This window comes from Camellia sinensis, chromosome 13 (assembly GCF_055761805.1).
Source record: "Camellia sinensis isolate YWXY chromosome 13, ASM5576180v1, whole genome shotgun sequence".
Taxonomy (NCBI): domain Eukaryota; kingdom Viridiplantae; phylum Streptophyta; class Magnoliopsida; order Ericales; family Theaceae; genus Camellia; species Camellia sinensis.
In genome coordinates, this window is record NC_138973.1 from 102346413 (window position 1) to 102418501 (window position 72089).

The following is a 72089-nucleotide window of genomic DNA, read 5'->3' on the forward strand; positions in this document are numbered from 1 at the left end:
ATTTTTCTATCATAATTAATAAAAATAACATAATAATAATTTTTTTAGCTAATGTTAACACAAAAATTAATATTAGCACAAATTAATATTTTTAATTTTAACACAAACAACGACAACCCAAAATCTTTAATTTTAATATAAATCACGACCAATCAAGATTCATAATTTTAGCATATCAAAATATCTTATTTTAACATAAATAATAGCAAATAATTTTTTTTTTACAAATCAAAATTTAACAAATAATTATAAATTAATACAAATAATTTTATTTAAAAGTAAAAAATAATAAATAAAATTATCTGGAAACAATGAAGAGAAGACATCATGGTTGTAGTGTAGGTAAATTGCAAAGCAACAAAGATAAAGACGACAAAGAAAATATAGAGACTTAACAAGTACCGTGAATAAATAAAAAAATAAAAAACTTTATACACTTTTAAAGTTTTAGAGATCTTGTGCCTGTTTGGCAGAACTTAAAAGCAGCTTATTTCAGCTTTCAGTTTAATTTAAGCTATTTTGATGTGTTTAGTTTAGCATATAGTTTATAGCTTATAGCTTTTTGGAAGTCAGAAATCAGTTTATTCTTTGAGTGGGGCTGGAGATGCTTAATTTATAAGTCAGAAATCAACTTATGTTCATAGTTATAAGTTATAAGCTGTTTAGGTATAAGGTATAAGCACTTTCCTACAGCTCTACCAAACAGGACCCTTGTTGACTTTCGTTGAAAGCCTTGCCCAACAAGTTTTTATTTATTTATTATTTATTATTTTTTTAGATTGACCCTGGCCTAGAAAGTTAAGAATTAAAAAAAAAAAAAAGAAAAAAGAAAAGAAAATAAAATAAAAGAAAAAAAAGTCGAGACTTTGGAAAGGAGGGCTTATATCAATGTTTATCAGTGTTTGGAGAGTGTTTGGAGAGGAGATTGGTAAGGAGGAGGTAAAGATGGTATTAGAAAAATAGTGAGGGGATTAAAATTTTTTTTATTTTTTATATATGGGAAATTTTTTTTAAAATATAATTTTTAATTTTTTATATTTTTTTATTTATTTTATTATTTTATATAAAAATAATTTAACAATTCCTCACTATCAATCCCCTCACTACTAATTCCCTCACTATCAATCCCTTCACTAATAATCCCCTCACTATCAATCTCCTCCATTCTATCTCCCAAAATAAACAGAGCGTTAGTGCCTCCGCCCCGGCCTAGCTTCCTACCACTGCGACCTAACCCCTTTCCAAATAGCCTACCACTACAACCCCCCTCCCCCAAGACTCTTCAAATTTAGGAACAATAAGAATAATAAAAGGGAAAAGGTTCAAATCAAGGAATGGAAAGGATGAGGGTGATAAACAATTAATAAAAGAGTGACAACGGGAGAAGAGATGTGGGAGTTGGGAAGGTGGTGGTAGAGGATGGGAGGGGGTTGGTGGTGGTTGTTGGACTAACGTTAAGATTGGGGTTTAAAGGTTGAAGATAAAGGTATTTTGAAAATGAAAAATGCTTGGGAGCACTAATTAGTGCTCCCACTAATTAGGTGGCAGTGGGTCCTGTCATTAATGATGTGATATTTTGGTCTTGGAGTTGTATTTTATTTTTGAATAATGCTTGAGACCCCCTTTTGGGGGTCACCCCCTCACCCCCCCTTTGCCACGTGGCGGGTGGTGATTGGAGGAGCAGGAAAAAAAAGAAAAAGAAAAAAAAAATGTAACCAATGAGAGAGAAAGGGGGTCAAAGAGGGTGGGAGGAAAAGGGGGGATGAATCATTGTTGTTTATTTTTATTTTTTTAACTTTTTTAATGCATTAGTGTTATTAGTAGTGATATTTTTAGTAGGATGAATCATTGTTGTTTGAAAATTAAGTGCTATGAGGTCCTTTATTACCTCTGCCCCTGCCTACCCTTCCACTACTGCAACCCAACCCCCTTCCAAATAGCCTACCACTACAATCATCTCTCTCTCTGACTCCTTAAATTTAGGAACAAAAAAAATAATAAAAAGAAAAGGTTCAGATCAAGGAACTAAGAGGATGAGGATGAGGATGACAAACAATTAATAGAGTGATGATGGGAGAAGAGAGGTAGGAGTTGGGAAGGTGGTGGTAGATGATGAGAGGGGTTGGTGGTGCTGGTTGGACTAGGGTTAAGGATGTTGTTTAATGGTTGAAGATGAAGGTATTTTGAAAATTAAGTGCTATAAACTTAGGCCTTGTTTGGGGACTGACTATTTTAACCAAAAAGTCAAAAAGTTAACTAAAACTAATCACATCACCTCTCTATTTTTTTTGCATATATTTTCGTAAAAAGTCAAAAAATTACTAAAATAACCCGTTCTCAAACGAGATCTTAGTAAAAATAAAATTTGTGTTTATAAATTGAGTAATGATATTAATTGAGAAACAATGGACATGGACCACAGACTCTTGTAGCATGTGTTAACGTTATATTTAATATTTAATTAAAAAACACTATGTAAAATTATGTAGGAAAATGATTGGTGGCCCTAAAACATTTGCCCCTAATGCCCCTAATTTCCATTTTTGGAAACTATTTTCTTTTTTTCTTTCTTTTTTCCTTTTTTTTTTTTTTTTTTTTACCAAAAGTGGAATTTCGGGGCATTCGAGCCCCGAAATTTAGGGCCCTCAAGCAGCGCTGAATTGGAAAATGATTGGTGGCCCTAAAACATTTGCCCCTAATGCCCCTAATTTCCATTTTTGGAAATTATTTTCTTTTTTTCTTTCTTTTTTCCTTTTTTTTTTTTTTTTTTTTTCTTTTTTCCTTTATGTAACAGTAGTACCAGTAGTACCCATTATTCTATAATTGACTAGTCATCGAGAAGTGCAAAAGTAGTGCAAGTTGGAGGGGGTCTCTGTGTGAAGAAGTTATTTGGTGGATAGAGTAAAAATTTAAAATGATCTGTAACGGTGGAAGGTTTAACGGCTGAAAATAAAATTAATTAAAATAACGTTGTTTTAGTTAATAATTTTAAAAAAAATAAAAATAAAAATATCAACTTTAATTGGAAATGACGTACACGTTTCTGCAAACATGAACCAATAGAGAGCGAGAGAGAGAGAGAGAAGGGTTGAGAGGAGGAGCAGACATCGCCACCCCGCCCCTTCCCGCTCCCGACAATGACTGATGAGCCCACAAGACATCAACGCCATCACTACCCATCTCTCTCCAGATCATCCAAACACAGAAAGTCCTTGATTTTCTTCTGGGTTACCCAAGAATCCAAAGCTTGAAAAACTTTTTGTGGAGTTCAACAGTGTATTGAGATGGATAGAAAAAGTTAAAAGTTGGTGCAGTAAATATGGAAACACAACAAACAATCTGATTCTAATTTTCAATAATGGAGGGAAAAAGATATCTTTTTAACTCTTTCACTCTCTCTCTTTCTCTACTCTAGAAGAGATTAATAAAAATATTTACTAAATTATATTGGATAAATCCATAAATAAAGGGAAAGTCTATAGTACATTTTGTTTAAAAAATGTATGGTACATAGAAAATCAATAGTTCAGATTGAGCCACATCATTAAAAGTGACTTGGTAAGCACATCACTTTTTATAGTTATGAACCAAAATCATATTTGTTCATAACTAGAATCAAATTAATCATAACTTAGTTATGAGCTCTCATTACATATCTCATAACCACATCTCATAACCAGCACCATTTTGTTGATAACCAATATCATATATTTCATAACTACAATCACATATCTCATAACTACATCTCATAACCAATATCCTTTAGCTCATAATCACACAACTTTGATCATAACCAATATCACATATCTCATAATATTAATCAAATATCTCATAACTACTACCCATATAACTCATAACCACATCTTATAAGCAATCCCCCTTTGACTCATAACCAACATTACATATCTCATAATCAACACCCTTTTGCTCATAACCACATCACTTTGATCATAACCAATATCACATATCTTATAACTAATAATCACATATCTCATAACCAAACACTCTTTTGACTCGTAACTACACCACGTTGCTCATAACCAAAATCACATATCTCATAAACAACAATAATATATCTCATAACCATTACCCACATATCTCATAACCAACACTCTTTGGCTCATAACTAACATTACATATATCATAACCACTAATCACATATCTCATGACACCCTTTGGCTCATAGTCACACCACTTTGATCATAATTAACATCACATATCTCATAACCATTAGTCATATATCTCATAATCAATGCTCTTTGGCTCATAACCATGCCACTTTACTTATAATCACTAATCACATATCTCATAACCAACATTCTTTGGCTCATAACTACACCACTTTACTCATAACCACTAATCACATATCTCATAACCACACCACACTACAAGAAAAGTGGGCTTATGAGGCGGAACTTTTTGTGACGTCACATTTGCCGTCGCAAAAAATGACTTTTTGCGACGGCACAACTTGCTGTCGCAAAAAATATGACTTTTAGAGACGGCACAACTTGCCATCTCAAAAAATGTGACTTTTTGAGACAGCACAACTTGCCGTCGCTAAAAAATGTGACTTTTTGAGACGGCACAACTTGTCGTCGCAAAAAATGTGACTTTTGGAGACGTCAGAACTTACCGTCTCAAAAAAATGTGACTTTTTGAGACGACACAACTTGGCGTCGCAAAAAAATAGAGTATTTGCGATGATAGAAATTGCTGTCGCAAAAAAAAAGAGTATTTGCGATGGTACCAGCTGCAGTCGAAAAAATAAAAATAAAAAATTTTGCGATCGTAATACATACCGTTGCAAAAAAAAAGTTTAAAAAATATATATATATTGTGGCTTTGAGACGGCTTCATATATATATAGTCATAAAATGGTTTAAATAAATGCAACGGTATTTTTCTGTTACCAAAAAAATAAAAAAATAAAAATAAAAACGACGTCGTCTTACTCTTTTGAACATTTCTCCTTTCACCCATTTTTTCATCTATCTCTCTGTCTCTGTCTCTCTCTCACTCATAACTCTTCTCTGTCTGTCTGTCTATCTGTCTCTTTCTTTCTCTATGTGTCTCTGTCTCTCTTATCTCTCTTTCTCTCACTCATCACTCTTCTTTGTTTGTCTGTCTCTTTCTTTCTCTTTATGTCTCTGTCTCTCTTCTCTTTCTCTCTCTCACTCATCATTCACCACTCTTCTCTGTCTGTCTGTCTGTCTCTCTTCTCTTTCTATTTCTCTCTCTCACTCATCATTCATCACTCTTCTCTATCTGTCTGTCTGTCTCTCTTTCTCTCTGTGTCTCTCGTCCATCTTTCTTCTCTTTATCTCTCTCATCTCTCATCTCTCTTCTCTTTATCTCTCTCGCTCTCTCGCTCATCTCTCTCTGTCTCTTGTTTATCTCTTTTCGCTCTTTTTTTTTTCTCTCTCTCTCTCTCTCTCTTTGTCTATATCTTTTCATCTATTTTTTTATCTTCCTTCATTTCTTTCTTCTCTTTCTCTCTCTCACTCATCACTCTTCTCTATCTGTCTGTCTGTCTATCTGTCTCTCTATGTGTCTCTTACTCATCTATCTCTTCTCTCATCTCTTTTCTCTCTCTGTCTCTTTCGCTCATCTCTCTTCTCTTTATCTCTCTCGCTCATCTCTCTTCTCTCTATATTTCTCTTTGTCTCTCTCGTTCATCTCTCTTCTGTTTATGTCTCTTTCGCTCATCTCTCTTCTCTCTATCTCTCTCTATCTCTCTCGTTCATCTCTCTTCTCTCTATGTCTCTTTTTTGTCTCTCACTCTCTATCTCTTTTTCTTTCTCTCTCTCTCTCTCTCTCTCTCTCTCTCTCTCTCTCTTTCTCTCCTACTGTGTTTGCGTTGTTCAGTCTCTCACTTCCGTTTTCTCTGTTTGCGTTGTTCTCTCTCTCTCCCACTGTGTTTGCGTTCTTTCTCTCTCTCTCTCTCTCTCTCTCGCTCATCACTTTATCTCTCTCTCTCCTCTATCTGTCTTTCACACATTTATCTCTCTCACCACCCATCTCCTCTACCACCTTCACCACTACTACAAACGCTATTCCACCACCACCACTACTTCCACTGTCGCCACTTCACCTCTACGACTACCATTACTATTGCCATCGCCACCACTTCATTACCACCACTACCACTACTGCCACTACTACTACCATTACCTCTTCTTCACCCCTGTCACTCCATTTACACTACCACTACCACAACTTCACTACTAATCTCTTTCACCATCACCATCACCATCACCATCATTTCTTATCCACCATCTTCACCACTATTGCCGCTCCCTTTCCTCTATCACAAAAAATTAGTTCATGATTTTTAGTAACAAAAAAAAAAAAAAAAAAAAATAGGCCGCAGAAAAATATTTTTCATTGACTATAAAAAATTAACTTTTATTTTAGTGAAAAATATTTTTCATTAAAATATTACCCCTACTTCTACCAAATAAATAATAATAATATTTTTAAAAAAAAATTCATTAACTACAAAAAAATATATTTTTTAACAAAAAATAAATTTTTTTGATGAGGACAACCCCCGCCGCAAAAAAAAAAAAAAAAAATTAAACGACGTTATTTTATTATTTAAATTTCATTTGTGACTAAAAAAAATATATATATTTTTATTTTTTATTCCCGCCCCTTTTTTTTTTCCATTCCCGCTCCTCCCTTTTTTTTTTCCATCCCCCTCACCCCCCCAAAAAAAACAAAAAAATCCCCAATCTCAAACCCAAAAATCCCTAATCTCTTCTTACCCCTCTCTCTCTCTCTCTCGATCGATCGACGTCGAGCGGCGGAGGAGCAGCGTCGGAGCAGCAGCAGCGTCGAGCTCCTCAACTTTACACCTACATTTTTAATTCCTAATAGGCAGTCACAACATGCCCATGCAACTTCTATGAGGGGATTCTTGAATCCAGTGAGTATTCTAACAGTTGTAGTATTCAAAAATTCATTACTCATATGCTTAGTTACACTGTTTTCACTACAAGAAAAGTAACCTATGGTGATGAAAAGTAGTGAAGAAAATAAATTTCGTCACTAAATAAGAACAATTTGTGACGAATTATAAAATTTTTGTCACATATAATAAAAAAATAAAAATAATAGGTGACGAAATTTATTTGCGTCAATAAATACTTCTTTTTAGGTGAGAAAAAATTAAGTTTTGTCGTTGAAGGCTTTTTCGCCAAATTTTTTTGGTGGTGCCAAAATTTTGAAACTTTTGGTGAGAAAAAAATTTGTCACTAATCATAAAATTATTAGTGAGGAATATATTTTCGTTACCAATAATTTTACATTTTGTTTTTTAAAAAAACTTGATTTTAAATATTTTAAGATTATTTGGTGAGAAATATATTTTCATTACTAATCATTTTTAATATTTTGAGACCTTTTACTGAGGAAATTATTTTGTCACTAATTTTGGATGGAAAATTTTGAAAAATTGGGCAGTAATGAAAAAAAAAAATACTCTACTAATTTTTTTTTTTTTTGTGTGTGTTTATCAGTTTCCTCTCATATCTCTCTCTCACTACAACAAATTATAATTTTAACGATTAAAAAAATTCATAAAACACACATTTATTTTTTAGCAGGAATACTTTCACATTACCCTTCCAATTTATGAATTATGATTTATTTTTATTTTTTTTCATATTTTTCCATGTCTTTACATAAACCTAAAATTAAAGCACTAAAAAAATTCTGATTTACCCGTTCAATTTATGAATTATGAATTATTTTTATTTTTTTTGATATTTTTCCATGTCTTTACATAAACCCAAAATTAAAGCACTAAAAAAATTCTGATTTGGGTTAGCGCCTAATTTGTTTTCAACTCCTTGGTTAGAACTTTTGTGCCCTAATAATCTATCCATACAGAGAACAACGTGAGCTCATCCTCCACCGTGAGGACGGTTCATCCTCCACACCGTGAGTTCATCCTGCACCGACATCAAGCTACAGCACCACCGTGAGTTCTAGGTCAGTTTGTTGTCTCTGTTTCTCTTTCTCAACCCCTCCCTCTCTCTCTTCTGGTCTCTGGGTTTCTCATTCTCTACCCTCACTCTGTTTCGGACGTGTTTCTGTAAATGGAATTCATTGTTAAGATGAGATTAAAGTCATTCCATTCGTTAGTTCTAACATCTCCAAAACTTCTCTACTTTAAAGGGTTCCATGAACAACTTGAATGATTTTAATTTGGGAAAAAAAATATAGAAAACAGAATGATTAACATGTTATGTATTTTGATTATGATATTCATATTCTACCCAATATAATCATTGAAGTGAATGAATTGTTGGTGATTCTACACACACACAGAGTAAAGTCTCATGCTTCTGATTTTGGATCTACTAGGTGTTTGATAAAATGCCACAATGGCTAGTTTTTTCTTTATTGTTTTGTTCACGTTTTTTTTTTTTTTTTAAAGGAGCAGTAGGATTGGATAATTATAAAATCATATTAATCTTCCCCCCCCTTTCTCCAATCACAAAGTTATTGTAAGGATAATGACTAATAAATGACAATGATGCCCTTGTTTTTCATTTCACATCCTTGGTTCTTGTAATGAATGATAAATGATAATGATGTCCCTGCTAGACATGGTCTAAATTCATGCCAGAATTGCTCATTTGCTAAGTAATAGAAATTCCCTTTCTTTTGTTAGATGTCCTGTATTTTAATGCATTATCTTGTGTTGATTCCACATATATATATATATATATATATACACTTGAAATTTGGCTTGTGTGAAATCTGATGTGTTGGTAATTGAATTTTGTAACCATGTAACTGATATGAGACTAATTTTTTATTTGCTTATTGAAATCTGTTTATTTTTCTAACAATTACTCTTGTGGTGGCTTGATTTTCCTATGAGAAACAAAATTAAAGTGGTTTGGATGTATTACCTTTAGCAATTTTCTGGGAATTGTATAAACTGAGAAATGAATGGATATTTTGATGTTACTATATAAACCCATTCAACTTACCCTATTTGCTTATTGGACTTTTGTTCTGCAACCCAACTTTGAAGAATCATGATTTGAGGCACCATACTAGGAACATAGATTACTATTAATTCAAATAATTTGTTAAACAAAAGAAGTGTTTGTGCTATAATCAGTTGAGAGATTACTAAAATAGGTCCATGAGATATATACCTTTTAGTTTAGGGCTACTTTTCCTTTCTTTTCTTTCTTCCCCCCTCACCTTGCATTTTGAGTTGTCTATGACTCTTTTCTGTTGGATTGATTGTTTAAATTCTGCCTTCTCAACCCTGATTTGACTAAGAACCAAACCCATTTAAGATAGTTCATCTAAATGGTTAGGCCTCCATAATCCAGGCCATAAATTTGTTGGACCTTCGGTGTAGTGTTCATAATCTCGACCTTCTTTAAATTTTTAGCATGTTCTCTTTTGGGATTGGTTAGAATTATCTATTTGTTTTGGTTTTTGAGGGAATTGTAGAGAACTATACAAGAATTGAAGTAATAAATATGTTGGGCAATTTGTGAGCTCACCTATGTCATTAATCTGGCACTGTCATGTGTGATTATCTTCATTTTGAGATGTAAAAAATGTTCAATACATATTTTCTTTCCATTGAATGGCAAGTAATGTAGGGTACCTTTTTCAATAGTAATATCAGTTTAGGTTAATTTCTAACAAAATTTCAGATAAACAAAAGTCTTTTCTTGGATGGTGAATTCTATAGGACAGTTTTTGTCAGGCATTTGATAGGAACAGGCAAAGATAGAAAAGGGGGATTGATGACTCTGATTTGGTCTTTAAAATGGAATCCAATGCTTTTCATGAAAAGGCAACCTCATTTTAGGGTTTAGATCCCTTATGTCTCTTACAAGAATGAGAGACTATCAGATAAATAAGAAATAGATAAAGTAATTGCAAATTTCAAAATTTAATTTTCATTTGCACCGAATACATATCTATACTCTATTAGTATGTAATTATTTTTTCGATTTTCATTTATCTGATATTTGTCCTACAAGAACTGTTATATGCCATTGATGTGTGCAGGCAAAATATAATGCCATGTTAGGTTGATTGGTATAGGGTATGTTGAATGATTGTGCACAACATCATGACTATTGTGCCTATACTCATTAATGTTGGAAAGTATGCATTTTCAACTATGTTAAGATATCAATGCTAACAATCAATATGGGTGGTTGGCCATTTTGGTGTAGCACCATGAAGCTTCTTAGGAGGTCTTGGAAAATGGTTTTGAGATCATTGTCATATCTCAATATATGACTGGACTCTTTTTTCTCTTTTCTTTTCTGTTTTTTTCCTTCTTTTTTTTTTGGTTGATGTATTGCCTTTAGTAATCTCATTCTTTTTGGTTTTCTCCTTAATTTTCTCTTCAATGCAATGTTCCAATCACAAGCATCCTTTTAGGATGTGACACAAAAAAAGGTGAAACTCACCATTTAAAAATAACATTTTGATTTAGTTTTCTTTTCCTTCTAAATCTTCAAATTTCAGAACTTATCACCAACTTGGTTTGGGAAATGAAATCAAAGCCAGAAAATCAGAGAAGTTGGGGGACTTGGTGGCTTACATCCACCATTTGGGGACATTGATTGTCAGCATCTATACAAAAGTCCTAGTCTAGTTTTCATATCTCTTTTCTGCTCCAACCAGAGCATTTTTTATGCAAAGTTGATCTTACAACCCATGCATTTTTTTAGATTATTGAACATGCAAGTTGAATTGGTCTAATAGGCACTCCAATTTACTTAATTGTTGATTTGTGATGGGGTTTAATGTGTTATCTGTGTGATGGTGTGTAGGTTGATTATGTAATCATCATTGGCTCCTATTTCTTATTATCTACCAGTAATATAGTTGGAATTTGCATTTTTTTTCTTTTTTCATTTCAGTTTTTTAATTTTCATGGCTCCGAGTGCTGAGAAGTGCAAATAGGATTACTAGATTATGTGGAACATCTGTATCTGGGTATCTATCGTAAGAGTCTCACGTCAGTTTTGTCTTAAGGGTGCAATTCTGGGTTCTGTGGTTTTGTTTTGTTTTTATTTGATTTTCTCTGCCTAGGTTGGTTTTGTATTTCAGAGCTCATGCTTTTGCAAATGGATTTCGCTTGTGAAGTTTTGTCATTCTTTTAACAATTTTTTCTTCATGAATTGTTTGTGTTAGTGAAATAGATTTTCTTCTAAACTGAGAAATGAAAAATAGAGAAAAGACCTAAAAATTAGGATACGGGTACAACCAACATACATTCGTAAAATATATATATAATTTTTAGTATTGTATTATATATAAACTCAAACCATTTTTGAGCCAATGGCCAACCACTTTATGCTTTTTTAGTAGGTCCTACACAAATTTCATTTCAATATCAAATCTACATTGTTTTTATTGTCCTTGTACATTTTGTTTTTATTCTTTATATGTCATATGCAATAGTGTTGTACACAAGTTTACTTGCTTCTTTAACTCCAATTTTAGTGTGAAACAAATAATAAATAAATAAAACTATAAAATTTCTGAAACCTCAATAGCATCAGAAATTTCGAGAATTGTTGATAATTCCCCACCTATAACTTTGAGTGTAAAGTCCATGTTTTTCTGTGGCAGAATCATAGGGGGAATTGTAGTATCAAAAATCAAGTGCATAGTAATTTTTCAAAATTTTATATAATTATTTTTATGATGACATGATAAATATATGAATATTTGCACAAATTTGCGTGATTTATCATGAAGACGACTTCCAAAATGTTGGAAACTAGACTAACATTCCAATAAACCTAGATGAAAATATATACGAAAAAATATTAAAGTGGCATCTTATGGTAAAATTCCAATAACCGAACATTCTTTACTTTATATCATTTTATCCAATTTTTTAGTCGCCTATTATTCTTCAAAGAGAGTGAAAGAGAACACATTGATTATCTATAAAATAAGTATTAGAGGTACTATACACACAAAAAATAAATAAATAATATAAATAAATAAATAAAATGTGAAAATAAAATAAATTTGAGAGTAGTTTTTAATAGTTTTGCTACTAGGAAAAGTTTTATTGATATGAGAAATAAGTTGAAGATCACCTGTATAGGTAATCCAATGCCGACTCTAGTTTTAACATCAAGTATGATACTTTTCCTATATGGTGAACTGCCAGTCTCCTTGCTGTACTGGTTTACTGTATGGTGAACTGTTCTGGGTTCTGATTTCACGTAGGCTCTGTTGTTTTGAACTGCCATTCTGGTGTTGCTGCTATTTGAGGTGTTTTGTTTGCCTCAGCTTTGGTGTGGCCTCAACTGTTGGCCTTGTCTGGTTCTGCTAATCCAGCTTCTGCTTATTTTGGTTTCCTTACCTATACCTCCTCCATCCCTTCGTCTCTAGCGGTTGCATTAGCAGGTGTGTTTTTTAATTTATTTGCTTTTAATTAATAGCAGGGCACTGGCGGGTGTGCTATTTTATTTATTTGTGCTGTCTTTTTTTATTTATTTGTTTATTTTAATTGATAGCAGGGCACTGGCGGGTGTGCTATTTTATTTATTTGTGCTGTCTTTTTTTATTTATTTGTTTCTTTTAATTGATAGCAGGGCACTGGTGGGTGTGCTATTTTATTTATTTGTGCTGTCTTTTTTTATTTATTTGTTTATTTTAATTGATAGCAGGGCACTGGCGGGTGTGCTATTGAATTTATTTGTGCTATCTTTTTTATTTATTTGTTTATTTTAATTGATAGCAGGGCACTGGCAGGTGTGCTTTTATTTTGTTTGTTTATTTTAATTGATAGTAGGATATTTGTGGGTGTACTGTCTTTTTTTTAGAGGGAGATGATGTCACAAGAGAAAGATTGAATTCATTTTTGGTTGAACTCAAATTTGTTGAATGACATGCAAATGTCTGGAAATTCTGAACTGATACTTTTGCTTCCCACCCATGACAAAAATAAACATAATTTTGAGGGACTAGAGAAATGTACATGTTTGAAAAGAAAGAACTCTAGGGCAAATACATCACAAGAGAGTCTGGTTCAAGTAAATTCATTAATTTTGATAGACATTTGAAAATTCTATACTGAGATTTTTGCCTACAGCCACCCATCACAGACGAAGCATGAATCCTCTAGAGTGTTTATTTTATTTTTTTTCAAGTGATTCTACATATATAATAATTGCTTCCAAAATCGTGTTGTAAGTAGTAGAGAGAATAAGGTATGGAGGGGATGTAAAATGAGAAGAGAAATAGTTGTAGTCCTATTTAAACCCTCTTTAGGGATAACAAACGAGCTGAACAGTTGATTGTTATAACTTGCTTTGATAACTTTAGCGAATTTTAAAATTTGTTCAACTTTGGTTCGTTAAATTTTCGAGTCGATATCAAATGAGTTTTTGCTCAAGCCGACCTGAAGTAGTTTGGTAGTTTTAGATTCATCAAATAGAGCCGAACAAGCAATTGACTATTCAAGTTTGGCTTATTTACTTAACGAACTGAGCTCGAATGAGTTTTTAATGAGCTGAACATAAGTCGAGCTCAAGTTGTTTGGTTCGTTTATCACTCCTAAAGTTGTTGAAAAAGTTGCTAATGGTTGGCGGATGGCGGTAGCTGGCAACAATGGTTGGTAGCGGTAAGGTGGGACAAATAGGTGACATGTGTATAATTAGGTGATATTTAGACAAGTAATTAGAAAAGTACGTGACATGTGTACAAATAAATAACATTTGAACATATAGATAAATTTTTGGACAGATAACCTCCTTTTCATTTGAACATGTGTATAATTTTTTTTTTCATTCGAGGGTATAACCTCCTTTTGCTTTCTATTGATGTTTTTATTTTCACTACCATTTTCATTTATATTAAAAAAAAGTAATTTGCTTGGTAGGGATATACATAATATCACTTTTTCCTGAATAATTTTTGATAGGGATATCCCCTAGTATATCAAAAAATTTGCCCCTATGTTTATGTGTGTTGTAATTATAAGAACTCTCTCGATTCTTATTTACTTGGAATGGTGATCCATAAATATATGGGTCCCTCTTATTTTCATAATTAATAGATCTATAAGATGAAAGATTATATCTATAGTATTTTTGAAAATTCTCATTTTGATTTGGTAATGAATATACTTCGTAGTCGTTTTGTTTTTTGTAATGAATTAATAGGTCTTTTTCATATGAATTCTCTTTGTTTAAATATTGATTTTGAATTGTACGACATTGATTGATTCTATTTTTCCATTTTGCTGCTATTAATCTAGACCATCTAATTTGGGATAAATGGTATTGATAATGACCTTTTAACCAGTTTTTCCATTGATTTAGTCCAGAATTCCGAAGTTTCTTAGGTCTTAATTCATAATGAATTATTCCTTGTTTTCCAAAATAATCTTTTATTGAAGTCTTAAGAAAAAAAGGCGTTCCGTGATATTGAAGAATAGATCTTAACTTGTACAAGGAGGATAAGTCAAAAAAATTCTGTGAATTCTAATTACTAACATTATATATAGTCGAAATAAGATTCATTTTATTTTTATTTGTTTTATTAATTCTTTGCTATAAAGTTATAAGTTTGATTAGTTATTTGCTATAAGTTGGACAGTGTATAACGTTATACTTGCAGGTGTGTTTTAGAGCAATCCAAATACCTAAAAATAACCCAAGTCAATTAAGAAAAATACCAAAGAACCCAAATGAATTGCCTTAACGAGTTTCCATATATTTATTCATATTTTTTTTATTTGTTACGATTTCATTCTTCTTTTAGAATCTCTGCTATAAATGGGTTGCAAAACTGACTCCATCAGAGGTGGCTGATAAAGTGAAGCACTATGACAAGATAAGTGGAAGAAGTCGAGGGTTTGGCTTCGTGACGAGGAGGTTGTTTTTTTGTCCTTTTATTTTTTTTTAAATAATCTTTAGCATGATGTTCACATTTTGATTTGGGTTTAATTTGATTTGATTGTAGAAGTAAGCAAAGTAGGGCCTCTGGTTGAGTATGAGCGTAGATATGTTTACTAATGTAGCAAATGTTTTGGCCCTTGAACCCTAATCTCATTCTCAGCCCAGATATTCATCTAAAAGCTCATCTCTAAGTTATTAATTCATAGTAGCTATGTTTACTAATGTATGTATATATATATATTTATCTTCTATTTTGTATGCAGATTACAAAATGGCTTCTTCCTCTAGTAACAATAGCTACTTAAGATTGATACCAAGATTTTGTGATTATGGGAGAACAGCTGCCATACACATTGTGCGAACCAATCAGAATGGAAATAAAGGGCGTGTGTACTTTGTGTGTCCATCAAAATATGTAAGTACTATGGAAATTTGTTTGCAAATTTATTAGCCTGATTTGATTAACTGATTGTCATGCATTGTAAATTAGTGAGGAACACTGCAATTACTTCAAGTTCGTAGATGATGATGACTACGACGTGATCTCCAATGCTGCACCTCATACATTTATAAGAAGCGAAGAATTTAACGATCCAAGTACAAGGGTTTATGAGATGGATAATGAATTTCAGGAGCATGGTAGAAGGCTTCGAAAGATGGAGAAGAAATTGAATGTCGTGCTTTATGTCATTGTATTTTGTATTGTTTTATATTTTATAATGTAAACTACTGAGTTCATAGCTTTTGGGGAATTTGATGGATGTACTTATGGATTGAATGGACTTGATGTATGTACTTATGGATTGAATGAACTTTATAACTTCAATGGACTTCTATTTTCAATTACTGTTGATAGGTTGAAATTATTGTTGAATTTGTTGTTGAATTATGATGTCAGACATGTATGGATTGAATTATGAATTTCTTGTATAGATTGAATGGACTTGTTGAATTATGATGTTAGACATGTTGAATTTCTTGAATTTCTATAATGGACATGTTGAATTATGAAATAATTATTCACTATTGTAATTGAATGGTCATCCTATAAGGAGACTAAAGAAACTTTTACTTTAGTAAATCAAACATGGCATTAAAGAAATCTACTTATATGTGCATAGATAACATAGCACAACTGATAGTTCCTTCACTTGGCTTCTTTTAAGGTTTTGTTTCAGGTGTTATTATTAGAGCTTGTTGGCTGTTTTCTAACATTACCTTTTTAAGGAAAAGTGGTATGGTGACAAAGTTTGGCAGTAAAGTGGAAAGGTGGGGAGGTTCATGAGTGTTATGTTTGTCATATCCTGTAAAAGAATTTATTAGAAAAAAGGCACGAGAATCACCATGTTAGTACCCAAACTGTCATTTTTCTCCCAAGAATGTCCATATTATTAATTGATCTAATAAATAACTGCTAACAATTGTTAAATTCAACTCACCATCATCTTCATTCATGAAATCATTAAAACATTTAAGCAGAAAACAGAAGGATATAGGTACTTGAAACCCAAAAAAAAATTTATTTCTTAAGCTTCAGCTTCGATGGACAACACTGCAAAACTCAATTCCATTAAATTTATTTCTATAACCTCTGTTCAACAATCATCATATTGACCTCAATTTGACTCTTACCATGCTACTTAGACATTCATAATCTATGCTACTTACAGCCAAATGTTACTAATAATATGTAATCTCGTACCATGCTACTTAGACATTCATAATCTATAACAACTCCAAAAAATTACATATTATCCAGCAAAAGATTACATATAATCCAGCAACAGATTACATATTATTGCCAAATGCTTCATTTTGGACTGCTCAATGCTGCTTCAATAGTGCATAGCCATGCTGCTTCATTCTGGACTGCATCATTCTGAACTTCATGTAATTCTGGACTGCATCATTCTTAAATTCTGGACTGCATCATTATGAGCTTTAATTCTGGAGTGCTTCATTCTGGACTGCATCATTCTGAACTTCATTCTGCTGAACCTGTCATTCTGCTTCAAACAATCAACCTGTGATTTTGCTTCTGAACCTGTCATTCTACACAAATTGACTGAATCTGAAATTCAGATTAACCTCTTCAGAATCTGAATTTGAAAATCAGATTAACCTGTTCACAATCTGAAATTCAAAATCTGAAATTAACCTGTTCAGAATCTGTTCAAAATCTGAAATTAACCTCTTCAGAACCTGTTCAAAACCTGTTCAAAACCACATCAACCTGTTCAGAACCTGTTCAAAACCTGTTCAAAACCAGATTAACATGTTCAGAATCTGAAATACAAAATCTGAAATTAACCTATTCAGAATCTGTTCAAAATCTGAAATTAACCTCTTTAGAACCTGTTCAAAACCTGTTCAAAACCACATTAACTGACTCCACTAAAGGGTTAGTGCACTCTAATGGGATGTCATATAGACATAGGTTTGGGACACATGGCACAAAGGTACAGTCTAGCCTGTGGTAAGCTCACAATGCCCTATCACATACAATTAAAGGTGCAACTCAAACTCATACTCACACAAATATCATCAAAGGGTTAGAATTCACTCTTACTCGATTACATGGCATTTTCTTGAGAAAACAATTAAAAGCCTCGTGATGAACAATCAATATGCTTGGAAAAATCGTAATGCGTGAAATGTGTACGCTAATACATAAGAATGGACTAAGTCCTTACACAATGCTTCTTTCAGGGATTAATGATATGTAGCCTATCCTATGATGGTGGTGTACATGAGCCAATGCAGGCAGATTTCAACCTTATCATAACATTGCTTTCTAGAATTTATTTTGTATTTTTCTAAAGGGTGTTGGCATTATTACGTAGCTATTATTTTGTATTTACTTGGTGGCTTATGCATTAGTTTTGGTGACATGCAGTTTTGTTACGGAATCTACCACAATTGGGTTGAATGTTGGCTTCGAGACCATTTGCCAGAAAGTGAATCCTCATCAACCCACAGCAGTTGAAGGCTTGCAAGAAAGTAGAAGCGCTTTTGGTATTTCAAACACCATTTTTTTCTCTTCACTTGCGTTCTGCCTTTCTAAAAGGTTTGAAGTACAGTAATGGTTCTTATACAGCTTCTGTTTCATCCGTTTGACGTTCTGTTTTATGTCGTCTTTACCATAAATGAAACAGTGAACTCTTGTTTTCACTGCATAATGGTGATTATTTTTGCCCTTTCGGTTTTTGGTAGAAAATGCTAACCAAATGAAGTAGTACAAACCAATTAGGGGATACTAGAGCCAAAGTTCTAGTAGTTGTGACAGATTTACGCAGATAAGGTTTTCCTATGCAAGGCTTAGGCTCATATAGTATAGTAGTAAGAAAGGCTTGGCATTATAAAGGTGAACATAAACTTTTGACATGCACATATACTTTTTAAATTAGCATTGAAGATAACATCTCATAATCTTTTAAAAATTAAACACCTGTTTTAACAAGATTTTAGCTTCCAAAAAGTAAATTTTATTTCTTCTCTCCCACACACCTGTAGAGGGATTTTGGGAAAGGAAGAAGGAGAAGAAAAGAAAAGGACAGTACCCATGAAACCAAAACATAGGTATACACATAGAACTCATTGTGGTAGCATATACAAATAAACTTACTATGAAGCATACATTTTGGCAGCTCGGTGAACCCATTTCAATCACTTATTACAATGATTTGGAGGATTAGTAGAAACCAAGATTTTGTACCTGAAGTTTGCCAAGGTGCCATGCTCCAGAAATGCACACCACCTCAAGCGTTTTGTCATGCATGGACTGAAGATTGAAATAATCATCATGCTTATAATCATTTTGCCAAAGATCAACTCCACCCATATAGCTGCCTATGTTGAGCACAATTAAACCCTTAGCATCTTGGAGGAAAAGTTAAAAGGAAAAAATTTAAAAATAGTCCAATTGAAAAGGAAACCAGAACAGTAAAGAAAGAATACCTCTGTTGCAAGGGTGCTAATGGTTGTATCCTTCACATCCCTCAGCAAGTGCTCAACCCTGTTGAATAAAGAAGACAGTAGAAATTAAAGTTGAAGCTGATACAAAAACAAGATAATATGCACATATATCATATATATGAATTTTTTAGAGGCACTAAGTAAGTTGGCAACTTGGCATCTTCTTTAAAATCAACAAAGAACGAGAGAAGACGCTGAGAAAAAAGAAAAAGAAGATGCAGGAGAGAGAGAGAGAGAGAGAGATGTAGCATCTACTTCAGGTTTCTATCCTAAGTGGCATACCAATTTCCTTAATTTCATGACCGTCAATTTCTGAAAGCACATGCACAAATACCTTCTGGCTTTTCTGAGTAGCATTCTGCAAACATATCCAATTGTCTTCATAAATGTACATTTCTATAGAAATCATGACTTATAATGAACTATTAGCTTTGAAACTTCAAAACAATTCATAAAATACACAGCCCAGTGCAATCATTACTACATATTATGAGGAAGAACACTATCAATTGATTAGAGAACATAGTTGCCAGAAAATGGATATAAGAGCATGCTTGGAGATTCAGTATGACTTGGCGAAAATTGTAACTTCCTCTGCTGGATTGCCCGTCATCAAGCATGTCTTACTTTTGCCTTCAGGCTGTTCAAAAGGAAAACACCGAATTGTTGCCCCTGTTTCTTCTTTCACCCTCAACTCATCTTTGTCACTGTGCCACCAAATGTGTAGTGATCTTAGAAGTACACAATTGCATTATGATAAACATAAACATTAACCCTAAAAACCAAACCAAACTAAGCTTTGTGCTCATGTGGGGTCCCCTACATTGAATTCATTTTTGTCATTCTGCTCTATCACCATATTGGTATTTCATGTTCATAAGGATCTGACAGATTTTTACATGTTGTCTGTGTAAAAGACACTAAGCACACCAACCCTATAAACCCCTTATATACATGGTCAAAAAAATAAGAGGCAAATAAACAAACAATTACCTTGCAGACCACGGACCCCTTGCCCATTTCCCCTGACTAATTGCATCTTTCAACTCATTATATGAGTTCACATCCACAATGTTACTGCAGAAGAATTATAAATGTGTTAAGGGTATTATCCGGACAATATACCAAAATTCAACAGACACAAAGCAAGGAAAACAAACTATCAAACACAGCAGAAAGGCAAGGATTTGGTGAACAAATTCAAATGACTGAAAAATGGGAAGCAAGAACACAAACTGTCCAATACAAAGAAGAGAGGCAAGCAGTCAGTGTACCACGCTTAAGGAAACACAATTTTGACTTCAAAACTCGTATGTGCTGACTACATATATCCATTATGTAATCAAGCAAGTATATGATCCAATCTAACTAGATCTAAAGCTAGCAATAACTTCAAGTTTACAAGTAAGCATAAAGATTCTAACATAACACTTGAGGTATTTAAAATCTGTTAAAGCAGGAAAAGGAAAAAAGAAAAAAGTTAAATGGACATTATGTGAAAACAACAAACAGAGAAATATACAAATTATGACTTAAAAGGAGAAGAAAGAGGAAGCCACCTTATTGGTAGACAGAAAGTATTAGAATACCTTGCTGAAGTACCGGTGAAGCAGGATCTCCTTTAGCAAACCAGACATACCATAAAAATATAATAAACTTGACATCACCTAGAGATTAGATGTAAAATGGATTTAGTACTAGAAACCTTCACCTGGATTTTTTTTACAGCAATAGTGTTAAAATCCACCTACTTCACCCACTTAAACCTACTCCACTAAACCTAACCCACTACACCACTACCACCTCACCTACTCCACTAAACCTAACCCACTACACCACTACCACCTCCACTTCACCTACTCCTTACCTACTACACACTCACCCTCTTCTATATATAGGAATCATGAATCATTGTAATAGATATCAATATAAATCAATCAATAATACAATTCTCTATTTCTCTTTATACATTAAATTTCTACATGGTATCAGAGCAAGGTTAAGCACTTAGTATTTTTCGTTTCACCAGCGGGCGACAACCTCGCCTTGGCCGCCCGCCGGACCTCAACCTATTCCGCTTATTTTCTACACATACCTTCCCATCACTGCCTAAATCCTCTCTCTTGAGGCCAATGTGAATTCCTCTTCTTCATAATCTGCACTAACTGTGGCATCTTTTCCTGGGGCAAACTCTACAACCCAACACTCAATCTATGCTTCTCCTCCATGCTCATTTGCCTCTTGTTAGGATCCTTCGCCTTCGGCTTTGGTTTGGGCTTCACCACAGCCTTGAGCTTCACTGCAGCTTTCAGCTTCACGGCAGCCTTCGGTTTCACAGCAGTTTTTGGCTTCGCAGCTGGCTTGGCCTTTGCCGCTGGCTTGGGCTTCACAGCGGCTTTAGCTTTTGGCGCAGCAGCTTTTGTCTTAGCCGGAGCCTTCTTTTCCTTTTTCGCTTTTACAGCCTTCGGCTTTGCAGCAGCCTTCGGCTTTGCTTCCCTCTGGTGGCTCCCCAGGTTCCACCTGAGCTGCATGATTCATTTATAGCTGAAATTGATAAGGGAAGTATTCGAACAATGCCCAATAGAAGTATGCCAGCTGCTCCTTACCCTACTCCTGGAGCACTATTAATAGGTGATGCTTTCAACATGCGTCATCCTTTAACTGGTGGAGGAATGACTGGAGCCCTGTATACGGTGTTTTGTGCATCTCCTGATCAAGAAAGGAAGGAAATGCGTGAAGCATGTTTTGATTATTTGAGCCTTGGAGGTGTGTGTTCAACAGGACCAGTGGCTTTACTCTCTGGTCTAAATCCTAGCCCATTGAGCTTGATACTCCATTTCTTTGCTATAGCCATATATGGTGTTGGCCGTCTCTTGCTACCATTTCCTTCCCCTAAGCGCCTGTGGATAGCAGCTAGATTATTTTTGGGTGCATCGGCTATCATTTTTCCCCTCTTTCTCTCACATGGGCTTGTCCCCTCTCTCTCCTCCGTTTGATTTCAAAATCCATTATTTTTATTTATTTTCTCCAAACCACTTTCCTTATTTCCCTCATCTTTCATTTTGATTTCAAATATATTTTTATTATTTCTTTCTTTATTTTTCTTTCACATTATTTTTTAATCTTTTTCAAATTCCATTCATACCATATAGCTTTGCACACCAAACCATCTTTTATTCATCTCAGGGATCAACCCCGATCACAATTTTAACAAAAAAAAAAAAAAAACAACCACAACAACACAAACCACAACACCACAAGATTTGTTTTCTTTTCTGTAGACGGCCACCCACCGACCTCACTTTTTCGCCTATTCCGCCGGTCTTTTCTTCTTGCCTCCGTCCTGGGCGGTCCTTGACGGTGTTGCCTCCGTGTTTCCCACTCCACTGGGCACGATCACTCCTCCCTGCTCCTCCACTACAGCATATGGTGGCCCTCCAAATCGGAAGATCACGGTGGCCTTCCGCTTCAGCTCCTTGTTTTCTGTCTTTAGCACACTTATCTTTGCTCGCGCATCCTTATACATGCGTTGGAGCAGAGCCAGCTGGGAGTTTAACTGTTGCACTTCATTTGTCCTGCTCTGCAGCCGGTGCGACAAGTTTGTGACCGCAGTCATGGTTTCCACACATGACTTCAGAGTATACTGATTGGCCTCAATATCAGTTTGCACCGCCATTTTTTGCTCCACCGACCGCATCGGAAAGTTCAACGGAGCAAACACAGAGGTGTTTGGTTGAGGTTCACTGGCCACCGCACCAGTTCTCTCTCTTGTTGACTCATTGAGGTCGGGAAAGAGAGTGAGCAGCCCACGGGAAGACGAAGCCATTTTCTGGGCAACAGAGTGTTACAGCGTATTACAGAGTTTCTCTCTCAGCAAAGGAAGAATTTTTCAGAGGTTTCTCTCAGTTTTTCTGTCTCAGCTTCTGCCTCAGCCTCAGCCTCCGTCTTGGTTAAATAGCCGAGGCAGCCACGCGTATCGCGCGCCACTTGACGCCAGACGACAAACGGGCGCGCCAGCCAAGGCACTCACGTGCCTCGCCATCATATCTGGCATGCCTTTTTATGGATTGGGCACGCCTTTTGATGGCACGCCTTTTGAAAGATTGGGCACACCTTTTGAGGGTGCGACTTTTTAAGGGTCCGACAAGACTCTGTAAACTGTCCCGACATTGATTCCGGTTAGCTCCTTCATGGGTCCGACAAGACTCTGTAAACTGTCCCGACATTGATTCCGGTTAGCTCTTTCATGGGTCCGACAAGACTCTGTAAAACTGTCCCGACATTGATTTCGGTTAGCTCCTTCATGGGTCCGACAAGACTCTGTAAACTGTCCCGACATTGATTCCGGTTAGTTTCTACAGGGGTCCGACAAGACTCTGTAAACTGTCCCGACATTGATTCCGATTAGCTCCTTCATGGGTTCGACAAGACTCTGTAAACTGTCCCGACATTGATTCCGGTTAGTTTCTACAAGGGTCCAGCAAGACTCCGTAAACTGTCACAACAACTGTCACAATATTGTCTCCTACAACGGTCCGACATGACCCCATAAACTGTCTTCTACATCGGTCTGACACCGCCATCCAGTGTCCTCTACACCGTTATGACACCACCATACAGTGTCCTCTACATGGTTATGACACCCCCATACAGTGTCCTCTACAACGTTATGACACCACTATCCAGTGTCTTCACCAATGGTCTGACACGACCATACAGTGTCTCTTATCCTCTTTTATTTTTATGTATTTTCTTGTTTTGTTACTCTCTCCAAACTCAAGTTGGTTAGTTTCTATCCCCCTTGAGTTTGCGGGGGGCTGTTAAAATCCACCTACTCTCCACCTACTTCACCCACTTAAACCTACTCCACTAAACCTAACCCACTACACCACTACCACCTCACCTACTCCACTAAACCTAACCCACTACACCACTACCACCTCCACTTCACCTACTCCTTACCTACTACACACTCACCCTCTTCTATATATAGGAATCATGAATCATTGTAATAGATATCAATATAAATCAATCAATAATACAATTCTCTATTTCTCTTTATACATTAAATTTCTACAAATAGACTTCCCTAATAGTGGAAAAATGTTTGGGTAAAGCATGCTTCCACTCCACACATTTTTACATGAAGATTGGGTTTTTATGTATTGTATTTGGTGCGACGTATGATTTGCTTGTTATTGAAAGTTATAGTCAATAAAAATCCTGGAAATGAGCCCATGATGAGCAAGACTCTAAACCATTTGCAGCTAAGAAGGGAACACTGCTAAGATCAACCCCACCCTAGTTGAAACCCAAAGGCCCTCAACACAGCCATAACAATGATGCAAATTGCAATAGGCCATTTTTAAAAATATTATTTATATGTAGGAAAAAGAAAAATTGGTAAGAGGGTAACAGGGGAAAGGGAAGTAGTTCTAACAAAACGACTCGAACCGGACATCACACTTGATATAATTAAAAAAAAAAAAAACACCTTATCCATTAGACGAACAATTATAGATCATTTATAATTACCATTTGCTTACAGGTTCTTTCATGCCAATTTGTATCTATGCTCTAGAAATATTTTCTCCAAATTCTTCCCTAGGGTGCAGCCTAACTTCCTCTCATAGATGTTTAAAATAAAAATTAAAATAAAAAACTAATTTATGAAAATTCAAATTTAATCTTGTCCAAAACAATCATCTTTTCCCCAAATTAAGATAAAAATCCAGTCCAACTGGTGGTGAGAGAACCTAGTAGGCAATAGGATTGCCACCACTGTAAATGGACAAATATGAACAGGGATATTAGAACAGGGAGGGGAGGGGGCTAAAATCACATTCCATTATGATGTGAGGGCCTACATGTATGGCGGCTATACTGTCATTGGAATTATAGATTGAGCATTTAAACTTCTTCCTCCAAATTTTTTTTTTAATTTTTAATTTTTATTTTTAAATTGTTGGTGGGGCAAATGGGATGTTGAGGGAGTTACCTTAGCTCGGTGGCCTAATGTTTCACAAAAAAAAAAAAAAAAAAATTAAAAATTCTTATTGTCCAAAGTCCCAATTGTTCAAAAACTAGAAAGATAAGCTCAAATTTTGATTTTTTAGATAAAGTCTCAAAAAATCATGGGCTGCTAGCCTGCTACCATCTGTAACTTCCTATTGTAATTTCAAAATTAACCAAATTTGTTATGCAAATGCAGAAGGTGAAATCACTTTAGCAGTTACATAAGCAAATAATCAACATGAAACAATCTCTAGGGGAAGTGATATGGAAGGGGCTAGTTTGGAGCTTTGGTATATAATCTATATTTTCATTTTCTTTCTTTCTTCCGAATTGGAATTTCCTACAGAAGACAAAACCCAAAAGTTGTGACTTATTAGTGAGACATAGGTTGAAAAGAAAAGAATAAAAGTCTACTATTTTAGATGATCCACATTCCCCAAAACACAATTATAGTACATTGAAAATGCTGTCAAGTAAAGAGCAAACATATATTTGATTCTAACACTAGCAATAACAAAATCAAGAAACCGGACTTGATCTGTTTTGCTTATTATTCATCCTTGTCAGAGGCATAATAAAGTAAACATAATATTTATTCTAAAAGGAGATTAAACAACAAACCATTTCTTGATTTCAATCTTTTAATCCATAAAAAGTAATGACACTTAACAGGAAGAGCATGGGATCTAATATAAAAAATTATATTGACAAATAAACAAATTAAATAATGATTGCAACTGCTAATCAATGAAAAGTTTAATTGATTAATAAAGTAACAGTCATGCTGTGTTAAAAGAAAAATGAATATATATATATAAGAAAATGAAAGATATCCCTAAAGTCTCTAGATGATTGAGAGCATTTACCAATGACGATAAGTGCTCAGAAGAAACGACAAAAGTTGATGAAAATAGATAAAACTCTGCTGCCACATTCAGATTACAAATAACAAAAAAATAATTCAAAAACATTAACATTAACATTAACATACACTACTAATCAAAAACATAAATAATAAAAAAAAAATCCTAAATAATTACAGATCTGAACAAAAACTTACAGAGAGAGATCTGAACGAAAACTAACAGATCTGAACGAAAGCAATCAATCGATCAAATTCAGAGAGAGAGAGTGTGTGTTCAATATCGATCAATAGACTAAAAATCAATCGATCGATCGATCGGTCTGTGTTCTCTTTAACATAAATTAGTGTGTATATATATATATATATATATCACATAGATCAAAGATCGTAGATACAGATCTGTGTTCGTATATAAACAAAATCAAAAAAATCAGAGAATGAGACTCACAAAATTAATCTTCAAATCGGACTGATCGAGAGCTTTGAGCCAAGATGGAGAGAGGTGGATAGAGAGATCGTAAATCAGAGCCTACGATGCTTGATCTAGTTTCACCATAAGAAAGAGGAGTGATGAAGAGACAGAACCCTAGATCTATCTTGGGACTCTGAGAAATGAACAAAATGAAAAAAGCGTGGGCCTTAAAAAAGGGGATATATGTTAGTAAGTAGGACGCGTGTTTTTTAAAATGAGTTGTCTGCAAAGTATTTTAAAAATCTTTGAAACGGCGTTTTTCAAAAAACGCCGTAACAAAAACGTGGTTATAGGCCAATTTTCTTGTAGTGAGATGGCACTTGTGCATATTTACATGTGTGCAAATCTAAGAAATGGCATGCAGTTCTGCGTATTTAATGCCCAATTTGATGTTGGCGAGCCTCTTCTAGTGCTCCTTCAACAAGCTCTTTGATTCATACTCTTTATCTTCTTGCATACCATTTCTCTTCAACCTGCTTTCACAAAACATATAATGACCAAATATTGTTTTGATCACTCGTCTTTTGAAAATCTAGTTCGAAGACATGCATTTAATAAGAAAAAAAAAATAACAAAAGAAAGGTCTAGTCACTCATCACTATTACTCCTTTTTTTTACTAAATAAAAGTGCCAGGAAAAAAATTCAAATAAGAAAAAGCAAACCAAAGAAGAAATGAAATAAGATTCAATGAATAAAATTCAACAAATGCTTCTCCAAATTAAACTCAGGAGTCAAAACTCCATTTTACATCACTTGTGAGTCAAGATTTCACACTTGAACTTAAAAAAAGCTATTTTTTTATTTGTTTCTTGGGTGATGGAGCCAAGGTTGATATACTAATTTGTATGCAAACAATTAAACAAAAGCTAAATTTGTTCAATAAGAATTGAGAATATGTAAATTTTATACGCAAGGAAATTACAACAATAGTTAAAATTTCAAGTTGACCGGGTTCCTTACCCCCAACTCTCCCATACTTCCAATCCATTTTGTCCATGTATACAAGAGACTAATCAATATTAAGTAACACAATTGGTGGATGGAATATTTTAGTGTATATAGTAGACTAACCAATAAGCTAGCTTCCGATACACATGTTTGACAAATTAATAATAAAAAATATTGCTAAATGTTAAAGTTGGGATGCAAAATACAATTTTCTATGTGGAATCAATTTAGAATTAAAGTAATAAACTTTAAGCATTTGGGAAGAAATAAAACCAATAAATGTTATTTTTCTTAGCAATACCTATTAAATTAAATTGATGAGGTCCAGTAATGCTCTATAGCAACAAAAATCAATGTGGTTGTTGTGTACCTAATGGGTGATGATACATAGTTGTGTTTCTTATGAAACATACAATTGCAGGGAGAAGCTAATCGAAAAAAAGCATTCAAACCTCATATCCATAAAGATAACCCAAAGCATCATGATTCATGAACTTTCAAAGGGTATTACCTAGATTTTCACATGTTACTTAATCAGTAGCAACAGTTTAATAACATCAAAGACAATTCTACATTATTCGTTCACATTGCAACTACTATAAAATTCACCAAAGCCCCATAAAAAAAAAAAAGAAAAAAGAAAAAAAAGAAAGAATTTAAATAAATTCTCTCACTAAGAACCCCAGGATGGCCTTGAGCACAACCAGAAGAATTTAGCCTATACACTAAAGATTTAGAGGAACTGAGAATAACCACCAACATAGAGGAACTAACACGATGGAGCCATATAATCTTTAAGCAATTCTAGAATATATGTACATCTACCTGCCATTATTGAGCCAATAGAGGAACTAACTTGTGAATGACCCTTATTCAATTGTAGGGAAAAGGTTTGTGAATGACAATTTGATATAATTAATTTATATATAAAAAAATCAGATATAATTAAACTAGCAAATGGAATAAAAAAATCTACCTCAATATCTTACCATATTGTGACCAGAAGTAACTGGATGAATTTCCTGCAAGAGACTGTCTTTAATTTTAAAAGCATTTGGTTTAGTGTTCAGTTTTAGAGTAAAACCACAACTAAATTTTAGAATCCAAAACTTGTATACAAAAAAATAAAAAATAACAAAATAAAAAAATAGAAGCCAAGTATGAAGGAGAAGATTAAGATTAGGTATAGGAAAACACACCACCAACCTTGGCCAACTATTATGTTTGCTCTATAATCCCTCTTTAAATTCAGTAACTCTCCTTGGTAGCTTCCTTTGATATTCTAAATCAAGAGTTCAAAACTCAAATCTAAAGGTATGTGATAAAACAAAGTAGACAAACACATTTGAGCAAAAGAAAGTACTATTTAAGTACTATATATATTTTCTGTTAGGCTTATTGTTTCTAGGGTAATTCTTTTAGTGAATAAACATAATGCCCGAGTCAAGTTTCCTCATTGAATCTTAAGAGGACATTTTTTTTTCCCATTCATAGTCGTATGAGTTGGCAAAAGCCAGGAGTACTTTGGCAAGAGAGGTCTTGAATCACAAACCCACCTAACCTTGTACTTAACCACCTTGCTAGTATGTGTCCACACATGCAAGCTAGAATAACTATAGAACTCTTGAACAAAAATACTGGGGCTGGTGTGCGTTTATGTCAAGGGGTACTACGACATTCTTATCTCTATCATCAACATGGAGACATGGGACAATGGAAAACTTAAAGCACCCATACAAATTTTAAAGCAAATATAAGCTTAGAAAAGCCATCCATTTAAAAAGAAAGTTTTAAATTAAAATTAGCTCCCATGGAACACTTTCATATGGCAAGCCATGATGAACAACCTTCAATTGCGAGAGAGAGAGAGAAAGCTATACCAAAGTGAATAAGATTATGACAAACATAGCAGCTAAGGAAAAATTATATGTTCACCGTTAAAAAGTAAACAGAAACAATAATACCTATCAATTTGTTTTCTTCTTAAAAAGTAACTAGCACAACAATGTATGCGGTTTTTTTCTCTAGAAAGATAGTTATTAAGTAACAAAATATATAAATAAAGCACGATTAGAATGTACCATACAACATTGATTGCTTGGAGATTTTGGGAAATCCAGAAGGCACATTTCAAAAAAAGGCCATATGCTTTCAACGTTCAATGCATACAAAATACTATTTTAAAATGGAATCCAAAAGGTTTTGACTAAAAATTAAAATAAAATATTTCTACAACTTACACTAGAATGTTGAATTGGAGCACAAATTCCCATTAGTCCACATCCAAGATGCTCTATACCATCTTCAAATAATTGGACTATGTTATAAGTCAATTTTTACCTTGTTCTTTCAATAATCAAACAATAGCAACATGTTTTCTGTAAGAAAAAAGTACAAAATCTGCAATAGCACAAATGAATAGAACATGCAAGTGATGCAAACATATTTTCCAAAACCATAACTAAATTTTTTCTTCTTGCCATACCTATTGAAAGGTTTTAATTTGCAATTGCAATCACTGCCAAACTTCCAAAGCATGGAAGTTCTGTCAATGGCCTATTGGCATAATTGATGAGTCATAGGTACTAACATTTCAATAAGAATAGTTGAAAACAAAAGAAATAACAAATGGCATACTACCACAAAAGTTGCTATTTAAAAGCAACTTTAACTTAGAAGTCAAGAGAGAAGGTCGAATAATGTTTCCCTGAAGAGTAGGTAACACAAAACCATTTACTAAGGGCTATTAGTCTTGGGTCCTCCAGGTACCACTCCTCATTTCCCCATTATGCTACCTAATTAGACACTGCAAATTCACTGTAAATCTAAAATTGGTAAAAAAAAAAATTAATACAAGAGATATAATTACTAATTTATTAAATATATGATTTCAAGGTCTAAAGATTGATACAAACAATCAAGAAAACTAATGGGTATAAGGGTAGATTATATGTATGCATATATACATACCTATATGCATATGATATGCTATCTCTATGTGTGTATATGTATATAAACAATGCCCAAATAGTACACATTAACATTTGTTGGGGAAGGAAAAGATTGGATACACACCTAACCTTTGACATAGTACACAGAGTGGCTACCTCGAGACTTAAACTCATAACTTCAAGGTTATTAGGCTAAGATTTTTACCATTGAACCAATGGTCACCCCTGTGTGTGTGCGCTCGCATACATATATATATATATATATATGTATATCTTAAATATACAAATATGAGAAAGTAACATTTCTCATAGGAAAGTAAGTTTCCAGTAAACCAAAAAATGGGTAAACAAGAAGTATTATCATTGAATCTATAAACAATGTTCAAGATTATCATTATCAAAGGGTTCAATAAAATCACAATACACATACACACAACGAAATGATTTTCTAGATAATAATTTTTGAAGAATTCATCAAGAAAATTGGTTGCACCTGTCTTCAACTAGCCTAAGTTGAAAGAAAAGAATTCATCAAAAAAAAAATTATTCATATTTTTTGGAAAATTTTGATAAAACTCTAATTTGAACAAGAGTGTTAAGATGAGTTGGGTTTTCCCATATCACACTAATCTTGCACACAACTTTCAAATCCAAAATTTCATATCAGGAAGTACTAAACAATCCAAGAAGGCTCTTTTGATTCCAACATATTAATCAAAAACTCAAACAAGGTCTACAATTTCTTACATATCTATTGGTTTTCAAAACAAAATCATATGATCAAAACAAGACCCAGATAAATTATTCTATCAAACAACACCATTCAAGCTCGATCCACAGATCATTTTAAGATAAGTAAATACACCAATTAGATTATATTATTTTATTATAAATCTTCTTTTACACATTATTATGTTAAAATTAGTGTTTGTTTAATATGTCTAGATTTTTTATTTTACTTGTGTCTAATAAAAATTTGGATCTGCCAAACTTTAAAAAAAAAAAAACTAAAACTTAAAAGTAATTTTGTAGCTTAAAAACAGAGAAAATTTATTTTATATAAAAATTTACATTGTAAAAAAAACTGGTTTAGATTTTTCTCTTTAGGTGCACTTTTAGATTTTCTCAAAAAAGCTTGAGCTGGGTCGCCTATGTGTTTAATCAGCATGTAGACGTATAATGTTATAGCAAAGAGAAAGCAATTAAACAAATGCCAATATGATTGAGAACCGTTGTTAATTTTGAATGTGAGCAAAACTTAATATCATCAGCTATTCACTTTTTAGGGATAGGGTTTTGAAATCAAAGCCCTATCTTGGGTGGTTACAGATGTTAATTTTGACTGAGAACAAACCTTAATATTAGATATTCAATAAGGGTTAGGGTTTTGAAATCAAAGCCCCAATGGCACAGCTATCTTAAGTGGCTGTAAATAGGAACATACCTGACCTACAGAAGAGAGCTCTTGTAAATTTTCAATTCGACTAGAAGGGAAAATATTTGTTGACAAACCCATGGTGGAGATGGGAACAGAGTGATGGCTTGTGAAGAAGATTTCAACAACGGTGGCGTGGATCGCCGACGGGGCTGGTGGTCTTTGGCCATCGCGGAAGCTTCAGCTATGGTGGAAGAGAAGAGAAAGGTGAAGAGCAAGAGAGAGAGGCCAATCGTTCTTCGCTCGCTATGGTGGAAGAGAAGAGAAAGTTGAAGAATGGTGGCCCCGACGCTTGACCGTTGGACTTCAACAATCGCTGCAGCTTCGGCTATGGTGGAAGAGAGGAGGGAGGAGAAGAGGAGCAAGAGCACGAACGAGACAAGAGAGGGAGGCAACTGACTTGGGACTCTTGGAATTCTGATTACTTTGCTTGTTTGGCAACCGGTTACACCGGTTGACAATTCAAAATTAAATTATTAAATTAATTTAGTTATATGGTAGTTATGAGATAATAGGGTATATATAAATAACTAAATATAACTAAGTTATGAGTTAATATGAGAATAGTTATGATTTATATGATATTAGTTATGATATCAAATCACATAATCTCATAATTGATGTATGGTACATCCAAATGTACCATAGCATCACCAGTAAATAAATCGATTGTGTAAATGTGTGTTTTGATTTTTGCCCTAAAAAAGCAGAAATTTTTGATATAGATTCTGTTGAACTTGTATGTGATGGTGTTATTCTTTCTTGCTGTTGCGAAAGTTTGATCTCTCGGGATACATCTGTTAATGATCAATCCTTTCATTCAAGAGCTCCTATGATATATATACATGCGTGAATATATATATATATATATATATCCTATTTAGGAGCTGATTTTGGGGTTGTGAATATTTGCTTTAATAAAAAAAGGCACAGAAACGTGAAAGGGAAGAGGGAAAAAGGAAGAGGAGAAACGAAGAGAGAGAGAGAGAGAGAGAACGAGAGTTCCAAACACAACCATCGTCACTTACGTTCTTCACCGGCGAGCACCGGTCTCCGTCCTCCACCGTCATCTGATTTAAACCCACTTCTGTGATTTAATTTTTTTTTTTTTTTTTAGCAAAATCGTTTGTATATTTGTTTGTTTGGATTTATATATATATATATATATATATATCATTTCTCACTCTGTTTTTGTATTTTTTTTTCCCTTCAATCTACTAACTAAAACGATATCGTTTTGGTGAGTTTAAATCTCAACCTTTGGTTTAATGACGTGTCGCTGCTTGTCTTGCACTATAAGAGCATCTCTAAGCCACCCTTAATAACTTCATATTTGAAGGATTTGCTCCTCTAATTCATCTTCTAAATCCATCTCTATTTAAAAGGAGGATGAGTTGATCCTTCATATTTGAAGGGATGATGAAAAATAGAGAATTCCTCTAAAATATTATTCCTTCATAAATTTAATTTTTATAAAATTGGTATAATTAAAAATGGTGAATTTATACATTTAAAATGAGTATAATATTAAATATATTTTACAAAAATTTCAAAATTATATCATTTTTGTAATTTTTGTTATATGTTATTAAATACAAATAACTTTTAATATGTACATCTAAATTTTATAAATTTGGTGTCATTAAAAATATTAAAATTATATCTTTAAAATGAGTCTAATATTAAATATATTTAACAAAAAATTAAAAATTAAAAATTATTAATGTTGCAAAATTTATTAGCTGGTAAGAAAAATAGATGGAAGGAAAATTAATGAATTTTGAAGGAAAATATTTAGAGAAGAAAATGAAGATTTGTGATTGGAGTTTGAATGAATAGTAACATATTCTATATTTACTTTTTGAATAAAAAAATTTAATTTCATCTTCTTAGTGAGAGGATTGAGTTGGAGATGCTCTAAGGGCCCGTTTGTTTTGGGTTAAGTAGATGAGAGGGGATTAGGATGATGGATGTGTTATTTAATGTTGTGTTTGTTTGTAGAGTTGGGGAGGGGATTAGGATGGTGGAGGTGATATAGATGGAGGTTGGGGAGATGGTATTAGAAAAATAGTGAGGGAATTAGAATTTTTTTTATTTGCTATATATTGGGAATTTTTTTTATAAATATTAATGTTTAATTTTTTTATATTTTTTTATTTGTTTTATTATTTTATATAAAAATAATTTAACAATTCCTACACTAACAACTATCGTCAAAACAAACACAATTTTACTTAATCCCCTCACTAACAATCCCCTGACTATGAATCACCTTCACTCTGAAAATAAACGGGGCCTAAGAGATCACTGTAAGGGCAATACTCTAGAGGATCCTTACGCTATATAAGTGATACTCGTGTCTAAATATATTGCAATTGATAAAGAGTGAAATTTTTAATTGGGTAAATTACACTGACACTCCCTGAGGTTTATATTTATTACAATTCTCCCCTCATCTTTTGAAAATTACATCTCCCCCATGAGGTTTAAAGTTTCATTACAGATTTCCTCTCTCAGCAATTTAATTTTTTTTAATACCAATTTTGCCCTTATTGGGTAAAGTACATTGACACCCCTCACATTTTAGAAATTACAATCTCCTCCCTAAGGTTTAAAGTAGCATTACTTATTTCCCTCTCAGTTAGTAGTTGAAAAAAAAAATTACTTGGAAAAAAAAATTAATTGAAAAAAACTTTTGTTAGTAAAATTTTTAAATTTTTGTTCAAAATCAACGTAAAATTTACATTTTTTCCTCAAATTTACAAACTGAGACAATCATTTATAAACCAAAAAAATTATCAAACAAGTTTTTATGACCGTTTTTAAAATTTTTGTAAATATAAATTGAAAACTGAAAACGAAATAGTTACCAAACATGCCTCAGATGGTAAAAATGTCATAAAATTAACAAATAGTTAAATAAGTTACCAATGCAATAAATGACTTATCAAAAGACTCTTAGGCTATGTAAGGTTTGATTTTTAGAATTTTTTTTTTAAAATTAAAAATTAATTTGGTTAAGAAATAAAAAATAAAAAATAATTATCATTTAAGGGTAAAAAATAATTATCATTTTAATTTTTGGGCAGATCATATATATACGTATGACTGTTTCAATTTAATTTGTAAAAAATTATTTCTAACCACTGGAAAGATAAAAATTATAATTATAATTATTTTTTATTTTTTATTTCTTAACCAAATTAATTTTTAATTTTTAAAAAAAATTTCTAAAAATCAAACCATACATAGCCTAAAAATCTTTTGATAAGTCATTTTTTACGTTGGTAACTTATTTAATTATTTGTTAATTTTACGACACTTTTACCATCTGAAACCTGTTTGGTAACCATTTCGTTTTCAGTTTTCAATTTATATTTACAAAAATTTAAAAAACTATCATAAAAACTTGTTTGATAATTTTTTTGGTTTATAAATGGTTGTCTCAATTTGTAAATTTGAGAAAAAAAAGTAAATTCAAAAAATGAGCTTACGTTGGTTTTTAAACAGAAATTTAAAAATTTTACTAACAATTTTTTTTTCAATTAATTTTTTTTCTAACTAATACTAACCGAGGAAACAATTGGTAATGCTATTTTAAACCTTAAGGAGGGGATTGTAATTTTTAAAATGTAAGGGGTGTCAATGTAATTTACCCAGTGAGGGCAAAATTGGTAATTAAAAAAATTAAATTGCTGAAGGGGAGAATTTGTAATGAAACTTTAAACCTCAAGGGGGATATGTAATTTTCAAAAGGTGAGGGAGAAACTGTAATAAACATAAATCTCAGGGGGTATCAATATAATTTATCCTTTTTAATTTTATATTAAATAATTATAAAATATAAAAAATATAATAATTTGTGATTAATCAAAAGATGGTCACAAGTAGGGATTGCAATGGGGGTTAATGGGGGTGGATATTAATTCTCCATCCCCATTCCCCTATAATTATTTTTCTCCATTCCCCATGGGTTCTACCTTCCCCATCTCCTAATGCGTTTGGATATTCTCCAACCCAACTTGTCCTTTTTTTTTTCTTTTTAAAGATTCACAACCAAAACTAAATGTACATTCAATCTTTTTTTTTTAATTTTTTTTTTCTAAGGTTCACAACTTCTTCTTTTTTTTTTTTTTTTTTTTTTTTTTTTTTTTTGTTGTTGTTGTTGTTGTTGTTGTTGTTGTTGTTGTTGTTGGAAGATTCACAACCAAAACTAAATATACATTCAATCTTATTTTATTTTATTTGACTCAACAACAAAATCAAATACACATTAATTAACATTATCACATTATTCTTGTCAAATTTTATGTATATCTAGAATTTTTAAAATTTATTTCAAAAAAATTAATCTTAACCAAAGCTAAATATATATTCAATTTTTTTTTATTTTTTTTATTATTATTTTTTTAAAGATTAACAACCAAAGCTAAATATACCTTCAATCTTATTTTATTTTATTTGACTCAACAACAAAATCAAATACACATTAATTAACATTGTCACATTATTCTTATCGAATTTTATGTATATCTAGAATTTTTTAAATTTATTTAGAAAAATTCTATTTCAACAAAAAAATTCCATCTTCTTTTTTAATTTTTTTTTGATTTTTTTAATTTTATGTATCTTCTTCTCCTCTTTATTAATTGATTTTAGATAATCTGAAGGTGAGTTATTATTTTGTTTCCATCTTCTTCTTCTTTTAAAAAAAAAAAAAATTATTTGGATTTATAGAATGAATTTTCTTGTTTCAATATCTCCTGCAATTGTTTTATTGGATTTCTCTCTGATTTGATGGTAACCTTAGATTGAATTTTTCAATTTTCATCTTAACTAGTGATCACCTTAATTGAAATTTTGTACATTTTTATCTTCAATTTCCATGTTTTGGTCATGATTAATTGCGCGTTTTTGATCGATAGTCACAATCTTGTCACCGCTAGATTGTCGTCATCACAAATTGTCGTTGTTGTAGTGAGATGATGAGAGAGAGTGAGAATTAGAACTCTAATTGTCAACAGAGTTGGGATGACAATGGATAACCTACCATGTAGGTATCCATGGAGACCCAACCCAAATATTTGAGTTTTCCCTTTTTTCTTGTCCGTCGAGTAGGGTAAGTGATGTCTTTAATTCTCAATCGGGGATGGGTACCCACTAATTTCCCTATATATATATATATATATTATTTTTTTTAGGTACATCGGAAAATAATTTCTTCATATGTTTTCACTACTCTGTTGACAATTAGAGTTTTAATTCTCACTCTCTCTCATCCTCACTACAACAACTGCGATTTGCGATGATGACAATCTAGCGGTGACAAGATTGTGACTATCGATCAAAAACGTGCAATTAATCATAACCAAAACATGAAAATTGAAGACAAAAATGTACAAAATTTTAATTAAGGTGATCGTTAGTTAAGATGAAAATTGAAAAATTCAATATAAAGTTACCATCAAATCAAAGAGAAATCCAATAAAATAATTGCAGGAGATATTGAAATAAGAAAATTCATTCTATAAATGCAAATAATTTTTTTTTTAAAAATAAGAAGAAGAAGATGGAAACGAGAGCAATAACTCACCTTTATATTATTGAAGATCAATTAATAGAGAGAAGAAGGAGATACATAAAATTTAAAAAAAAATTAAAAAAGAAATGGAATTTTTTTGTAGGAATAGAATTTTTCTAAATAAATTTAAAAAATTCTAGATATGGATAAAATTTGACAAGAATAATGTGACAATGTTAATTAATGTGTATTTGATTTTGTTGTTGAGCCAAATAAAATAAAATAAGATTGAATGTATATTTAGTTTTGGTTAATCTTAAAACTAAATAGATAAATAAAAAATAAAAAAATTGGTTTTGAACCTTTAAAAAAAATAAAATTTAAAAAGAAAAGAAAAGAAAAAAGATTGAATGTATTGGTTGTGAATCTTAAAAAAAAAAATATGTTGATTGTGAACCTTAAAAAAAACAAAATTTAAAAAAAAAAAAGAAAAGAAAAGAAAAGAAAAAAGATTGAATATATATTTAGTTTTGGTTGTGAATCTTAAAAAAAAATAAAATAAAAGTGATAATACAGTTACGATACAACGGGTTCCAGAGGGAATGGGTCGGATTGGTTCACGCTTCTCCAACCGATATCCGAATGGCCAAGCCCACCTGAGAACCTGTACAGGAGTTCAACGGGGAACGGGGAGTCCCCCAGCGAATCCTCCGACGAGCAAGTTAGAGAGAGAGAGAGAAGTGAATTGTAGAGATGTGAATTGGAGATAGAAAACTTAACTTTTTTCTTGTCTTCAACGTTTGCTTATATCATTTGGTAATCATTTCGCCGTCCCTTTCGACCTGCCACCTTGGCCGAAAGTCTATGCTGTAACTTACCTTGTTCAGGGTGAGGGGGTGTTGTTCCGACGGAGAGGTGTTGTCGTAATAAATGCTGTGATGGACTGCATTAATGGCGATGTGCAGTGACAATAACTTTGCAGATCTTTGTCTGCTGATGTGACTTGTCCTTTGCCTGCTACATGTCTGAATATCCTTGGTTCTTCATGCCATGTTGGCTTCCAGCTGTTCAGGATCTCATCAGTTGGGTTATGTGTTGGGTTCTAAGTGATGGGTTGGGTTGTTCATAGTGGGCTATGACCTTTGTGAGCCTAACCACGTCAAAAAGTAAAAGAAAAAAAGTGAAAAAATTAGTGGGTACCCATTCCTGACCCATCCCCTGTGGAGATTTAAAGAATATCATTTACCCTACCTGACGGATAAGAAAAAAGGAAAAACCCCATATATTTGGGTTGGGTGTCCATGATACTCACATGGTATGTTATCCATTGCCATCCCTAATCACAAGATGCCCTGACCAATCTATATGGGGATTAGTAATCCATGCATTTAATGACACTCTCCAGTTCTAACTTAACCAAAAAAGAAAAAATAAAATAAAATGAAAATGACACCCTCAAAGTGGTAGGACCAAAACAACATATTAGAATGTTTTGAAAAATTAATAAAAAGTTAATTTTTTAATTTTTTTAAGTTTATTTTGTCTTTTTGTGGATAAAACATATGAGAGGTGATTTGATTCAAAATGAATAAAAAGTTAAAAACTGACTTTTTACCCTCTTCCCAAAAGACCCCATAGTGTACAAAAATTTCTCGCAATGCAGAGATGAATTCGAGTGGAGTGTGAAAGTAGTGTAAGTCGGAGGTGCCCTCTACATGAAGAAGTTATTTGGTGGTATTTGTGCCTAAGAGCATCTCCAATGGTTTAGTATAATTTTCACCAAATCTGAGTAAAAAAAAGATGATTTTCTCAATTTGATACGAGTTGCTCTAATGGTTAGCATAAAAAACGAAGGAGACGTCTGGTGGGTTGACCAGTTAGGCTTCTCAAACAATGAATTCCTTCCAAAACTTGATATCATATATCATTCTCTTACATGCCTTTGTATTCCAAACTAAAAATGCCCATTTTTTTGCAAACAAGATAATCAAGATTACCATTTGTATAATTTTTTTTTTAAATTTAAAAAAGTGTAAACTCATTTGCACACCTTGCATATTTGCACAAATGAAGCTCAGAGAACTACTATAATCAATCACAGAAAAACTTGATTTCAACACCATCTCTCTCTCCATCGCTATCTTATATACCTAAATACAAATAACTAGTTACACTCAGATACATATATATATATTTTGAGTCAAACCCCAAAGTGCATAGAAAACCCTAGCTCTCAATTGCCCAAATATTCACTATTATTGCCTAACAAAAACAACAGAACCAGAATCAATAGCCGATCTCATCATAGACCACCAAATAAGGTAATTTTAAAAGATAAAAAAAAAGAAAAAAGAAAATGCGTTAATATTTATATTCTCTCTCTCTCTCTCTCTCGCTTCACATTTAATCACTCTGCAAGAAACCTGTTCTACTCTGTTCGCCTTTTTTTTTTCCTTTATCTACAACTCTCTGTGTCTCTTTCTCTGTCTACTCAGTTGTGTGTTAGGTGTAGTATATCTATCTACAACTCTCTGTTTCTTAGATGAATTAGTGGTTGAACTAATTGCAGTAGAAGAAAAGCCATCAAGGAGTTTTGAAAGCAGGGACGACCGGTGTGACGACCCATGGGACGACCGGTCGGTTGTCCGGTGGGCCTACTTCCGACGTAAACGGACAGTGTTTTGGTGAAATCTGCTCCACTTCTCATTTTGGTGAAACTTTTGCTACATTCTCAATTTGATATCCCTTTGATAAAACTGTTGGAGCCATAAAAGTCACATTTTTTTCACTAAATTTAAATTTGATGATGGATTTGGTTCACCATTAGAGAGAGTCTAAGTGTATTGTAATTGGTAAATGAGTGAAATTTATAATTTTATATTAAGTGATTCTGAAATATAAAATAATATGATAATTTGTGATTGATAAAGGATAACCACGTGGTGTCCATGCATACAATGACATTCTTCAGCGGTCTAACTTAAAAATAAATATATAAACAAAAAATAAAAAGGGAGGTGATAATGACACCCTCAAAATGGCAGGACCAAAAACCATTTGAAGCCAAATTATCTACCAAGGGCATAAATAATATAGACAATGGGAAAAAAAAAAAAAAAGAAAAGAAAAGAAGAAGAAGAAGAATATAATGAGAATTTAAACATTTAGGTGGTGTTTGCTTTGAGGGATTGAGGAGTGGAATTGGATTATTAGTCCATCCGTTGTTTGATTCAAAATTTTTACACTAAACTATTAGTCTCAAATCTATTGGACTATTGTGTCTCATGGAGGGGTGAGACACAAATGGAGAGATAAGGGGATATGGGATTAGGTGGTAAAATGAACATTTTGACCCTCTACTATTTAATTATGTAATAATTTTAATAAAATTCAATAAAATTTAAATGTCTCAATTTAAAAATAAAATAATTTTATTTAATTTTTATTGATGTTTTATTTATTTAATTTTTTATAGATATTTTATTGATGTTTTATTTTAAAATTTTGTTTATATTTTATTTAATTTCATTATTTAAATTTTAATAGATGTTTTATTTAATTTCATTATTTAATTATTATTATTTTTTAAAATAAACTTATTTAAAATTTTAATTAAAAAAATAACATATATGTTTATTGATATTTTATTTGTTTTATTTTTAAAAAATAAATTTATTTTATTGTGTAAAAAATAAAATAAAATAAAATATTTTTTTTATTTAATCTAGTTAAAAATAATTAAAATATTAAAGATATGTTTAATATTGCTACTACTTAGTAAATAATTGAAAAAGGTAAAATAGTTATTTGAATATTTATCTTTTTCCATAATATCCCAAACAAATATAGAATTCATATCTTATCCAACTAAATAGTCTTTTCCTGACATCTAATTCTATGACTAAACAAACATGGGATACAAATCCAGTTCAACCAAATAGTCCGAGGACAATGTATCCCAAAACTAACAGTTCGATGGATTCCAATCTCCTCTTATTCAGTTCGTCCAAACAAACAAACCCTTAGTATTTTTTTAATATAAAATTGTGATGAGTTACAAAATTACAACTCACTCTCTCTCTCTCTCAAAGGCATAAATAATATGGAGAATGGAAAAAAGAATATAAAAAAAATAAAATAAAAAGAGAATTTAAATTATTATTGTTAAATTTTTTGCATGTTCTTCTCTAGAAACCCTAATCATGAACCCAAATATCTTAGAATTTTTTTTTAAAAAATCTAACATTTCCAAGCATGTTAGAGCATCCATAATGGGATAACTAAAAACGTATGTTAAAGTGTATTATATGACAAAAAGTGATAAAAGTGGGACCCAAAAATATGTGTTAAGATGTGTTAAGAATTTGTTAATGTTAGAAAGTGAGTGATAAGTGTAATGTATTAAGGTGTGTGCTAAGACGTGTGTTAAATATATATATATATAAATAAATAATAAATAAAATATAAAATAATTGAAAAATGCAATGGCCCCCACCCCACTGCACTCATTAGCATCTCTCTTTTTATCTCTTCTCTCTTCACAAATGCATTCAGAGGCTTCACAAATGCATTCAAAGGCTTAGCAAGGTCTGCACATCTGGCCAGACGAACGATCGGACATTCAGCCAGACAACCCCACTCTCTCTTTCAAGTGTTCGCCTCTCTCTCTCTCTCTCTCTCTCACTCTCTCTCGCTGGCTAAAACTCTAACCACAGTTAAGACACAAGTTAACACATAAAACTAATGACTGACACTAACACACAAGTCAGTAGCTCCATCGCAGCACAAAACTTGTGCTGGCCAAAAATTGGCAACTAACACTAACAGATACATTAACACATCCATTGTGAATGCTCTTAGACTGATCTATAAATGAATTGCACCAAACAACCAATCAAAGATGAATACTCAAATCTAATGGATGTAATGTAGCAGAAGAAGAGGCTTGGTGGTATGTGGTGGCGTGGCGGGGAAAATGAGGGGTTTGGTGGTAAAAGTGATTGTAAATAGATTTTATTTTTGGGATTTATTACTTATTAAGGCCTCGCTTAGAAACAAGTTATTTTAGTTTTTTTTTTTTGACTTTTTAGCTAAATTATGAGATAAAAAAAACTAGTATGTTTGGAATGACTTTTTAATTTTTTACAAAAAAAATGGTGCAAAAAGTAAAAAAGAAAAGAAAATCTTTGACTTTTGGATATAGATTGTAGGTTATAAGTTTTTTAGTTTTTTTAGTAAATTTTTGATTTTTAAGCTAAAACAAGCACATGCCAAATGTGACCTAAGTTTTATTAATAAATTTATTAAGTGATAAATTTATTAGTGTCTATTATTTTTATGAATAAATTTACAATGATAAATTTATCATTCAGAATCTGTAAGTAAATAAATCTAATTAATAGGATTGATTCATAAGTATTTCAAAAAAAAGTAATTGCAAAAAAGTAATTAATAGGTTCATAATTTGGTGGTGGAGGGTAGAGGGTGTGATGTTGTTGTTCGCTAAAAGATCATTTTCCACTTGTTTTTCTTTAAAAAATTATACAGCGTCTATAACTGGCCTTGTTAGGTACAAATTTCATAATATCTATATTATTATATTATACAAGTAAACACGATGTTGGGTCTTGAAAACTTTAAAGTCTCAAATATAATTTTCTCAAATTATTGAATTTATAAATTATAAAAATACACATATCATGAAAGTATTGGATTTCATAATATGATAATACCTATTAGACATTTAATTAATAGAAACTAAATTAAAGTAAATTTTTAAATGAAAGAATATGCCACTATTGTTTATTAATTAAGAAAGAAATGTTTTCAAATTTCCTTATAATATAATCTTTTTTAAAATGTTTACTAAAAAAATAAATTTAGTTTTTAATTTCTAAATCCTTCTAAAAATGTTTATAAAAAATATAATCTGTTTCTATTTTTGCTATAAGAATGTAATATAATAAAACTCAATTTAATATTTTTCTTTTTTTGTAAGGAAGTTTGAAAACATTTCCTTATTAATTAATAAACAATAATGGCATATTCTTTCATTTTAAAACTTACTTTAATTTAGTTTCTATTAATTAAATAGTTTGAAAACATTTCCTTGTTAATTAATAAACAATAATGGCATATTCTTTCATTTTAAAACTTACTTTAATTTAGTTTTTATTAATTATGGCATTTTTTTTTCTAAATTACCTTACGATTTCAGAATTTTATAAAATATGTCTAGAAAATAATATAAATTTTTTTTCTTCAAATACCACTATTAGAGTCTTACATTTTTTATAATTTTTTCAACAGTTCTCCTTTAAAATATTTATTGTTTCTTCAAATATAATAATATAGTAAGTTGAGATATGCAATAATGTGGATGGTTTGATCAAATATATTAACTTAATATTATAATCTATTTAATAAAAAAATTGATGTTATTATTATTGTTTTTATTTTTGGACAATGAAAAAAAATAGAACTAATTATTTTATATAGACCATCTACTATTTATAATTTAACTATTTTAAAAAGTAAAACATTGTTGGGTGTTTAATATTAAACTTTTAATCATTTTTTCTCATAATTTTGATATTGAAAATCTTATTAATTGTTGCCCATATTTTTATCTACTAACTAGGAAGATTAGCTCTTTTAGTATTTTTTTAATTGACTTTTTTAGCCTTTAATGAACTTTTTTTTATATTTATCTTTTAAATGTTTTAAATGTTTAGGTTATACTTGACTAGACAAATCAAAAAAGAAAAAAAAAAATGAAAAAAATTATGTTGAAGACCAAAAAAAAAAAAAAAAGGTCAAAAACAGTTACCTTTTTTTTTTAAAAAAAAAAAATTTTTTTAGTGATTTTTTTTCTTGTAAATTATTTTACACTAAATGAACTAAAAAAAAATACAAAATTATTAAAAATAATTACTAAAAACAAAAGTGTTAAAAAGAATGTGATTTTTTTTTAATTAGATATCAAACAATGACTAAGTTTTGTTCTGAGAAGTTGATATTTAAAATAATCAAAAAAAAAAATCAAAAAAAAAAAATCACTAAAAAAAAAAAGTCATTTCCTCTATACTTTTTCACATTTTTTTTCATAAGAAGTTAAAAAATTATTAAAAAGATTAATTCTCAAAAGTTTATTTTAAGTTTTCATTAAAATTTGCATTTTAAAATATTATTTAAAAAAATAAAATTATGTCAATGAGACAATCATTTCTTCAATGGTAAAATAAATTTTATGAAAACTTGTATTTTTTAATTTTAGAACAAAAAATAATAATTAAGAATATTGATCACTGATGAGGGATGTTTAGTTCTAGAGGTGTAAAGATGGCTCATCGGCCGAAGTTCACCAGATGCCCGATCTAGCCTGGCCCAACCAAGCTCAAGGCTCAGCCCAATCCAAGCCCCCGAGCTAGGGCCTAGGCCACTTTTTTTTTTTTTTTTTTTAATCCTGACCCGATTTGCCGATCCACCAAACGCCCAACGTTATTTTTAAGCTATTTTGATGAAAAAAATATTAAATAAATAAATAAATTGTCAGGCCTGGCCTAGGCCCGCCCCTAGGACTGAGGCCCAACCCGAGGCCCAAATTTCCCCAGGGCTTGGGTTTGGACCTGGTTGAGATTTTGTGCGAATGGGTCAACCTGATGCAATGTTAATAAATATCTTTATCATAAATCTCAAAATTCAAAAAATATATATATATATATATATTCTAAAAATTCACAAAATATTAATATATATTATTATCATATACATTTAGTTGTGCATAGCACACGTGAAATGCTAGTTATATAATATAAACAAAAACATTATGACCTTTTTGAAGCTAGAAATGACAATCTATTTTTCTCATATTTTTTAAGTTGTATAACACTCAAAATACATGTCAATTTTTAATTGATCCAAAATCTAATTTACATAAATTAAATTAATTTTCAAATTCTTTTAATGATTGTCAATAATATATTAATTCTTAAATTTTGTAATTTGACATTGTGGTAACAATAGTAATCGAATGATATTTCCATCAACCAAAGATTTCCATAACATAATTTCATAATATATTACACTTAAATACACATGTCATTTTATGGAATGATTTTCTAATATAATTTTCTAATGTTAATTTTATAACACTTCAAATTATAGTGACTCGAGTTAAAATCTAACCCTTTTGTATTCTTTGGACCAAGATTCGGTAATCATGGTTGTTATTTATACTCCTTGTTGTCTTGTTGTAATGTGGGATTGGTTGTTTGGAGTTGTCGGTTGTGTTTTGAATAGGTTGGGAGTTAGTTTTTCAAAAGAGTTTCTGCCTGTTTCTCTTCAAGTTCACTCGAGCGCTCTTTTCTTCGCTCGAGCAATCTTTTATTCCTTCTTGTATTTGAATTTGCAGTATGAACTTCTGGGAGGAGGGTGTTCTTCGCTAAAGCCATGGGTTGGTCGCTCGAACAGTATTTTTGTGTCTGACGCTTGAGCAGTCTTTCTTTCACTCGAGTAGTCTTTTTGCAGATCTGAACTTCTAGGAGGGGGTCATTGTAAGTGTTAGCCCCAAGGTTATTCATCTTTAAAGTTCTATTGATTTTGATCATGAACAAATATTTTAAACTTACTTTGTTACTTAAAGTTTTCAAAATAAAAATTGTGTTTTATGATTCTAGAAGTTATATGATTCTAAAGTGACATGGGTAGGCCCATAAAGGCTACAGCCCATTATGAATAACCCAAGCCCACCACATAGGGCCCAATACATAATCCAATTAATGAAGCCCAGCACTGCTGAAACCCCACATAGCAATAAGAACCAATGGCATCAAGACACATGGCAAGAGAGGGGCAAGCCACATCAGTAGACAAAGATCTACAAAGTTATTGCTACGCCACATCGCCATTAATGAGGCCCTTTACAGCATTTATTGCGATAACCCCTCTCCATCGGGACAGCACGCCCTCACCCTGAACAAGGTAAGCTATAGCATAGACTTTCAGCCAAGGTGACAGGTCGGAATGGACAACGAAATGATTACCAGAGGATATAAGCATACGTTGAAGACAAGAAGAAGGTTAAGCTTTCTATCTCCAATCTCGCTATATACTCCACTTCTCTCTCTAACTTGCTCGTCGGAGGGTTCGCTGGGGGACTCCCCGTTTCTCGTTGAACTCTTATGCAGGTTCTCTGGTGGGCTCGGTCATTCAGACATTAGGCTTGAGGAGCGTGGATCAGTCCGACCCGTTCCACCTGGAACAAACTGTAATATCAGTTGGCGCCGTCTGTGGGAAAGCTTTGCTCCGCGTGCCAGTTGTGCTCATTGTCCCCGGAGACCCTGTCCCAATAACCCTTTCTTACTACCCGTCAAAGTGTATGGTTACGACTAGATCCTTGGCTTCTCACTATAATGTTACCGACCATCAAACCGACCCCCCCAATCCAAACAACCCACCGCAGTATTTCATCAAGCTTACCAACATCATTAACCACATGGCCAAGCAAAACCAAGCCCTGATAAATGCTCTACTCCAAAGAAACCTTCCTATGCCTTCTCCATCGCTTCCAGATATTCCCCCCAACCAAGAATGAACCCCGAGCCATATTATCCTAGAGCCTAATCCACCCAACTTGGAAGGCTTACAACCTCCTCCCCCAAATATAAATCCACCACCTCGACCCCCACATCCATTGGTCCCGGCACCAAACCCTGAAGGAGAGGCCAGTAGCGTCCAGCTCCCGCTGCCCTCCGATGGTGACAATATTCCTCTCTGGGATGCAGAACTCCGAGCCACGAAGCTCCAACTCCAAGGGGTCATGCAGAACATCCAGCATAAACCCTCTACCACAGCCAACTCGCCATTCTTTGCCTCAATCCGGGATAAACCTCTTCCCCCCAAGTTCAAAATGCCCACCATCGACCACTTGGAGACCTACAGGACCCTCATGATCCTCCATGCTTTCCCTAACAAAATCATGTGCCGGGCTTTCCCCGTGACACTCAAGGGGTCAGCTCGACTTTGGTTTAGTCAACTGCTAGCAGACTCTGTCTCCACTTTCCAATACTTCAGTGACTTTTTCGTCAGCCATTTCATTGGAGCCCAGCGCCAACGGCGTCCAGCAACCCAACTCCTCAACATCCGTCAGATCGAGGGGGAGTCTCTACGCAGCTTCGTTACCCGCTTCAACACCGAAGCCCTACAAGTAGCGAAAAACAATGATAAGGTCATCCTTACGGCTTTCATGGCCGGTCTGCGGTCGTTTGACTTCCTTTTCTCTCTCTCTAAAAATCCCCCGACCTCCATGGCAGCCTTACTCTCCAAAGCCCAAAAATACATGAATGCTGAAGATTCACTAGCCACCCGGCAAGATCCTATAACCAAAAACCCGGTCCCTAGAGAAAAGAGAAAAGATTCAGAAACTTGTCCACCGTCATTTCAGCCCCTCCGTTCACCTTCGGCCATGCGCTCACACAGGCCAGCAAGATTTTTCACGCATTGGGCATCAGTTAGCCTGGAGCTACCTCTAACCGGTTCAACACGTCCACCACTATCCGGGGTAGTGGCAACCTCAAACCCCCTTTTAGCGCCTCCTTGCATAGAGCGAATTCCCCTGGTCGCACATCGAATGCCCTCTTCTTTGACTCTGGCAGTTTCAACTCTATCTTTGCGGGAATCTGGTACTTCTCCCGCATGCCCTCCAGCTCCCTCGCGGTAATGATCGACTTATCGGCCTTTGTATGCCAGTGATCTGGCTCCACCTAGCTGATTGGTGTCAGTGCCGCCATCATTGTGGACGAACGAGGTCGCCCCGATGGCTCCCCCCCACTCCCCACTCGCCTCTCCGTCCTGTATTGCTCCGCCAAATCCACCGCATCGTCGTCTTCCAATGGATCAACCCTGGCGTTTGCAGCTTCTTCTTGGGCCATTTCTGTGGGCGCAAGGAAATTCAAAAAATATCGCAAGGGTGTATCATTTGCAACAAAGGGGCCTATACTTGGAGTGTTTTGATTTCTCGAAAAAAGGTAGGTAAAACGTATAATCCCAAAAGCCCAAGGATTGCTTGTATTCCAGGGGTCACAATTAATTATTACCAGTTTGAAAAATTTTCAACCATCTGCCAAAACTGTCTTTTCAACACCATAATGACCTATTGTTTCACCTCTGGCCCAACGCCTAACCTTCCTCATCACGCGATTCTGCCACGTGTACGGCCACGACTCACTGCCCCCTTCCCCTACCTTGTCTTTTCCACTTCCAGTCACCACGTGCCCGCCGCCTCTCGAGCCCCGCACCTCACCACCTCCCCCTTCGCGATCGGCCCTCCTCATGGTCGGTCCCTCCACTCGGCCACCCTTCACGGTCGACCCTCTTCGTGGTCGGTCCCTCCACTCGGCCACCCTTCGTGGTCGGCCCTCCTCTTGGTCGGTCTCCCCACTCGGCCACCCTTCGTGGTCGGTCCCTCCACTCGGCTACCCGTCGTGGTCGACCCTCTTCGTGGTTGGTCTCTCCACTCGGCCACCCTTCGTGGTCGGCCCTCCTCGTGGTCGGTCACTCCACTCAGCTACCCTTCGCGGTCGGCCCTTCTCATGGTCGGTCCATCCACTCGGTCACTCCTATCGGTCGGCCTCTATCCTGTCGTTCTCTAACAACCCTCATTTTCTTCATTATTCCCTTCATTGGACTAAAGCTGCACTTGGGAATGGGGGACTACTAACATGGGTAGGCCCATAAAGGCTACAGCCCACTATGAACAACCCAAGCCCACCACTTAGGGCTCAATACATAATCCAATTAATGAAGCCCAGCACTACTGAAGCCCCACATAGCAATACGAACCAATGGCATCAAGACACATAGCAAGAGAGGGGCAAGCCACATCAGCAGACAAAGATCTGCAAAGTTATTGTTACGCCACATCGCCATTAATGAGGCCTCTTATAGCATTTATTGCGATAACCCCTCTCCGTCGGGACAGCACGCCCTCACCCTGAATAAGGTAAGCTATAGCATAGACTTTCAGTCAAGGTGACAGGTCGGAAGGGACAACGAAATGATTACCAGAGGATATAAGCAGACGTTGAAGACAAGAAGAATGTTAAGCTTTCTATCTCCAATCTCGCTATATACTCCACGTTTCTCTCTAACTTGCTCGTCGAAGGGTTCGCTGGGGGACTCCCCGTTCCCCGTTGAACTCTTGTGCAGGTTCTCTGGTGGGCTCGGTCATTCGGACATTATGCTTGAGGAGCGTGGATCAGTCCGACCCGTTCCACTTGGAACGAACTGTAATATCATAAAGTATTATTTTTCAATTGTTTTCGGGCCCTCAAAACATGAGTATCAAAACTTGGCTACAAAACTCTATCTATACATAAAATAGGTCTAAAGGTCGATACCAAGATGGCAAGGGTCAACACCAAAGAGAAGCTCAAAATGACTAAGTGTTTTAGCTGTAAGGGTCGACACCAAATTTCAGTGTGCAATCCAGCAGCAAGGGTCACACCAAAAACCGCAAGGGTCGACACCAAATTTTAGTGTGCAATCTAGCAGCAAGGGTCAACACCAACTTTCAGAATGCAATCCAGCAACAAGGGTTAACACCAAAAACAGCAAGGGTCGACACCAAATTTCAGAATGTAATCCAGCAGCAGGGGTTGATACCAAGAATGATGAGGGTCGACACCTAGATCACTTGGAACTCAACTCAGAGAAGAAAATAAAGTAAAGGGTTCGGCACCCAAGTTGTAGGGGTCGACACCTGCAAAATCTGGGTTTGAGAAAATCCAACTGTCAAAACAGATCTAGACTGTTGTAGATCATTTCTCAGTCATTTTTTTCTAGATTTATGCACAGAATATGTCATCTTTTCTGACCTTTGAATAGATCTTCTGGAACCATATCCTCTCCAAGAAGTTGACCTATGAAGAAGAACATTAAACAAAAGCATGCGCATTTAATAATCCTTCTCTTCCCAAGACCTGTCCACGGTCTATAACTCACCATACTCTGATCGAACAACAGTTGGAAGATATCATTCTTGATCTGCTTCACCGGCTAGGAATTCCAAAACCTCTCTCTCTTTCCAACAGTGAAGCCATTAATGCTATAAAGATGAAGCTCTTCTTGTTCATTCAATACACTTCTTTAATACAACAAGCCTAGAGCATTTAAGAGCAATCAAGAGCTTTTAACATACTCCATTTTGTGCTTCCATTTTCATATCTGAGTGAGTTTTAAATTACTTGAGAGTTTACACTTTCATATCCATCTTTTGTGAGAAAATATTTGTAAAAGATGACAGTTATACTTCTTATTCACATTCATTATTTTTCGAGTGATACATTTGTAAAGTGAGGCATTTAGTTGAGAGGTCCTCAACAGATTGAAGTAAGTCTTTGTAAATATCCACAAGCTAGGTGAAGCTTGGTGGTGCATCTATTCATAGTGAAGAAATTCTCAAGAAGTTGTCCTGAAGAGTGGACGTAGGCTGGTGAGCCGAACCACTATAAATCCTTGTGTCAAGCTCTTATTTCCTTTTCTTTTATTTTCTGTGCATTCATTTATTGTTATATGTTTTTAATCACTTAGTCTTTGCAAATTTATTTTTGGACCAAATGTTACCCAATTCACCCATTTTTTGGGTTGCCTTCCTAAATAACAATTGGTATCAGAGCCTCGTCTCTAGTATTGTGACTTAACCGTCTTAGAGTGATCTATGGCAACCTTTAGTTCCTTTGTTCCTGAAGGTCAAGCTTCAAACATACCACCCTTCTTTAATGGCACAAATTTCAACTATTGAAAAACCCGCATGATTATGCATATTCAATCTACCAACTATGTGGCTTGGAAAATCATATGTGATGGTCCTAAAGTTCTCACCAAAACCATAGATGGTCTGTTAGTCCCCAAACTTGAAAGTGAGTGGACTAGTGCTGATTGCAAAGATATTTAATCCAATGCCAAAGCTGTTAACATGTTGTATTGTGCACGTGATGCTACTGAGTTTAATAGAATATGCACTTGTACAACTACGAAAGAAATTTGGGATAAACTTGTTGTAACTCATGAGGGAACTACTCAAGTCAAAGAGTCTAGAGTGAGCTTGCTTGTTCACAAGTACGAGCTCTTCAAAATGAAACCCAATGTGAACATATCCTAAATGTTCACTCGTTTTACAGACAGTATAAACAGTCTTAAATCTTTTGGGAAAACTAATACTAATGCAGAGATTGTTAGAAAAGTTCTCCAATCATTGCCAAAAAGTTGGGAGAACAAAGTTATTACAGTAATAGAAGCAAAAGACTTGTCAACGTTGAGTCTTGATGAGTTAATGGGATCTCTCCTAACCCATGAGATCATCATGCAAGAAGGAAAAGAAGAAGAAGACAAAATAAGAAGAAAGGGATAGCTTTCAAGTCTACCTCAAAATCTCAAGAGGAAGAAGAAGATGCTTCAGAGGAAGATGAAGAAATGGCTTTCATTACCAAAAGATTCAAAAAGTTTGTGAAGAAGAAACAAGGTGTAAGGATGGTCTTTAGAAAAGACTTCAACAAAGATCTTCAAAAAGGAGAAAGTCATAAAAAATCTGAAGTTACTTACCATGAATGTAACAAGCCAAGACACTACAAATCGGAATGTCCAAAACTCAAAAAACAATTCAAGAATGATAAGAAGAAAGCTATGATCGCAATGGGGAGAAGACAGTGATGACAACGACTCAGAGACGGATCTTTGCAAAAATAAAGTCGCAAATCTATGCTTGATGGAACTTGAAGATGAGGTAAATGATGACTTCTTCACCTTTGATGAATTACAAACTGCTTTTGATGAATTGCATGCTGAATTTAAAAAATTAACTATGAAAAGTAGTTGTCAAAAGAAAATGATCTCAAGTCTATTTCAAGAAGAGGAATCCTTGACTTCTAAGATCAATACTTTGGAAAATAAAGTCTTGACATTAGAAAAGGAGAAAAAAATTTCAAAGGAAAAGAATTCTTCATTTTAGAAGAGAAAGTAGATGATTTGCAAAAGGAAAATGAAATTTTGAAAAAGGAGAAAATTGTCTTAAATGAAAACATAGAAGATTTAAAAAATGTTCTTTCAAAATTTACTCAATGTAGAGATACCTTAGATAAAATTCTCAAAAGTCAAAATCAAACATTTGGAAGAATGAGAATTGGCTATAAACCTTCTTCAAAAGCAAAAAATTCCAAAAAGACCTTTGTTTATGCATCATCCAACCATTCTCATCTCACATGCCATTATTGTGGAAGAAAAGGTCACATCTCTCCTTCATGCCCTACTAAAAGAAACTCATTTGATAGAATGAAAAAGAAGTGGGTTCCCAAAAACATTTCAATTCCTAACTCTCATGGACCTAAGAAAGAATGGGTACTAAAACGTCAACAAAAATCTAATTTTTACAGGTGTGCTTTAGGTCAAAATCCAACAACAACCGGTGGTACCTTGACAGTGCGTGCTCAAGGCACATCACCGGAGATAGAGCAATGTTTTTAACCCTTAAATCCAAAGAAGGAGGTCACGTGACCTTCAGAGACAATAGTAAGGGAAAAATCATCGGCGGAGGTAGTATTGGTAAAACTTCTTCACCTATCATCGAAAATGTGTTGCTTGTTGAAGGATTGAAGCATAATTTGCTTAGTATTAGTCAAATGTGTTGTAAAGGCAATCATGTCACTTTTGAAAAATCCCACTACACCATTAAAAATTCTGTTGAAAACAAAATGTTTTTTGTTGGTTATAGGCATGAAAACGTATATATATATATTTGATTTGCACAGTTTATTTCTTAATCATGATGTTAAATGTTTATCTGCTATGAATGAATCCAGATGGCTATGGCATAGGGGGCTAGGACATGCTCATATGGATTTGCTTTCAAAACTCTCAAAACTTGATTTAGTTGTAGGCTTAACAAAAATTGATTTTGAAAAAGATAGACTTTGTAATGCTTGTCAATAAGGAAAACAAACAAGGGTTTCTTTCAAATCTAAAAATATTATTTCCACTTCTAGACATCTTCAATTGTTGCATATTGACTTATTCGGACCTTCTAGAACTTTAAGTCTTGGTGGTAAATCTTATTGTCTTGTTTGTGTGGATGACTATAGTAGATTCACTTGAATAATTTTCTTGGCACACAAAAGTAATACTTTTTCTGCATTTACTGCTCTTTGTAAACGTATTCAAAACTTGATTAGTCTCACTCTTTGCAGCATTAGAAGTGATCATGGTAGAGAATTTGATAATGATGAGTTTATTTTATTTTGTAATGAGCATGGTATTGATCATAATTTTTATGCTCCTCGAACTCCTCAATATATGGTGTGGTAGAAAGAATGGCTCGGGCCATGCTTTGTGAAAATAATTTGCCAAGATATTTTTGGGCAGAAGCCGTCAATACAGCTTGTTATGTTATTAATCGTGCCATGATTAGACTCATCCTTAAGAAAACGCTAAATGAATTATGGAAGGGTAGAAAACCCAACATTGGTTATTTTCGTGCATTTGGATGTAAATGTTTTGTATTTAATAATAATAAAAAAAATCTTGGAAAGTTTGATGCAAAATCTGATAAAGCCGTGTTCTTTGGCTATGCAAATTTTAGTAAAGCTTATCGTGTCTTTAATAAAAGAACCTTACTTGAAGAATCTATACATGTTGCTTTTGATTAATCTAACTCCTTCGCTTCCAAGAATACCGCTAGTGATGATGTTGCAGATTCTAATTCAAGTATTGAAGGCATTTACTTATCAGAAAATAACGAACTTCATGCTTTGGAACCCAATGTTGAAGTCTTTATAGAAGATCTTCAAAAAGAGTATACCCATCAAACAAAGGAAATTGATTTACCCAAAGAATGGAAATATGCTCATGGATATCCCAAAGATCTCATTATAGGAGTCGCCACACAAGGGGTAAGAACTCGTTCTTCTATTCATAATGTTTGTGGCAATTTAGCTTTTGTTTATCAAATTGAGCCAAAAAACTTTTCTGAGGATGAACACGATGAAAAATGGATTTTTTCTATGCAAGAAGAGTTAAATCAATTTGAAAGAAATGAAGTTTGGTTGTTAACTCCTCGTCCTATGGATCATTCCGTTATTGGAACTAAATGGGTTTTTTGAAACAAAATGGATGAATCCGGGGTTGTTATCCAAAACAAAGCTAGACTTGTAGCCCAAGGTTATAACCAAGAAGAAGGCATTAATTTTGATGAAACATTTGCACCCGTTGCACGCCTTGAAGCTATTCGTATGTTACTTGCATTTGCTTGTTTTAGAAATTTTAAACTCTACCAATTGGATGTAAAAAGTTCCTTTTTAAATGGGTATATTTTGGAGGAAGTGTATGTTGAATAACCTCCCGGTTTTGAAAACCACAAACACACGGACCACGTTTATAAACTTTCAAAAGCCTTGTATGGTTTGAAACAAGCCCCTAGAGCTTGGTATGAATGTTTGAGCAATTTTCTTATTGAAAAAGGTTTTTCTCATAGAAAAATTAATACCACTCTTTTCATAAAAATAAAAAATGAAGATATACTTATTGTTCAAATTTATGTTGATGATATCATATTCGGAGCTACTAATGAATCTTTGTGCGAGGAATTTGCTAAGGATATGCAGGGTGAATTTGAAATAAATATGATGGGAGAGTTAACATACTTTCTCGGATTGCAAATAAAACAAACCCAAGATGGCATTCATCTATCTCAAGCCAAATATATCAAAGATCTCCTTAAAAGATTTGAAATGGACTTATCCAAATCTATAGCAACTCCCATGAACACTTCGATTAAAATTGACAAAGATGAGTAAGGTAAACTGGTAGATGAAAAGAAATATTGAGGTATGATTGGTTCCTTACTCTATCTAACGGCTAGTAGACCCGATATCATGTTTAGTATTTGTATGTGTGCTCGTTTTCAATCATCTCCAAAAGAATCACACGTCACCACAGTAGATCACATTTTCAAATATCTTGTTGGCACTCCACTTTTGGGGCTTTGGTACCCTAAAACAAATGTTTTTGATCTTTATGGTTATTCGGATGTCGACTTTGCGGGATGTAGACTTGACCGTAAAAGCATTAGTGGCACTTGTTATTTTCTGGAAAATTCACTCACATCTTGGTTTTGTAAAAAACAATATTCTGTGGCTTTATCTGTAGCTGAAGCAGAATATATTGCCGCCGCTAGGTGTTGTGCTCAAATGCTTTAGATGAAACAACAACTTTGTGATTTTGGACTTCACTTTGAACACATACCTATTAAATGCGATAACACTAGTGCCAGTAATCTTTCAAAAAATCCCATACAGCATGCACGCACTAAACACATTGAAATAAGGCATCACTTTCTGCGAGATCATGTACTTAAATGTGATATTGAACTCGAATTTGTGTCTACAAGTCAACAATTAGCCAATATCTTTAAAAAGCCTCTCAATGAGGAACAATTCTACGTTATATGAACTGAGCTTGGTATGCTAAATATTCCCGTGTGATGTTAAACTATGTGTTATTATGCCCATTTGAAAAATTTGACGTGAAAAACATTAGTTTTGTGCCTTCCAGGATCCTTTAGGGTCGACTCCTTGCTCTCTAGGGTCGACACCTAGTGAACCAGCCTTATTTTTTTTATTGTTAAGGGTTGACACCTTTACTCTTTGGTGTCGACACCAAGTGATTTTTGGTTCACTGCTTTTTAGGGTAAACACCTCTCTCTAAGAGTGTTGACACCTGTTGTGTTTGAAAATACTATTTTTTAGTGTCGACGCCCTATTCTCTAAGGGTCGACACTTGCCTTTTTGGGTAAAATTTTTTTTTTTTGTCATGCGATCTTTTCATATTCGAAGGGTTAACCCCTCTCTTCGTAAGGGTCGACACCCTCTCAAAGGTATTTATATCCCGCGACCCTTCTTTTCTCTCTCGCGACACCTCCTAAAATCTTGCCCTAGCCCATTTTCCTGCTCAGGCGACTCTCTTTGACGATCCACATTCCGATCATCTTCCATTTCTCTCTTGATCTCTACCTTTCATTTCCATGGAATCTCAAGCACCTCGTCATGTTCTAACACGAAAGTGACCACGCTCCTCCTCTTCTTGTACCGCCGTCGTTGGTTCTTCTCTCATGCTTCGATTCAAGAACCCAGAGTGCAGATCAGCCTTCAACAAGGACTTCAATCTTCGAAAGGTAATCTCTGGACGCACTATTGATGTCGCTTTCTTCGAAAAACATTCTATTCCCGTGAAAACTTGGTTTGACAACCAAAAATGGTCTTCTCCTTTAAAACTCGACTGTGACATTTACCCCATTCTCATCAAACAATTTTTTGCAAATCTTTCTTTTGATGCCCAATCTGGTTCCCATATTCTCGATTGCTTTGTCAAGTGTGTGTCCTTTTCTTTAAATCCCATTGTCATCAACTTCATTTTGAAAACTTCCAATGATGGCGAAAGGGTCACACCAACAGTCGCCCTTAACCACTACACTTATCTTACAGGTCTTCATCTCTTTACAAATAACCCTGAGTTAACTCATCATATCACTATCTCTGGGAAAGATCTTTCCCTTCCGGCCGTTTCAATGCCGTCACATATGGCCACACTTATCTTATTTGGGCTCTCTCAACTGGTTTTCTTACTGACTTTGGTTTTTTAGTTGTCCACTGTATCAAACATGCCCATAAACAAAATAATCAAACCCTTCCCTACGGCATGATTTTCACAAAAATCTTCAAACACTTCAAAGTTAATCTAAAGGGAGAAGAAAAAGTCCCTCGTGAACCTTCACGTTATGGGGCTGAAACTCTGAGGAATATGGGTTACTCTTTGGTCAACAATATCTGGACCAAAACCAAGAAACCTGGCTCCTTCTCTGGTCTCTCTACCCCTGGTTCCTCCCTTCCTAGCCCTTTCACTCATCACTTCTCCACCTTTGGTCCTTCTACTCCACAATCTCTTTTTGATCTCTCCTCTTTGTCTTTAAAAATCGACCATCTTGACTCCTTGGTTCAAGGTCCTCTATTGGATGGCATTGCTTCCATCAATTCTAGTCTTAACCATCTACACCTCAATTCCCCATCCATCCCTACCTCTAACTTTGCCTCATTATCTCATACTGTTCATATTCCATCATCCTCTGCCATGGAAGAAAAGATAGATGAGTTGAGCGCCTTGGAACTCCAGCTTGTCTCTCAACAAACTGAAATGCAAAAAGACATTGATCGCATGAAGGTGCAGCAAGCCCAAGTCATTGCAGTTGCTAAAGAAAGTGTTGAAAGTATGATGATTGCCATCTACGAGATCAAAGACTCCAACGAAGAGTTTCGGCAAATTTTCCAGCAACGCTGGGACAATGATTTGGGAGAACAAATCAGAAAGTTCATGCTATGGTCTCAAGAATGGCGTGAAGCTGCCCCGTATTGGCCTTGCTCTTCTCCTTCCTTTCGCTGATGCTCTGCCCCCTCTTTTTGTTGATGACAAAGGGGGAGAGAGTCATAGTTGCTATAGTTGTTTTACTTAGTTGTACTTGGATACTTATGTTTGGAAACACTAATATATTATGGTATGAAAATATTTTGTTATTTCTTGCGATTGGTTATGAACGCTTGTGATATGTTGTGAATATCTATACTTGAAGCATTATGGAATTTGCTCTAAATGCTTGTGATTTCATTCAATGAAAATAAATTGAAGAAATTGATTTTACTAATGATGGTTTCAGTGCATAATAACAGGGGGAGCTTGATCTATATCAAGATTGTTTTATTGTATTGTTATTTCTCATCATCTTTGATATAGCCATGAAACCTTTTTTATAGGGGGGGTTTTTTTATCTTATTTTTTAAACCCTTTATTATGCAAAAATTCCTTGAGTAACTCTTCTTAATGCTTTCACTTATACTTTGAAAACTTTAAATATTTGTCATCATTAAAAAAGGGGAGATTGTTAGCCACAAGGTTATTCATCTTTAAAATTCTATTGATTTTGATCATGAACAAATATTTTGAACTTACTTTGTTACTTAAAGTTTTCAAAATAAAAATTGCATTTCATGATTCTAGAAATTATATGATTCTAAAGTATTATTTTTCAATTGTTTTTGGGCCCTCAAAACATGAGTATCAAAACTTGGTTGCAAAACTCTATCCATACTTAAAATAGGTCTAAGGGTCGACACCAAAGAGAAGTTCAAAATGCATAAGTGTTTTAGCTGCAAAGGTCGACACCAAGACTGTAAGGGTCGACACCAAATTTCAGTGTGCAATCCAGCAGCAAGGGTTGACACCAAAAACAGCAAAGATCGACACCAAATTTCATAATACAATCCAGCAGCAAGGGTCGACACCAAGAATGATGAGGGTCGACACCTAGATCACCTGGAACTCAACTCAGAGAAGAAAAAAAAGTAAGGGTCGACACCCAAGTTGCAGGGGTCAACACCTGTGAAATTTGGGTTTGAAAAAATCTAACTATCGAAACAAATCTAGACTGTTGCAGATCATTTCTTAGTCACTTTTTTCAGATTTATGTACAGAATATGTCATCTTTTCTGACCTCTGAACAGATCTTCTGGAACCATATCCTCTCCAAGAAGTTGACCTATGAAGAAGAGCATTAAATAAAAAGCATGTGCATTTAATGATCCTTCTCTTCTCAAGACCCGTCCACAGTCTGCAACTCACCATATTCTGATCAAACAACAGTTGGAAGATATCATGCTTGATTTGCTCCAACGGCTAGGAATTTCAAAACCTCTCTCTCTTTTCAATAATGAAGCCATTAATGCTATAATGATGAAGCTCTTCTTGTTCATTCAATACACTTCTTTAACACAACAAGCTTAGAGCATTTAAGAGCAATCAAGAGCTTTTAATATACTCCATTTGTACTTCCATTTTCATATCTGAGTGAGTCTTAAATTACTTGAGAGCTTACACTTTCATATCCATCTTTTGTGAGAAAATATTTGTAAAAGAGGACATTTATACCTCTTATTCATATTCATTATTTTCTGAGTGACACACTTGTAAAGTGAGGCATTTAGTTGAGAGATCCTCAACAGATTGAAGTAAGTCTTTGTAAAAATCCATAAGTTAGGTGAAGTTTGGTGGTACATCTATTCATAGTGAAGAGATTCTCAATAAGGTGTCTTGAGGAGTGGACGTAGGCCGGTAAGCCGAACCACTATAAATCCTTGTGTCAAGCACTTATTTCCTTTTCTTTTATTTTCTGTGCATTCATTTATTGTCATATGTTTTTAATCACTTAGTCTTTGCAAATTTATTTCTGGACCAAATTTTTAAATTACCCAATACACCCCCCTCTTGGGTTGCCTTCCTAAATAACAGTGAGCATAAGCCTTGAGTTGGTCGCTCGAACAGTTCCTTTTGTTGACGCTCGAGCAATGTTTTAGTCGCTCGAGTGGTCTGTGCATATATCAGTATGAGAAAAAGACTTTTTCTTTCACTTTTTGATTTCTCTCTCTCTCTCTTTCTAGCGTTGAAACGACTAGAAAGAGAAAGCACGGAGAGATGGAATGAACAGATGATTATTGTTTTCATTTGAAGGCATAGATGTATAAGTTAATATATATTATTAGGAGGAATTAAGCTCTTAGGTGTTGAATTTTATTTTATTGTCTTTAGGTTATAGCAACTTTGTATATAGTGTTGGTGGCTTTTACAATATTAGCTCATAATATTTGATCTTGTAATGTACAGTGGACTCTCAAAGTGCAAAAAACAGCATATGGTAGAATTCAATACAATAATTTAGCAAACTGCATATGTTTTGTTACTAAGGTCTCGTTTGGGAATAGACTATTTTAGTAACTTTTTGGCTTTTTAGTTAAAATATGAGGTAAAAAAAATTAGTATGTTTGGGGTGATTTTTTTGAATTTTTACGAAAAGATGTGCAAAAAGTAGAGAGAAAAGAGAATTTTTGACTTTTTAGTATAGGTTGTAGGCTCTCTTTAGTTTTTTTTAGTAACTTTTTGATTTTTAAGGTAAAACAACTACTTGCCAAACGAGGCTTAAATGTAAGAAAATACCCTGTTTCAAGGTGATAAAGTGACACTTGTGTTTGTTTGGAAAAAAAAAAAAAAAATACAGGAAAAGAAGAAAAGAAAAATGAAAAGGAGTAATTATAAGTTTGGTTAGTTCTTTACAACAATTGCTATATGGTTCAAGAATTAATTGCCAATGAAAAGTCTCTAAGATAGTGGCAAGGCTTTTACATGTAGAATTGTTTTAATCATCACATCATACATATATGTCAGAGACAATATACATATACACACTAGTACTGGGTGCAAATGCATTTGCAATTGTATGTCTAAATTTTTGGACGTTTTAATAAATGACAAAGACGTGTTAATTTGAAAACTGAGTTTTAGTAGTTAACAATTACATGGGCATTGTAAAAAAATAAACATAAAAAGCGACAAAACTTCAAATTTTGAGTTGTATGCATTATATATATATTTACGAATAATGTTTGAGGGCCCGAAATTAGGGGCTCGAATTTGGCTCGAAACCCAAAACGACGTCGTTTTGGGTTTCAATTTTTTTTTTTTTTCCTTCCTTTTCTTTCTTTCTTTTCTTCTTCTTCGTTGAACACAGGAGAAGAGCAGAGACGAGAGAGAGAAACAGAGTTGTCGTAGTCGTCGTCGCCGCAGCTCGTCGGCATCGCAGCTCGTCGGCCGATTGTCGCAGCTTGTCGCTCGTGGCTCGTCGGCATCGCAGCCCCGCCTCCGCCCGCCTCCACCTCCGCCTCTGCCTCCACCTCCGCCCTATTTTGTTGGCCCCTCCAGTCTAGTTCTTTTTTTCCTTCTTCTCCTTCTCCTTCTTCTTCTTCTTCCCCCTAATTTCGAGCTAAATTCGAGCCCCTATGTTCGGGGTTGTATATTTACTTACGAGGGTGTTTACCAAAGCCTCGACTATTGCGTAAATATGTATTTATCTAACACTATAGTAAGGCTTGGTTTGGCATGTTGCAAATAATTTAAAAAGTCAAAAAGTTGCTAAAAAAGTTAAAAAATTAACATTATTCATTAAAAAAAAATAATAATAATTTTATACAAAAATTATTACAACACATTCTGCCGTCCACAGACTTTTGAAATGAATTTTATGGAAAAGTTGCGCAGGATCGGTTCACAAACAACAAGGTCCTGTTCGCCCCTTGGGGGCCCATCATGGGTCTCATTTTGATAATCTGAACCGTCAATGTGTAGAACTTGTCGAGTACTATACGTCTATAAAAAATCTTGTTGATCGGATATCACTAACTATATGATCAAATCAGTTTTGTATAAAAAAATGGATGATGTTGTAGTTAACGGTTGAAAAAAAAAACTAATCCGATCAGATAGCTATTGACATCCGATCAACGTAATTTTTTACAAACATATAGTACTCAACGAGTTCTACACATTTAACGATTCAGATTATCAAAACGGGACCCGTAATGGCCCTCATGAGCTGAACAACACCGTCCAATGCAATACTCGAAAAGTAGATAACTATTTCTTAAGTCAAACTTCTCTGCCAGACAGGCCGGTCGTATTGCTACTCTTCCAAACTTCTCTTACACACTTTCTTATACAATTTTTTAATACACATTTTTTCGTAAAAAGTCAAAAAGTTAATCCAAACATCCATATTTTTTTCCTCAATTTTTTAGTCCAAAAAAATAAAAAGTGCACTTATTTAAGACACTCCAAACAGCCCCTTAAATATACAAGGACTCTTTAGTTAGTAGAAAACAATTTGACCTTATTTAATTATTTATATTGATTATGAAATGTTTATAAATAAAAAAATTGTTAATGTATTGAGGCAAATTAATGGAATTGGAAAAAAATAGATCATATAAAAAAATAACCAAAGAAAGGAAGGATCGCGATAGCTAGATGGTTGGGGTGGCTTCGGATTGGGGAGGGTGCAGTCGGCAAACGAAAGGGGTTGGGGGATTTTGTTTAATGTTTAAAAAAAAGAAAAATTGAATTATATAAATTGTATGCAATTAAGAGTGGCTCAAAAAATAGTATACTCCATAAAAAATGAGAGAGTAGTCTAAATGGAGAAAAAAAAAATAAAGGAAATTGTTATGCCAAAATAAAAAATTGAAGAGCAAATTGCAGTGATTTTGTTGAAACAAATAAAAGAAAAAGAGGAACTATATGGGGAAATATATGCAATTTTAGAGGTGATTTTTTAATTAAAATAAATAAGTAAATAAATAAATAAGAAGGGTCATATGCCCTTCCTGTCCTATAATTTTAGAGGTGATTTTTTAATTTATATTAATATAAATTTGTCCAAAATTTCACTTTAATTTCTATTTTTTAATGTAAAAAATATTATTGCTAGAAACACTGAAAATTTTATACACTATTTTACTTCACTCTCACATGGGGTCATGTATTTGTTTATTATCATTATTATTATTATTACTAGTGGGTGGCACAGATCTGTGTGCAATTTAAATAAGTAGAAATAAAAAAAAATAATAATAAAATTAATATTATAATGTGTACTTAGTTTAAGTGATATGAGTCTTCGTACTTAAACCCATGGTCATGGGTTCAAGCCACACGATATGTGTGCAATTTAAATAAGTAGAAATAAAAAAAAATAATAATGAAATTAATATTATAATGTGTACTTAGCTTAAATGGTATGAGTCCTCGTACTTAAACCCATGGTCATGAGTTCAAGCCTTGCCCATCTCTTTGTTTAACTTTTTTTTAAAAAAATAAAAAATACTGCCACATGGCATGAAGAGAGTTTAACTTTTTTTTAAAAAATAAAAAATACTGCCACATGACATGAAGAGAGTAAAGTTTCAGGACACCATAAAAGATGTTCACTTTATAATAGTATAGATTATTATTATTTTGTTACACAATATACATTAATAGGGTTAGGTGTTGGTTGTTAGTAGGGTCATAGGATTTAAATTTGTAACTTCACACCCACGACTATACAAAGGCCGGAGGGGGCGCGACATCCTCTCACCTTTTACAATTTATTATTAATTATATATTTATGAGTATTTATAAAATATATAATGAAATGATTTTTTAATTTTATGAAAATTACTTTACTAACCTTGTATTTCATTAGTATTTCACCATCTATAATGAAATGATTTCTAATGATTTCATATTTTAAATAATAGTAACAATTATATCAAGACGATTTATTAATAAAAGAGATATATGTCACTTTTTTTTTTTTGTTAATTTCAAAAATTAAATGGTGTATAATTTTTTATACGCAATGTTAGAGAACCTAAAACTTTCGATGGTGCTACATGCACTAATTAATGTACATACTACTGTACCAACTAGTGTTATATCATTATTACTGACCTCATCTACTATATAAATTACAAATATTTAAAACTTCTAAAATTATGTCATATCATCTACTAATATACTAGTTAGTACATTAATTGATACATATTACCCCTACATGTATCCACAATGACCTGCATGAGTTGGGTCTTAATTGATTGATTCCTAAATAAATCAATTGACATGTGGCATTCAATGTCACTGAATGTAAATTTAAGGATTATATTTTCGGGTATGAATTGTTTTCACTTTTTATTTATTGATTGTGATAATCAATAAAATAGCTTAATGGATTGTATGCTAAAATGTAATCAATAGTTCAAAACTTAAAAATTCAAAAATAATTTGTTAGATTTATTTAGTTTTTTTATGAAATACTTTTTTTTTTCTCAATGCTTATATAAAAAATTATGTTAAATTAATAATGCACCAAAATTGACTCAGTATTTTATATGCATATGGATTGGCCTCTTCCGGACAAAATTTTTGGTTCCACCCTGCTCACGCTACGAACTGGTTGTTACTTTACGTCTAGATTTGATTTGATTCTCTATCGAAATTGAACATCAAAACTCACAATTTTTTAATATGTGTTAGGTTTAAATTTAGTTTTAATTTGTACTACGATACAAATTTAAAAATAAAAAAAATTCATACAAGAGGGTGCCAATTTTAATTATCCCTCACTTTAAAAATAGTATAAAGTAGAGATTTTTTTATTTAGGAAAAGAAACAAAATTTTAGGATAAATACTACTTTGTATATTATTAGATGTGGGTTTGCACTATTATTTTTAGCACGGCTAGGACCAGGTATTTACTCGTTCTTTTCTTTCTTTTCTTTTTTTCTTTTCTTTTGTTTTTTAATATTAATTCTCAGATTATATAATTGCTTCTCAAAATAAAGAGAGAAATCTATTTGATTATTTATTTTTGGGTTGCAATTGTGTGATTTTTTCTGTTGTTGTTGTTGTTGTTTTTTTTGTTTTTCTTTTAAAATATGAATTGTAGTTGGTAGATTGATGGTTCTATTTGAGGCGATCTTCCGGAATTAGGTATGATAATTACTTGTGATATATGGGACAACACTATATAAACATCCATGTTAAAAAAAATAATAATAAAAAAAAATTGAATTACAGTGATTTTTTTTTTTGCTAAGTTAATCACTATGATTACTTTTAGAATAAACTTTACTAGCAAATTCATCACATGTACATTGAATGCTATGGAAAAATATTTAAAAATTTTAATGTATGGTTAAATTCATTCAAAATGTGATCTTCAAAATTATTATTTTTTTAATTTTTATTTTTTTTAACGAGTAAAATATTTATAAATCAAGGAACATAGACATTGACATCAGAGGATAAAAGCTCGACTAAATGTAAGGAGGGCCATGCCACCCAACTAGCATAAAGGATCTTGTTTTTTTGAGCTCTAGCGACCCAGTGAGCTGCTCTGTTTTTTGACCGTCGAATCTAAGAGAAAGTCCAGTTCCCATTGCAAGCTAGCCAGCAGATATCAAACACCATTGCCATACTTCCCAAGGGGGGATAGTTTCTGAGACACAAAGTGTTAGCAGATATTTTAATATTATAATGTGTTATAGATTATATTATGTGATTGGGCTCCAAATAACTTGCTAATCCTTTATTTTTCTCTAAGAAAACTTGCCCACCAAGTTACCAAGACAAGTCTTCCAAGTCTTTCAAGTCTTCTTCTCAAGTCTTCTAAGGAAATTGCTTACCAATTTCCTTTCTTATTCTTATCCACTAAGTGTCTTCTCCTCCAAGCCACTTGCCTAACAAGTTTCATCTTCTATAAATTGATCTAACTTCTTATCTTGGAGGGGAGAAGAAGTTTTTGTTGCTTTATTATGTTTTGTGTGAGATTATCAGGCTTTTGTATCCTGGGGGTGACAAGTCAATTTTTTTCTGCTACACCGGTGTAAGGCTTTGCCTAACCATAGAGGGCTTGAATCTCCTTAAAGAGAGAGAATTTCTCATACCTCAGCCCTTACAATAGTTATTGTAATTTTTATTAGTTATATTTTCTGGTGTTTTATTTGTAATTATCACCAACAATTTTAAGGAGATTCAAATAGCAAAAATTCATGGAGCCAGTATTGGAGAAGCCCAACGAGAATACCGGCGATCTCAACAAGCCCTTCTGGTTCAAGGGAGCCTATTTCAAGAGATGGAAAGGCAAGGTGCTTTTCTACCTTAGTCTCCTCAAGATGGCCTATATCCTGACCGAGAAAAATCTAAACAAAGTCCCCACTGAAGAGATGATCGACGAGAAATATGTTGCTCATCTTGAAAAAATCAAGAAATACAACACAGATGAGTCTAAATATCGATATTATCTTTTGAATTGTCTTTCAGATCAATTTTACGATTATTATGATACTACTTACACCACTGCCAAGAAAATTTGGAAAGCCCTGCAGAATAAATATGACACTGAAGAGGCAGGTGTAGACACTCTATTTTTAACCGACCTTAAGACTCAGACGTCACTGATTGAGCGCTCGGTGATATTGCATATTGTGCTCGTTCAGAAGTTTCAGAGTCCCGGCTGCAAGCCTTGCCTCTGGACTTCCGGACTCTTTCGTGCCTTGCCTCGGTTTGCGAACCAGGCTCTGTTTTCTCTGTTTTCTCTTCCCGAAAGGAGGGAGAGGTCCCATAGATCATTTCTCAGTGGTCGTAGGCTACGTTTCGTGGTCGTAGGCCATTTTTCCCGTTTGGAGCCCGGTTTCCAATTTTTTTGGAGCCGACGGCCGTGTGCCTCGGTTCGGGACCGCCTAACCACCTCCGTTTGCTCCGGTTTTCGGCACACATCTTATTTACTCCCTTTTGGGGGACACTGTGGCTCGAGAGACCAACTTTGTGGTCGAATGCCACCTCCGGTGTTTAACAGCCCATTTGCGGGGCCCCAAGCCGTGCGTTTCGGTCCCCGAACCTCCGTTTTGCATCCGTTTTGGTTCATTTTTGGTGGAGACCTTATTTTCATTGTTAGAAAGCATGTAGGAGGGTGGGAGGCCAAAAATTTTTCTGAAAAGCCAATTTTATTTCTTCATCGCTCTCCATCGCCCGTTTTCCTCAGTAGAAAGCTAATGTTGACCACTCCCAGGCCACTTTCTTTAGCCCTAAACCTCATATTTGTGTTGTACACACCTGAGAGGCCACCAATATGAATAGGCCAGCCAGTAATTTTCTCTGACCCTTTTGAACCCCTCTAAAAAGTTGGCTTTTCTCTCTCCTGGTTCACATTTTCTGGGTTTTGACCACATATTTGTGTTGTGCACACATGGGAGGCCACCTTTTTGGGGTGGCCGGCCCGCCCCCTGACCCTTTTGAACCTGGTCGGCCATGATCCTCTCTCCAAGTATATTCCAGCTGTGCCAGCTGTTTCCCCCCAGATTCTGTATCCGAGGGGCTGCCTTTTGGGAGGGAAATTTGAATTTGTTTTTCCCCCCATTTTCCCTTGGCCTCTCCTCTATAAAGCCAGCACCCCAGCTCCATTTTGAGGGGTTAGAAAACCAGCTGGGGCATACACCCTTCCCTCCTCCATTGCTCTCCATTTTCAAGCTCCAAACACCCATTGTTCTTGACCTTTACACACCACCTTCAAGCCTACAACCTCCACACTCGATTCCAGCAACTTGAGGCTGCTTTTCAGAGGTTAGGAGCTTCTCTTCTTGGACCAGAAGCTGCGGGAAAGTTGTGCTACAAGGGTGAGTCCTCTTCTCCCCTCTTTCTTGTCTTATTTTGTTCTATATCTTAGCCCCTTTTGCTTACACTTTTGGGCTCCGACCTGAACTGTAAAGAGTCATATTTTGAGCTCCTCTTCATGTTTGATCAAGGACTTTTTGCTGTTTGAGATCTTCTCGTCACCCTTTGTGCTTAATCCCTCTTTTAGACCTATTTTTGCATGGTATTTTAGTCTTATTTTTGAGCTATTTTGGACTTGGTCATAAGCTGTAAAATGTCTTTTTTTGAGTCCCTATTCAACTTTGTTGAAGGGCTCTCCTCTGTTTGAGGCTAGATGCTACCACTTGTCTCTTTATCCCTCTTTTAGGCCTTTTTCTTGCATGTTGTTTTAGCCTCACTTGTGTTTATTTTAGAGACTTGATATAAACTGTAAAGTGCCTTGTTTTGAGCCCTTGTTCAACTTTGTTGAAGGGTTATTTGCTATTTGGGGCCCGCTGCTGTCCCTTGTCTCTAATCTCTTTTTTAGGGCTTTTTTTTTGCATAATAGATTAGCCCTATTTGTGTTCACTTTTGAGATTTGTTGTAAACTGAAAAGAGTCTCCTTTTGAAACCATCTTCATGTTTTATTAAGGAAATTTTATTGTTTGAGGTCATATGCTTCCTTGTATGCTTGATTGTCCCTTATTTTGAGCCTTACACCTAAGCTCTTGTTGCATGCTTGGTTTGGCCTTCTAGCCACTGAAATCCAATGGATTTTCAGTGGCTAGCACACTATTTTGAGCCTCCATATCAGAGGGGGGTGACCCCCTCTCACCTTGACTTGTTTGGTGGTCATTTTTGGCCTTCCAAAGAGACCCTATCTTGCATGCTTTGAAGTCACTTTCCAGGGTCAATTTGGTGAGTTCTAAGACTACCATATTTGATTTTCATAGTTTCTTATGCCATGCTAAGTGTCCACCTTGTATGTGCTTAATAATCCATTGCATGGCCCTCTAAAGGAGCTCATAATTTTTGCATGTATTGGTTGCATCTCCATGGTTATTTAGGCATATTTTCACATGTTTTATTCACTAATTTTTTCTGGTTTGGTAAGATTCCATGTGCATCCTATACCTACCATATAACTCCTGTTTGCTAGCCAATCCTGCATGCTATTTTAGTCCACCATGCTAGCATCTTTTGGCCATGCTTTGAACTGAAAATGTTCATATTTTGGGACTGCCTTGGCTCTGTCTTTAGACTTCATGATCAAATAATGCATGCTTTGTATAGCTATAAGTCATTCCATGTGCCCAGTTTCGAGTTTCGGGGTTCATCTCATGCACCGGGTGCCTTTTTTCCATGTTTCGGGGCTGTTTAGTATCATATTTCAGTGTTGGAATTTGTGAGTTTGTATGCCATCTCGCATCCCTTGCCATGCCTTGTTAGAGTTGCATGTTATGCCGAGGATCGGTCCTCGGTTTGCGTGCATGTATGCACGCATTTCGATAGTCCCATTCTCACCTAATGGCTACTGATGTGAGTGTGGCTGAGGTCCACTCATGTTGGTGTAAGTCCATCGTGCATGGTGTATGCCATTTCATTTCATATCATTGTGTATGCTAGGTTGTATGTTAGAGCATTGTGTATACCTCGTTACATCGTACATTGTGTATACCATTTCATAGCATTATGTATGCTAGGTTGCATGTTAGGATTGAATTCATGCATATCATGCATATTGCATAGTATTTGGGATAGGAGTTAGCCCAAGCACAGGAAACGAGAGATGTTTCGTACTACGAGTGACGGAACGTGTCTCAATTCCCTGTCACCGACACTCTGGATTACCCATGATGAAGTTTAGGCCTTGTTGTGTCCATATGTGCATTCATTTCATATTGAGTCGTGAAAATCGACTCCTCGGCCATCATGCATCGAGATGCATGATTGGTGGCATGAGGATCGAGGACTACACTCCCTGAAGAGTAATCATGCATACGTATGTGAAAATACTTTGCCATGCCCCTGTGTTGCTCTCTGTTGCAGCAAATCAAAAATCAGCAGCCTTCAGGAGCTTGGCACACATCCCGAGAACAATTGCAAATAGAGGCGAACCGGGGCATCGCAATGAATTTCCGCGCAAGGCAACTCGAGCATGCATCATCCATCATTTGGAACAGAGCTGAGGCGGTCCACGAATTTGTGTGCAATTTATTGCTTTCCTAGATTAATTTTCTAATTAATTAGGATTTTGTACTTATTCGGACTGTACTATTTATTCGGGACTGTATATTATTTATTCGGACCCTCCAAGTGAGGGCACAACTGTAATAAGTGTGCGTGTGTGTGATGTATGTCTTCCAACCCCACGTCTTTCTCCCTTTTATTTACCCGCTTATGATGGTTAGATTAGGGCATGTTTCAATTAGCATATAGTATGATAGCATGTTTGCATTCATTCATCTGTTTTGCATGCACCGGGCTCGGCGCATCATACTAACTGCATTATATTTCAATTCCAAGTTGAATACTTGTTAGTTGTAGCATTTCGCATGCCATCTTTAGAATAGCCGAGCCTTCTATAGTTGCATTTTTACATGTGTTGCATTAGGCATTTCTGTATAGTTAGGATCGTGCATGGTTTTCTAATTAGCTTCTGTTTTGGCTTGGAGTACTCGGTAAGTTTTATGCTTTAGCATCCTTGCATGCGTGTGAGTGACTGCCATGATAGCATGCTTACCATGAGGCTATATGCTTATATGATATAACTGCCTAAATGCCTGTGGGTGAAGGCTGGGTTATTTGAATTGGAACAATTCGTTGACTGTGAGTTTTCAGCCCACTAGATAGTGGCAAAATCATGTTTTCTAAGCCCATCCGAGGGTGGCAAATCCACGTCTTAGCCTACTTGCGGGTAGCACCATCAAACCATTTTCAAATAAACAAACATGAAATGTTTTGTTCCAATTCAGGCGACCCAGTCTATACTTGTATGCTGTGCGCATCACATAGTAAATCTAGGCTAATAACCGGAATAAGAACGCATAATGTTTCCAAAAATAGATATCATGGTTAGTAGAGGCCAATCTTTGATAGGGCGAGCGGGGGTGCTCACGAAGTGACCTTCCCCAATCGTACCCAAGTTCCCGAGCCGAGGCAACTTTGGTGATGACGGACACGTGGCCTTAGGCAAACGAGTCAGGGTTTCCTAAATTTTCCCAAAATAAAACATTTAGGTGGCGACTCTGTATCTGGTAAAGCAGTCCATGTTTGGCACTTCTTTCAAAATCTGTTTTCTCAAAACGATTTGCTGGATTTGGACTCTTTGGTTCAGATTTAGAACTGTGACAATTTGAGAGACCGAACTTGTAGTGAGCCCAAATGAACAGAACGAGACTCATCCTCCTTGGACATTCGGGGACGTTTACAATTTCTGGCGACTCCGCTGGGGACTTAGAGAACTTGACTCGAACTCATGATATCTGTTTTTGACTACACTTATGTGTTTCTTTGCATTGCATGTGCATTGGTGCGCCTAGGACACCGTGTTTGCCATCTGCTATTCCTGAACGGTTTGCCGGAGGCTTGTCTTGTCAAGGCATGACCATAAGGCTGACCGGTTGTGGGCTCTGCCAGTATGGGAACACAAACCCCGGTTTTACCGAGGCCCCCTTTTGACCATTCGACCTAGTGCATATTCAGAATCCGTAGTGACCATTCCAAACTAGGACAGGTTGCTTACTCGATAGGTTGTTTGAAACCGCTGCGTGCGTAGTGAAACCCTAGCTCCTGACAGAATAGGACAGGGAAACCTTATCTCAACATAGGGGTGTTTTGGCTCTCACTTGTTTGTTATGTGCTTTTAGAGTGCGTCTCTATACGAATGCATGTATCAGTTTACAAGTTTGGGCATCAGGCCTACGGGCGCCAGTTCAGTATTTTGGGTATCAGGCCTGCGGGCATCAGTCAGTGTTTCAGAATCAGTTATCTGCAGGTACCGGATTCAGTTTTCGAGGACAGTGATTCAGGGATAATGATCAGTGTTTGAGGAAAGTGTGTACTCAGCTTGTCGACCGTGTGTTGTTATGCCCGGCTGTGTGTTGTGTATTTATTTTAAGCTGTTATGCTGTCCGTTTATCTGGTTATTTATTTCCTTATTGCTTTATTTATCTTTTTGCTAGGAGGGTAGTTTAGCACAATTGCTTCAAACCAAACAAATATTCCCCAAGCACTTTGGACTAGAGGTCGCCGACTCAATCGATCCGAGGATCTGGTTGACGGACAACCGGTGTTCCACTCTCTACCCCCAGTTATCAGGCAAAGACCAAGGAAACGCAGTGTATCCGAGCAAAGGTTGCCAGAGCAGTGGATTACCCCATCAGTGGACAGTCAGATTGAGATCCCAATTGTTGCTATAGAAATAGACCTGCCAATAGTTCAGACAAATCAGGGAAGTATGGCAGCACCGACAGGAGTTGAGGAAATGATGCATCAGATGCAAGAGACCATGAGAGCCATGCAGCAGGACGCTGTTCGCCGGGATGAGTTTGCCAAACAACAGGCCGAGATCATGGCCCAGCAAGCAGAATTAATTGCCAGGCTGCAACAACAAATCGGAGCATCTGCTTCACGCCCGGTTCCTCCTCCATCGGGAATCCCAGCACCCGAGGAGGCACCAAATGTCCAGGCAGATACGGACATACCAATGGGGCCAGCTCCACCCCCAATTCTGCCCCAGCTATCTAAGGCACCTACGCCTGTCAATCAACCGGACTCTCCCTTTGAGTTCGAGGTAGACCATACAACATTGAAATTGAGCAAGCTCGAGAAGCTATTCAAAAAATCTCAAGGGGTAAAGGCTATCCCGGATATCGAGGACGGATATACC

The 72089-nt window shown here is 34.6% G+C and overlaps 1 protein-coding gene and 1 long non-coding RNA gene across 23 annotated transcripts; one reads left to right on the top strand and one right to left on the bottom strand.

Moving 5' to 3' along the window:
* Positions 1-7836: 7836 nt before the first annotated feature.
* Positions 7837-15773, top strand: LOC145806349 (uncharacterized). 2 transcript variants are annotated; one of them, XR_014349320.1, is made up of 5 exons: positions 7837-7998; positions 12250-12429; positions 14791-14903; positions 15191-15342; positions 15418-15773. It is a non-coding gene; the product is annotated as an uncharacterized LOC145806349 (long non-coding RNA). The 2 variants fall into 2 exon arrangements; XR_014349321.1 differs by having other exon boundaries at positions 12313-12429.
* A 710-nt stretch (positions 15774-16483) lies between these two features.
* Positions 16484-31999, bottom strand: LOC114307491 (uncharacterized). 21 transcript variants are annotated; one of them, XR_014349337.1, is made up of 8 exons: positions 26231-28044; positions 20492-20569; positions 19896-19979; positions 18885-19609; positions 18553-18776; positions 17086-17140; positions 16972-16998; positions 16484-16925 (listed from the first exon to the last, which is right to left on the bottom strand). XR_014349337.1 is itself a non-coding variant. In XM_082903019.1 (8 exons), exons 6-8 carry the CDS (start codon positions 18766-18768, stop codon positions 16814-16816), a joined length of 336 nt encoding a protein of 111 aa, XP_082759145.1. In that variant the 5' UTR covers positions 18769-18776; positions 18885-19609; positions 19896-19979; positions 20492-20569; positions 26231-26727; positions 31599-31999; the 3' UTR covers positions 16484-16813. The 21 variants fall into 21 exon arrangements, 2 of the variants coding, with proteins under 2 accessions (XP_082759145.1, XP_082759146.1); XM_082903019.1 differs by adding an exon at positions 31599-31999 and having other exon boundaries at positions 16484-16979; positions 17086-17129; positions 18643-18776; positions 26231-26727; XM_082903020.1 differs by having other exon boundaries at positions 16484-16979; positions 17086-17129; positions 18643-18776; positions 26231-26387; positions 26589-31329.
* Positions 32000-72089: the final 40090 nt, after the last annotated feature.

Bases quoted from the DNA above. Each gene is read 5' to 3' on its own strand.
- LOC114307491 (XM_082903019.1), bottom strand. From the start codon at position 18,768: ATGGGTGGAGTTGATCTTTGGCAAAATGATTATAAGCATGATGATTAT. The intron at 17,130-18,642 runs GTACAAAATCTT...GGTTTTGAACAG, and splicing joins GGCACCTTGGCAAACTTCAG to GTTCTGAAGAGGTTAATTTC. The intron at 16,980-17,085 runs GTTAATTTCAGA...CAATTTGTGTAG, and splicing joins TTTGAACAGATTCTGAACAG to AATGACAGGTTCAGAAGCAA.